The following is a 64,673-nucleotide window of genomic DNA, read 5'->3' on the forward strand; positions in this document are numbered from 1 at the left end:
TCCCCAGGCCAGGGTTCCCAGCCATCAGTCATGAGTCACAGAGTGCAACCGGAAGCCCAGCTCTGGCTTCTGCTCCTTCCCCCAGCCTCGCTGCCCGTTCTGTCCAGCCAGGTCCTCAGCTGCAAGCTGGGCCCTGAGCCAAGATCCTGATGGACTAGGAGGGTCCCTGAGCACAGAGAGGTTGAGTAAGCTGCTCTGGGCCACACAGGGAGGACCAGCCTCACTTGGCACTGTCCCAACAGATGCAGGGGAGCCCCTGATGACTCCAGGGGAAGAGAGCAAAGGTTCCCCTCTGCAATGCATCTCTTTCTTTCTTTCTTTCTTCCTTTCTTTTTGGTCTTTTGAGTTAGGATCTCACTATGTAATTCAAACTGGCTTTGAACTTGCTGTGGTCTTCCTGCCTCAGCCTCACTGGTATTGGGATTACAGGTGTGCACCACATGCCATATATATATGCATCATCATAGTTCTGTCATTATTTTCCCCGTCACAGGAGATACTGAGGAGTCACCCGAGGTCACACAGCTAGCAAGTGGCAGGACTGGGATTTGAACTCCTGAGCTGGGACACTGTAGCTCCGGTCTCCTGTCTGACCATATGTGTGGCTTGGCCAGACAGATCCCTCCTGGCCCCAGTCAGCAATGTCAGGGAACCCAGGGGCAGGATACCTGCTCCCCAGGTGCTTCTTTTGAGACAAGGTCTCGCTGTGTAGCCCAGGTGGGCCTCAAACTCAATGGTGATCCTCCTGTCTCAGCCTCTTGAGTGCTGGAGTGACAGGTGTGTGCCACCGTGCCACCTGGGTGTCTTTGGAACCTGGGGGTACAGGGAGAGCGTGGCCCCATCTGCGTGGGTCCCTGTGTCATGGGCAGGGTGACCATCCTGGGGCCCCCACCCCCACCTCTACCCTCTACCTCCAGCTCTCTCCAGGAGAGCAGCGGGGTAGGGCCACAGTACCGGTCAGCATCTGAGGACGGGACCACCCTGTGCCAGGAGCCCCAGACACGCGCGCCCATGGTGCGCAGTAGAGACAGCCCACGCCATTGGACCGCAGGATCTTGGGAGCTCCCAGGGTCACACACCTCCTGGGCCTGGGCATGGGCCAGGCTCTGGGGATGGCTGGGGCTGCGGGCCACCAGGAGAGACAGTGACCCCCCTGACTCTCCAGGTGCCCAGGCCCCGGCCTGAGAAGCGGGATGGCCGGGGCGCCCCCAGCCCCTTTTCGAGGAGAAGGGGGCAGGTGGTGGGGGCTGGGGAGTAGGCACAGGGGCGGATGGCGGCTCTGAGCCTCTCCGGCAGCCCCCGGGGCCCGGGCAGGAGGAGGGGGCCGAGCAGCTGCTGGCGATTTATTACGCAGTCACGGAAAAATTGGTTTATAAATTAACAGCTGTTTTAACTTTAGGGCCTCTTCTTCAGGGAATGGAAGCAGCCGACTGGACCGGGCTCGCGGCGCGCGTGGAGCTGGTGCTGGGAGCGGGCGGTGGCGAGCACGGCAGCTGGCATCTTTGGGGCGGCCTCAGCTGGCACCTCGGGGGGCACCAGGCCGTGGCCGGAGCAGGGGGTCTCCAGGTGTCCGGGCCCAAGCTGCCCACCGGGGCCGCAGCCAGCTCAACCCGCCGCTTTCACTTGGGGGCCCCAGAGGGCGCAGAGAGGCGGCGATGCTCGCTTTCGCCACCAGAGGGAGACCGAGTCACGCGGATCTCTGCAACTGCCAGCTCCTGCCCAGTGCCGGGCAGGGCAGAAGCCGGCTCCAGGGCACGCTCGTCCTTCTCTCGTCCACCCTGGAGGTGGACAGGGCAGCCGCGAAGATCTAGGGCCAGCGGGCGTGGTGGCGCAGGCCTGTGATTCCAGACTGGGCAGGCTGAGGCAGGAGGGTCACTGCAAGTTCCAGGCCAGTCTGGGCTACAAGGTGAGTTCAAAGCCAGCCTGGGCTACACAGTGAGACCCTGGCTCACCCACACACACACAATAATAAAATAATAATAATAACAACAACAACAACAAACTACTGAGGGTGAAATGAAGAATGCCTGCCCATCTTTGTATGACTTAGGCATTCACCTTATCCATGCCTCAGTCTACGGCGGGGTGCACGGTGCCCACTGTGTACTGGGCACAGTGTGAAGGAAGGTGGTGGGAATTCGGGCACAGTCAGACACTTCTGCCATCCCAGCAATCTGGGAGGCTGAGACAGGAGGATTGAAGTTTGAGCCCAGCCTGGGCTACATAGTCACTTAGAAAGACTTTGTCTCAAACCGAGAAGGATCAGGAATGCAGCCCGGTGCAAACATTTAAAAAAAGACGGGGAGGGACTCATTTCAAAACATGCTTCGAACTCACTGTGTGGCCCAGGTTGGCCTTGAAGGTGTGGGTGTGGGACACGGTGCCTCTGGGGGATGGGGGCATTCCGTGCCTTGGGTGCTCACAAAATTTTCAAATGCATTCTGTTGTATGTAAACTCCATCTCAATAAAGTGGTTATTTTTCTCATTTTGTTTTGTTTTTTGAGGCACTGTCTTGCTATGCTGTCCAGGCTAGGCTTCATCTTCCTGACTCAGCCTCCTGTGTGGCTGAGATCACAGTGTGTAATCCACAGCGACTGATTTTGATAAAGTTGTTTTTTTTGTTTTTGTTTTTGTTTTTTTTGTTCCTGGGATCAAACTCATGACCTTGCACTTACCAGGCAAGTACTTGAGCTACTGAGCTAAATCTCCAGCCCTAAAGTTTACTATTTATTTTGTTTTCTTGGCGGTTTGGTTTTGATTTGTTCAAGGTGAGGTTTCACTATATAGTTTGAGCTGGCCTCAAACTCCAGGCCATCCTCTTGCCTCAGCTTCCCCAAGTGCTGGGCAAGGTATGTGCCACCAGCCCAGGGATAAAGTTGATTATTTATTTGTTTGTTTGTTTATTTATTTTAGTACTGAGGATCGAACTCACGACCTCACATTTGCCAAAAAGTTGATTTTTTAAGAAAGTAGGTAAACAGCCTATGTGAGTTTATGTAACGAACAAATGTGTTATGAAATATCTCAGGCGTATATTGTTATTCCCAAATTAAAAAAAAAAAAGAAAGAAATATCTCAGGCGACTGCCCACCTGTCTAGTGCCACCTTTGTCCCGGTTGCGAGTCCCAGAGATGAGCCTTGGGATTGAGGTCTCTGGTGCCCCACCCCTGCCAGTCCCCGCCTCCCTTAGCGGTAGAGAAAGACGCCCCGTGCCTAGCCCTCTACCAAACTGTCTCCGTGGGCTTCTGGGGCCTCCCTTCCAGCTGCTGCTTGCCAGGCCTGCCGGCTCAGCGCGCCAAGGTCAGCGGTGCGATGCCCAGCTGCACACCGGGGCCAGCCATATGGCGTCAAACCCTGGCCGATTCCGCCACCTGCTGGCATCTTTGCCGAACTGCAGCCCAGTTGGCAGGGACGACAGAGTTCGAAGGCAGCCAGCAGGACTAGGGACTGCGCTGCCTGTGCTTTGGACTGGTCGCTCTGCACCGTGGCCTTTGCAACACAGGGAGTGGAGGCACAAAGAAGCTGAGAGATTTGTCCAAGTTCATACAATAAACTTCAGACCTGTGATTCCTCCCCGGGCTGTCAAGATTCCGGTGTATTTCTTTTCCTGAGATGGGGTCCCGCTCTGTCCCACAGGCCAGCTTTGAACTCACTGTGTGGCCCAGGTTGGCCTTGAACACTTGCAGCCCTCCTGTCTCAGCCTCCCGAGTGCTGGATCACAAGCCAGGGCTGCCACATCTGACTTGCCAGTTTAAGCCTGTCCAGGTGACATCTTGCTTGAGGAGGAGGAGGAAATGTTCCAACTGTCCCCTCTCCATGCCTTCCTGGAGGCCAACAGCCTCAGAGCACCTGCTCAAAGGTGCCTTTTGAGCTGGGTGTGGTGGCACACACCTGTCACCCCAGCACTCAGGGGCCGGGACAGGAGGATCACTGCAAGTCTGAGGCCAGCCTGGGCTGCAAAGTGAGTTTAAGGCCAGCCTGAACCATACAGTGAAACCTTGCCTCAAAAAAAGACCAAAAACCCCAAAAAAGGCACCTTCTGGGGAAGGAGAGGGTCGTGTCCTCCACATTCCAGCCACTGGGCAGGCACCAGGTACAGTCATGTGGGGAGATGTTGGAAAAAATGCACCCCAAAATGTTGTGCCTAGTGTTCTGCCACGCAGCTCAGCAGTAGAGCCCTGCTCTGGCCCCAGGTTCCCTCTGCAACCCTGAGGAAGAGTGAGTTGGTGGCCACACTGCCCACACTGTGACACTGCCTCGCCATGAACTTTGTCAGTCCCAGGAAACCCACAGCTCCATCCCAGTTAAGTCAAACGAGGTCTCAAATCCATTCCATGGACCTAAAACCACCCCGTGCTCCTAATAATAATAACCCGAGAGTGGCACGGTATTTGGCATGTTATTTTGCATCTCATTTGCATGTGATTAATTCCAAGTCAAAGGGAATGAGGTCAGCCTGGCCCCGTGCTGCTGGGTACCCACCCCAGGTGACTGGCCTGCCCTCCTGCAGCCTCTGCCCACCCTCAGGGGCTCCCAGAAGAGGCCCCTACCCTGGCCCCTTCCGGCACCCACGTAGCCCCCACCACCTGGCCGCCCACCAGAAAAAACTTTTCCCCAAGTTCTCGAGAAGTCGCGTAGGTTCCAGGAGAGAAAAATCAAAGTAATAAAACTTCATTTAATTCTTCACAGAGGGCAGAGCTGCGAGCTGCAATTATCTTAATGCCGAGCTATTTTTACCCTCCATCTCTGCTCCTGCTGCTGTCGTGAGTCTTCCTTTTCTCCCCGATTCCCTTTGTCTGTCTCACATGGCTTTCTAGCTCTTTTTGCCTTCTTCTACCCGCCTTCCCAGATCTGTGCCCTTTCCTTCCAGCCTGGGCACTGGGAAACCTCTCTTGACTTGGGGGCCCCGGAATACGTCTTTCATAAATAAGCCTTAACCAGTGTGGTGGTGCACACCTGTCTTCCCAGCACTCAGGAGGCTGAGACAGGAGGATCACTGTGAGTTTGAGGCCAGCCTGGACTTCATAGTGAGACCCTGTCTCACAAAGACAAAACCAATCATAAACCAGCCCTGAGGCTCGGTGGAGGTATGACAGTGTGTTTCCTGAGGCCTCTTCTGCTCCATGGGGCACCAAGGTACAACTCTATGCCCACTCCATGTCCCCTTTATCTGGCCCCATGATCTCCTCGCACCCCCAGCCCTGGAAGCCAAACCCCCCTCCCTCCAGGCTCGTCCATGCCCTTCCTGTGCCCCTTGTTATTTACCCACTGGGTACTGCCAACCTAGTCTCTGTCACTCTCCACTATGCACCAGGGGGCAGGGAGGTTCTGGCCAAGTCAGGGGGTGCCAGAGATGCCTATACCTCTGGGCCTGCAGCCTGGCATCCGGCTATTTCCCAAACAAGTATAAAAGTCAACAAACACACAGGGACTGGGGCCAGGCATCTCTTGAGTTGGAGGACGCCAGTGCTTCACTGACCAGACCAACTGGTCCCCTCCCATGCCCTGCCCACCTGAAGTGGGGGCCGAACCTTGTGCCCCTAACCTGTCTGCCTCAGGAGTCCGAGGGCACCAGTGTGCTCAGGTGGGGCAGGAAAAGCTGCCGGTGGAGCCAGGGCCGGGCAGGGCTCCCAGCTGTGCCGGGCTGTGCCAGTCCAGTGAGTGACCTAGAGGAGTCGGCCAACGTAAGCACATCCGGGAGGACACACTGGTCCACACGGGCAACTTCTAGCACTGCAGAGAGGCCATGAGACACCCAGATCCCCCGGGCGGGACAGAAGGGTAGCCTCTCTCTTCCCCGCACACAGACACCTCTGAGGCGAGGCTGGCACCTGGGAGCGGCATTCACCCCCCTACCAGCGCTGTTCCACGGGATAGCATGTGTCCCAAAGGGCAGCCCCAAGCCCCAGGCCGCCCCGAGGGACACCATATCACGGCAGGGATCTGTCCTTGTCCCTCCACCTGGCCTGCCCACCTAGTCACGGGGCAGTTGTGGACCGGTGTCCCCACCCTGTGAGCTGACACTGCCTGCATCACCTTGGCAGCCTTGACGTCCTCCCACACCCACGCCCGCCCCCGAGCACACGCAGGCCGCCCACGCGCTGCCACTCACGCACGTCTCTACCACTGACACGCTCGCTCGCACACGCACAGCTCACCCCACCCCGACGCCCCCCCCCCGCCCCCTACTCCGGGCCCTGCACCGCTCCCTGCCACGGTGACTGACGCGTGTCCTCCCACGCGCTCCTCGTCCACGCTGCTGGCTTTCTGGGACACCCCCATTCCCAATGTGACAAGTGCCACTCTCCGCGGGCCTCCACGAAACTGAGCGCCCGGGCCACTAAGTGGTGAACGTCGCGGGCGTCCTCGCTGACCCCTGCGCCCCGCCCTCCTCCAGGCCAAAAGCCATCAATAATGCAGCACCGGCCCAAGGGTCCGCAGGGTGCCCCCACCCCGCCCCGGCCCCGCCCCTTCGAGGTCCCGCCTCTCTTCCCCGCCCCCCGGGAGGGGGCGCGGCGCTCGACGCTCATTGGCCACGGGCCCCGTCTCCCCTCCCCCCGCGCTCAGGCTCCACCCGGAGAGGGCGGAGACGGGCTGGGAGACAGGCTGAGACCCGCGCTGAGCCCCGCGGGAGCCACAGGGACAGGGGCGTGGGGCAGGGCAAGGGCAGCGGCCCGGAGGGGACCCCGGGACCCGCCAGCGGCGCGGAGAGTGGGCGGGCGCGCGGAGCCGGACAAGGGCACGGGCGAGCCCAGAGGGGGCGCAGTGAACCCAGCCGAGCACCGCGCGCTGGTGCCACCCGGGCCGGGCGCGGGAACCGCTGCGCTCCTCGCGCTCCTGTCCCGATCCTTCCTCCTCCTGGTCCTCCCCGGCGGCTTCGCCCCCCGAGCCCCCTGGCCGCCCGGAGGCTAGAAAAGCGCGCGGGCGCGGAGCGGGGACGCAGCCCGAGATCCCGGGGCGCGCCCGCCATGGACCCCAAGGACCGCAAGAAGATCCAGTTCTCCGTGCCCGCGCCCCCCAGCCAGCTCGACCCCCGCCAGGTGGAAATGGTAAGGGGCCCGGCCGCCAGGGCCCCGACCCACCCGGCTCTCGGCGGCGCGCGCCATGGGGGGGGGGCGCACGGCCTGGGTCCCCACCTGGGTCCCCGCGGGCCGCGCAGCGCCGAGTTCGCTCCGACACTCGCGCAACTTTTCCAGGCCGATCCCGGGCGGGGAATTCGGCCAAAAGCGTCGGGGAGCTGGGCTGGCGACCCGCCTTTCTGGCAGGAGGCGTCTTTTCTAGGGAGCTGCCTCCGCTAGTCCCCTTCCCAGGCTCCTACTAGGACCTCCTGCCACGGTTCCAGCCCCGGAGTTGGTCACACGTGACAATCACGGAACATCACACCTGACCCGGTTACACTCGTGGAGCCGGGGCCCTCACCTCCGCGCCCCCGCGCCCTGCTCGCACCCCGCTTGTCCGGACCTGTGTGTCCAGCTGGGGTCGCGGACCTCGCCCTGGCCCTCCCTGCTCTCAGACCCCATGGACTGAAACTCAAAAGCCAGAGGCTGCCGGCCGGGCCTCAGCCGAGCAGGATTACTTGTTGCTGGGGATACAGGGGAGGAGGGGGACAAGTGGCCTGCGAGGAGCGGACAGGCGGGGTTGACAGACCGGCAGCGATGAGTGAAAAGGGCAGTAGGGACTCAGCAGGCAAGGGGGAGGCGACAGTTTCCCAGTGCATTTCCCTGGAGCTTGGAGGGGACCTACTTAAGTGGCAGTTGGTCTGATTGACATGCGGGGGGGGGGGCAGTGTGCCTCCTTGGTGCTGTAGCAAGCAAGGCAACTCCTCGCCCAGGGCACCGGTGGATCATTCCCCAGACCGGTCCCTAGGGTGTCCCAGGGTGGGCTTGGAGGTGCCCACCTTACCTGGCTGGGTCTCCCTCTGCCTCTGGATCCAGCTTCTCAGGAGCTCTGGATCTGATCTTAGGTGGGCAGGGCTGTGTCCTCCCAGAGGGTCCAGCCTCGGGGAGGAGATGGACAGGAAGATGTTGATTCTGGGGTGGCCATGGAGCAGGAACCAGGGTCTGGACCTTCTGGGCTTTTTTCAGTCCTTCGAAGTTGGTGTGTGCTGTGTGACCTCAAGCACATTACTGAACTTCTCTGAGCCTGGGGTTTTCATCTGTGCCCAGTGAAGGAGCTGGGGGAGCTACAGAGTTCCTTCTGTTCTGGGAGTCTTTGATTCAAAGGCTCCCTGAGGACTCCAAAGCGCTGCTCCCTGCTGCCTGGGGCTGGGGTGGGTGGACCTGGGGTTCTGTCCTGCAGATGTCTATCCTGCCCCTTCCTTTCCTCTCCTCTCCTCAGATCCGGCGCAGGAGGCCAACCCCTGCCATGCTGTTCCGGCTCTCAGAGCACTCCTCACCAGGTAGGCCCCTCGTCTGCTCCTAGTAACCCTTCTGGGGACAGCAGGGACGGAGCTGAGGCCTGGGAGAGGTTCAGGTCTGGGAGCCCAGCACTGCTGGGATCGTTCACAGACTGGGACCCCCAGCGCCAGGAGGGCTTGGCACCCAGTGAGACGGGGGTAGTAACTCCTCTCCCTTCTTTCTCTGCAGAGGAGGAGGCCTCGCCCCACCAGGTGAGTCTCCCAGGCCAGCTGGAGCGGGAACACTGGCCCTGGGGGTGGAGGGGAGGGTGCCTGGTATGCCAGGTGCCCAATGCAGTGTGCTCTGGGAGGGCACAGTGGCAGATCAGTGGCACCTCTGAGAGGCCAGGCTGTCGCCGAATCCTCCTCTGCACCCTCTCGGTGACATGAGGGACCTGGGCCGCTTTGGTGGGATGGTGGCATGGAGGGAAGGAAGGAGCAGGCCCTGGGGAGCCCCCTGAATCCCCTCTCCTCTCACCTGCAGAGAGCCTCTGGAGAGGGGCACCACCTCAAGTCCAAGAGACCCAACCCCTGTGCCTACACACCGCCCTCACTGAAAGGTACAACACCTGCTTTCCCCGGGGACAGGGATGGGGCTGACACTGGGGGGGGGGGAGTTCCTGACTTAACCACCAGGACTGTCAGAGTCCCTGCCTGCAAGACACAAGGTGCCCAGAAGCTGAAAGGACAGCTGGAACCTTGCAGCAGACTGTGGGGGAAAGGAGAGGGGCTTTGGCCCCAAGTGACACTGGCACATCCATCCGCTAGGCCATGTGGGGACCCCCGCCCTTTCCTGCTCCTCCGCTCCTGTCCACTTCCTGAGCACCCCATGTGTACCAGGCCGCACTGTTGGACGCTGAGGGCGTGCTTTCCTAGCACGGGTGAGGCCTTGGGGGGCTCCCAGCTCTGGAACAAGGACAGCCAAGTGAGATTTAGAGATCTGCTGCCAAGTCCCTGCCCTCCTGGGCCCTGGGCCTCCAACATCCAGGAGCACCCAGCTCAGGGCTGAGGCTGGTGGTATAGACCTGGGCTGGAAGGAGCAGAGGAACCAGGGGCAGAAGGGTGACGCAGGGCCACCAGGCCTGGTCTTGGGCCAGGGAACTATGGGAGTCACAGCCAAGGGAGAAAGGGCGCTGATTGGGTGTGCTGAGGGCCCCCTCCCACACAGCCCCCCCAGGGGGGCAGGAGGCCTGGTGATCCCAGCACCAGCCAAGGTCACCAGGGCCACCTGGCACTGCCTGCTGGGCTGGGTATGGAGGTGGGAGGCTCCTTTTCCCCCAGGAGAGGGACAGAGAGAAGGCCGTTGGAGCAAGTGGGTAGCACAAGGGATGTGGGGGTCCCAGAGCAGGACGGAGGGAAAGGTGACTTCTCAGGAATGCAAGGAATTGGCCCCCCATTCTAGGCGGGGGAGGGGGGATGGAATGGGCAAAAACTGGGTTTTTTGAAGGATGCTGGGAACCAAACCTGGCACGTGCTAAGCATGTGCTGCTCCCCAGCAACACCCAAAGTCCCCATGGTCTTCATGTGGGGGTGGGGTGTGGTGAGCAGGCCAAGGGGGGGCCAGAACAGGAAGGGGAGGCTTTCTACATCTGTGTTGGCCTAATGGTGCTTAAAAAGAGAGACTTTGCCAGGCATGGTGGCACACGCCCATAATCCCAGTACTCAGGAAGCTGAGGCAAGAGGATGGATGTGAGTTCAGGTCAGTCTGGGCTACAGAGTGAGACTAGTCTCAAAAAGCCAAAAAGAAAAAAACATAAAAGGAGACTTGTGTTAGGGAGAGTGCAGGGCGCCAGAAATGGAGAAGCTAGAAGGGACAGTCTAGGAGGGCAAGAAAAGGGAAAGAGCCAGGCGTAGTGGCACATGCCTGTCATCCCAGCACGTGGGAGGCTGAGGCAGAAGGATTGTTGCGAGTTCCAGACCAGCCTGGGCTACAAAGTGAGCTCAAGGCCAGCCTGAATTGCACAGTGAGACCCTGTCTCAAAAAGACAAAAAAATAGAGAAAAAGGGGAAGGATGAGCCCTGCAAGGTCCAGTGACGCCCCAGGAGGTTCACAGCACACACACCTTCAGTCACCCTGGCTCACCGCTGCTGTCCTCCCCCAGATCCTCAGCTGCCACCTTCTCTCACCCCAAACACAGGGGCACCCTGGCACAGGAAGGTGCTGGGTTTCTGGGGACCCAAGGGCTGTGGGAAAGGGTGAACCGCACCAGGCCTTCGCTTGGGGGGGGGGAGGCGGGTGCCAAGGTGACAAAGTCACATTTGGCTCAAGATGAGGCTCTGCCGAGTCCCCAGGGCCTGGGCAGGGTGATTTATTGAGCTTTTATTACTCAGGAGCCTGCCCAGCACCAGTGGGAGGTGCAGGCACACACAATGTATCCTCTGTGCCTGTCCCCAAGTTGGCAGGAATGTGGGGCCCTGTTGCTGCCCCAGAGATTTCCAGGCTGGATCTACCCCTGGTTTGGGGAGTGCTGGGGAACCCAGGAACTGCCAACCCCACCCCCTGGACCAGGACTGCTGTGGTGCCCTGCGTGCTCTTACATCCCATGAGCCTCTCTGCCCCCTGCCACCGATCTGTCCCCAACTCCCACTGTCCCCCACCCCGTGCCCTTCCTCCTGCCTGGCCTCGGGTTTGGGGCCATCACTGGGAAACTTCCCTCTCCGCTTCTTCCTGGGTGTGCCCCAAGCAGGTCTCAGTAGTCGGGGGTTGGCAGCTTTCTAGGTCACTGCGAGGGAACTGGGAGCTTGGGGATGAGGGTCAAGATGGTTGGGGGGCCGCACTGGAGCAGGTCACTTCCTCAGGCACAGACTTCCTTGGCTGTGGACAACGGGCGTCCTTGGCCCTAGCACCGACCCCACCCTTGGGACTGGAGCAGGGGTGGCATGGTGGGGGTGGGCATGGGAGGAGGGAGCAGTGAGCCCTACGCACACTGACACACACACCCCAAAAAGGGGAGGGCAAATCACCAGGCCCAGTCCACAGCCCAGCACCTTCTGCCTGGGGCCTTATTGCTCCCCACGGGCTGCTGTCCTGGGTCCTTGGCCAGGGAACGTCAGGCTGTTCTGTGACTGCCTGGGCTTGCCTGGCTGGTGCCCCGTGGTGCAGGGCACTTCCTGGCCCCGGTCTCCATGGGGCCAGTGTCTCAGAACAGCTAGAACCCAAATGCAATGTAATCTACCCCCTGCGGCTGCGCTGGCTGCCCAGGGCCATGGCCTGTGGCAGTGAACTTGGGCCAGAGGAGCTGGCCCAGACCCCGGGGAGGCAGCGCTGGGGCTGCTGCCTGGCCCCACCAACCCTGTCCTCCCGGGACCCTGTCAGCTGTGCAGCGCATTGCAGAGTCCCACCTGCAGACCATCAGCAACCTGGGCTCAGAGGAGGAGGATGAGCTGGGGGAGCTGCGGGAGCTGGGGTACCCGAGAGAGGATGACGAGGAGGAAGAGGATGATGAGGAGGAGGAGGAGGAAGAGGACAGCCAGGCTGAGGTCCTGAAGGCCATCAGGGGCTCTGGTAAGCCAAAGGGACCATGACACATGACCACAAGGGTCCCCAACACCTGTACCTCACCCCCCATCCAAGAGCCTCACAGTGGCTTCATCGGAGCCTGGGGCTTCCACCCTTTTCCCAATCATGTTTTCCCTGAAGATTCCTCTTTAAGGCAAGGTCACGTGGTTTGAAACTACAGGTAAAAAACGGACTTCTAAGCCAGGCCTCCTGGTGCACACCTGTCATCCCAGCAGTTCGGAGGCTGAGGCAGGAAAACTGCTGTGAGTTCCAGGCCAGCCTAGGCTACAAAGTGAGTTCAAAGCCACCTGAACCTCACAGTGAGACCGTCTCAAAAAGACAACAAAACAAAACTGCTTGTCAGAAGCTGCAGCCAGCCCAGGTTGCACCTCGGGCTCAAGGTCAGCCTGGACTACATAGCAAGACCCTGTCTCATACAACCAAAAAAAGGGACTTCCACCCATGGCAGTGAGGAGATGTCGTGAAGAGACTAGGAGAGGGGATCGAGGGGACCCATGTCCCCCAATGCTTCCATTTCTGAGCATTGGATGTGGTCTCTTTGGGGCCGATTTGCCGCCCTCTCCAGAACCTGGGGACTTTCTTTTTCCTTACTAGGATGGGGTGGGAGGACGCCCTCTAGTGTCCACAGGGAGAATTTAGGATTTAAGAACATCCCATCTCAGCTGCGGGGGGGGGCGACACCTGTAGAGAAGGCCTCGGAACCAAGGATCCCTCCCGCAGTCATTTCTGCAGGCCTAGCTAGCTGTGGGAGGCTGTGTGGCCTCTGTCCTTCCTGGTGCAGGGTGACCCTCTTGTCCCATTATTTATGCAAATGACAATGGTGGATCACCCCCCCACACACACACACACACAAGGACTTGAAATATTCAACCCTTACACCCTAACAAGATGGCTTGTGCCAGCACCTGAGGGCTTGAAGATCCTAGAACAGGTGGGGAGGTAAGAGGAGCTGGTCTTCTGGAGCAAGCAGGAGGGCCCTGTGTCACATGACAGGAGTACCAAGGGAGCTAGGCATGGCAATGCACACCTGTAATCCCAGCTCTGGGAGGCTGAGGCAGGGGAATTGCTGCAAGTTGGAAGGCACACAGCAAGACTCTCGTCTCAGAAAACAAACTACTATGCTGTGAAAACTCCAAAGGACTCAGCCACCAGTCTTAGCTTATGCTTTGGGACAGCAGAAGACATTCACAGCCAGTGTTTTTTTTATTCCTTCCTCCCAACCCCAGCAGGGCAGAAGGTAACCTGTGGCCAGGGTCTGGAGGGGCCCTGGGAGCGTCCGCTCCCTCTGGATGAGGACCAAAGCCCAGCACTCACTGGTATGACTGGGGGTGTAGGACGGAGAGGCAACTAGGGCTTGGAGTCCGACCAGGCCCTGAGTCCCCCTCTACTTGTCTTGCAGAGCCAGAGGAGGAACCCCAGCGCCCCGACCCCCCTGAGCCTGGCACATAAGTGCACCGCTCTGCATCTTCTGGGAGGAAGTGGAGGGGACATCGCCGTACCCCTGAAAGCCACTCCGTCCCTGCCCTAAATCTGGTGCCCTTTCCCATCCCTGCTAGGGCTGCAATTTCTAGAAGACTAACGCTGGTCTGTTTGCTTCTTCGCCCACCTTTGGCTGATGCTGGAGTCCCTGGTGCCCGTCCCTGCCAGCCGTCCCTCCATTCACCCGACGGGAGGTGGGGTGGGAGCGAGCCCACGTTGGAAAATTCCGGAAACAAACAAGGATTGGCTTCCCAGTTCTCTTCCTCAGACCCTCTCCCCTGGGCACAGGAGACCCACAGGGCAGGACCCTACGATCTGGGGAAAGGAATGAGAACCTGCGGGTGCCCTTAGACCCTTCTCCACACCCTCATTTCTCTCCCCCCGCGGGACCCCGAGTCACCACCCCTCACCAGCGTCTCCCAGGCCCCGGGACTCAGATCACGCTCCAGGCACAGCCTCCATTTCTGGGAACCTCTGGATCGCCGCTTCTCCCCTGCGTGCCTGGAAGACGGACTGGCAGCGGCTGCTTTGTTGCGTTTTGTTTGTGCTTTGCTGCCGGGAATGCCGCCTAGTACGCGTCCTTGGGGGACACACGCGGGGGAGCAGGTCCTTATTGTCCCCCCGCTACGCTGTTCCCTTCCCCTTCTCCCCCTGACGCCAGGCCTGAGTCCTTCCAGTGCTGTAATAAATCTTTGTAAATAACTATGTCGAGACTGCGCTTTCAGGGGAGTAAAGACATTGGGAGACGGTGAGACGTCCGGACGCAGAAGGTTGGAGCCAGAACTCTTGGAGACCAACTTCTGCGCAGCCGCTCTGCGGCGCTTCCGCCGGCGTTTAAGGGGCGGAGCGCGGCAGTACGCAATTCCTGATGTAATCTGGGGGCGGCTTAGGGGCGGAAGTGGCTCCACCAGGCCAAGTCCTTCCGCCCAGAGGCTGCCGGGTCTGCGGGGCAGGACTGAGCCTGAGTCCGGAAGAGCTAAGACCGTGGCTGCTATGGAGCAGGTGGGTTCTACAGCAGTCCCGGGGCCCTGAGGGTGGTACGAGGGCGAGCTCTCGTCGCCGGATGCCGCTTCACCGCCAGGTGTCCGTTACAGGTTCCGTCCGACCCGTCCCACGCCCCCCGCGTTCTAGGTTCCGCCCCCTTCCTCGGCTTGGCGGTGCAGCTCCCGACTCCTGGCAGGGGTTTGGTGGCTGCGTCCCCGAGAGGGCTCCCGAGGCCTTCACGGACTGACAAGGGAAGAGGCGAGGGGTTGCATCTGGGCATCGCGGGAGGCTCAGGGTCTGCGAAGCAGGGGCAAAACCTCTGCATGCTCCGTTAGGTGTGCGTCTCAATGTCGTCTACTGCCTCCCGACTTCTGTGGAAATGGCCGGGAGCAACTTTGTGATTAAAGCGTCGTTTGCACCACGCAGAGTCCTAGGGACTGGTTCTCCCTGCAGATCCATTCTTCCTGCCTTCCACTTCCTCTTTTCCCTCGATTGCCACATGGAAGAAGTGACCTATAGCAGCTTCCCTTCTTTGAGACAGGGTCTCACCACGTAGTCCAGGCTGGCCTAAACTCGTAGGGATTCTCCTGCCTCAGCCTCCCTAGTGCTGGTATCAATAGGCGAGCAACACTGCACCGGCTTTGGCAGCAGCTTCTAATAACGACTTCCTGCAGGTCAATTTCCCTACTCTTCACTTGTGGAGGTCTCTCGGAACACAAAGCTGACTGTCACTTCCTTTATAACTGCCTGCCTCCCATCGCCTGTTTTAAGAGGCTGAATCCTCAGTGCAGTTTGCAGAGCTCGCTATAATCTGACCTTTTCCCTAGCGATTTCTCTGTGTTCCCTAAGTTTGAGTCACACAGTGCCTTGGGGTTTGCTCTGCTCATACCTTGGACTGCTCAAAAAACTCGAAGAGCTCCTTGACTGATTATGATTTTAATTTCATAAGTGACTTAAGAACAGTTGATGCTGCTTACGTCTTATTCTGTCCCAGAACCAAAGAGCCAGGCTGTTTGTGAGTAAATAAGAAAGCTAAGGTGAAGGGCACGGGACAGGGGAATCTGAATTTATTATAGAGGATTCAAGGGCACAAAGTTCCAGGTTCCGTAAAACGCACCCCCAAATGGGTCATTGTTACACTGTGAGCTTCTGTCATGGAGAGATGTTTGCGGCGTGCTGGGACCCCAAGGGAGAGACGCCAGGGTAGATTCCCAGGAGGGGACAGCCAGAGGCCTGGGTTCCCTGGCTTTTCACTGCTGTGACAAAACACCTGACCCAGACCACCGAAGTCTGGGAGCCTGGCGTTTGGGGCTGGGCCTTGCCTAATCCTGGTCCTGGCTGCTCAGCCCTGGCCCTGGGGGTGAGGAAGCTGTACTGACACCTGAGCACCCCAACACTGGCTCAGGGCCTTTGCCCTGGAGGACTGAGCTCTGTGGGAAGGTAACTGGCCCTTTCCAGCTGGCCTCAGAGCCTGACCTTTCCAGCCCAGTGTCACCCAGCACTGCTGAGGGCTGGGGTGGTACCCTGCGTGGGTCAGGGATGTGGGGCCATGGGGTAGCTGGGCTGTCTGGTAGATCTGCTGGTTAGGGCTCCTGGGCCCTGCCTTGTGCGTTGGAGTGGGGTAGGGGTAGAGTTTGTCTTCCATTTCAGCTCAGCCCTCCTTCCTCTCCACTTCCTCCCCCACTCCACCCTGGAAAAAGGAGGAATGGGGCCCGGCTCTGGCATTTTGATTTTGTTTCATTAAGATGTCGCTGACACAGCCCCCTCCTCTCCTTAAACCTCTATTTCCCTGGGAACTTCCCAGATCCATGCCAGGGTCCCCAGGCTAAGGACAGGGGCCACTAAACCTAGGAGAGCCCCAAAGACACCATCCCTGCTCATCCTTGGGTGAAGCACACCCCCCACTCGGGGTACCTCAGTCTTCCATGTGCTGAGCTGGGCCCCACCCACCCACACACACTGTGACCACACAGTCATGGGGCAGCTGTGCAGCCTCTCATCCCTTCCAACCCTGCAGCAGGCACTGTCCTACCCCCATTTTACAGGCTGACACACTGAGTCCAGAGAGCCTCAGTGGCTTCCGAGAGGGCTTGGGCCTCCAGGTCACGTGCTGGGCCCTGCACCACATGCTGCCCTACTCCAGGGTGGACATCTGACCTGGAGGCAGCTGGCTTACTAGACAAAGCCCTGTGGGACCTGAGCCATGTGGGGTTTGGGACATGGCCTGGCTTTGAGGGTTCAACAGAGACAGCACAGAAGCTCAGATCTAGTTGTGGGGCAGGGATGTCTGAGCCAAAGTCCTGAGGGACCAGGACAGCTGAGATGATGGGAAACTTGTTCTTGACCAGGAAGGGTGTGAGTTCTCCCCAGCAGGAGGAAGTACTTCCCCGATGAAGAAGCAGGTGTGACACCCAGCCGGGCCTGGGGGGTCTTGGGCTGAGCCTCAGAGCAGGAGAGCAGGGCAAGGTCCCTCCTCCCCCTTGATCCTCCTCCTTGCACATGGGGACTTGGGTGGGCAGGGGGGTCAGCACCCTGCCCTTGGGTGCCCAGGAACTCAGTTCCCTTCAACTCCTTGCCTTGGATGGGCTGTCTGGGCTTGGAGCGCAGAGGTGACTTGAGTGTCACATTCCCTGGACATCCGCTGTGAGCCTGGGTCGTGCTTCTGACCCTGGGAAATCCACGCTCTCCTAGAGTTTGTATCTGATGGACAACTCTTTTATAAAGACAAGGCTCTGACACATGGGAGGCTGAGGCAGGAAGATCGCTGGGAGTTGCTTCCTGCCTTGGGTAACTCCCCTTATCCTGGATATCTGTAGGACTGCTTGCCTGGGAACACCAGCCCTGGCCCACAGCCCTTGGGTGCTAACAGCTTTCTGTCTGGAGGGGAAATAAGGCAGGAGTAGCAGCCCACTGTCACAAAGCCACAGCCGCCACCCAATACATCATCCACTCCTGACATCGAGGACCTGATGCTGTCACCAGTCCTCTGCATGGAGAAGGAACCCGAGCCAGACCTAGTGACAAGATGGGCAGGGACCCAGGGTCGGCCAGTGCAGGGGGCGTGTGGGCTAGGCTGCATTTCCTGGGGATAGGGCTCCCTCCCCTCAGGGGGCCTTGGGGAGCCCACATGCCCAGGGAACATTGGTCCTTTGGATATAGCGGACACTTGCCCTCCCCACCTGCTGGGTATTTAATCCCAAATACTGTGTACAGTCCTTTAAGTATTATAATCTTTTTTTCTAGTTTTCCTCACAATCCAAAAATTATATTTGTAATCCCACTGAGAAGTTATTGGAATCCTGGCAAGTTAATTCCAGTCTACTACCTCTAATCCAACCCAAGTTGAGAGTAAAGACACCAAGACAGATTCCAAGTTAAGGGTAGTCAAAGGGTCCCAAGTCCAATACCCGTGAGGACAAATGGACAGAGCCCCTGATCCTAGGCCTCCCATCGTGAAGAAGGGGGGTGCCTCAGTGACAGTGAGGATGGAGGGGATTACGTGAGGAACTTGAGCTGGGGGTGATGCGGGGGTGGGGGGAGCACCTCTGCAAAATGCAGAGATGAGGGTGTGCAGAAAGATCAGCACTGTTTTGGGAGGCTGTGGCTTTGGTTTCTGTGCCCCGGAGACTCACAGCCTCTTACCTTGAGGCTCTGCCCAGCTGACATTCCCGGAGCTGAGAACTCTACCGTCCTGCTGCGCACATAAGCTATACAGAGAGCACTGTGCAGGAGACAGGACCATCTGTGGCCTTAGAGATGACACACCAGCGCCTCGCTGGCCTTATTTGCAATGCTTAGAGCCAACTGAGGAGAGAAGGAAACACCATAGAAAGATCTTGCCAGCTGCTTGTGTGTCCCCGGCCATGCCTGCCCCAGCACCTGCCCGCTCCTGTCTTACCTGAAAGCATCCCTGTCAGCCCCAGTGGGGGAGGCCCAGCTGCAGGGGCGCCCCTGTAAGGTGACCCCCATAAGGTGACCGTAGTGGGAAACTCGAAGTTTAAACCATTCTGTAGCGCAGGCCCGGGAGCCCTGGAAATGCTGTTGATTTCATACACTGTTGCATCCAGTGCCTGGTCAGTGCATTACTGTTGCCTCTCAGGGATGCGGGGTGCCTGAATGCAGGGCTGGGATGAGGGGTGGGGTGGGGGAACGGGCCCTGGTGGGCATGCGCACAAGCGTGCTCACGGCTGAGGTCTCAGTGTCCCTGGTCTCATCTGCCTGACTCTGCAACAGGCCTCTGAATCAAATCTGGTCCCTTCCTGTGATCCAGCTGCTTTGAGTCTGTTGCCCCGGAAGCCCGATTGCGCAAAAGCTGCTCCTTCTGCTCCTGGGGCTTGGGGGAGAAGCCTGTGCTGTGCCTGGGACCTGACCTGCCCAGGCCCTGAAGACTTAGCACCCCCACCTCCTGCCTGCCTCCGCCTTTGCAGACTTCCCCTGCCCTCTCCCCAGGCCTTGGCAGCGCCAGCTTCCTGCTGCCAGCACTGTTCCCTCCACACCTCTGCAGGCACATGGGAGGCGGGTGACAGCTGGCTGCGCTCAGCAGTGTGCTGGGGTTCTGGGTAGGAGCCTGCTGTCACCTCTCCTTCCTTTGTGGCTTCCTCCTGAGCTGCCAGCCTCTGGCCTCTGGCCCTGCCTGCTCACAGGGACCAGCTGCAGGGCAGGGTCAGGCCGGAGTGGACTGGCGCAGCTCCAGGCCTTTTGTGGTCACCGGAGTGAGCCACATTGTCACCCTGACCCCGAGGAGACCTGGAGAAAGTTGGGTGTGGTGGTGCACACCTGTAATCCTAGCTCTCTGGGAAGCTGAGGCAGAAGGGTTATAATTTGGGGCCCAGTTTGGACCCCAGAGTGGAGACCCCATTTCACAGAGAAGAAAGGGTGTGGGGACTTTTGAACCCAGCAACCTCCTCCAACACCCGGAGAGCGGCAGAGGCCTGGTGAGCAGGACTCTGGGTACAGGTCCTGGAACTCAGGACTGCACTGCTCTGCTGTCTCCCCTGCTCCTGGGTGGGCACATAGCTGCATTCACAAGGAGGTGACCCTGACCCCTGAATTTCTTCCTCTGCGTCTGCTCTCACCCCGAGTCCCCACACCTGACACCTCGGCCTGGTAGGTGTCTGGGCCTGTGGGTGTCATCAGCACCGCTGCCATGCCGGAACTGCTGCTGCAGCTATGTGGGAAAGTGGGGGGACACATGGAGGAGCACAGGGAGGGGGCAACAGGGCTCCCAGCAGTGAGAGCAAAAGGGAGCTGGGGACAGCCAAGGGCCGGGTCAGAGCTTGGGGAGAGGTGAGAGCGGCCTGGGCCCCGGAGACAGGGAGGGTGGCCTTTGCCTTTCCTGTGCAAGACCAGGTTTCATCTCCAGGCCTGCAAAGAAAAAAATCATAAAATATATATGGACTGGGCATGGTGGTGCCCACCCGTGACTGCAGCACCCAAGAGGTTGAGGCAGGAGAAGTGGCTTGAGTTCGAGGCCAGCCGGGCTCCGTAGTGGGACCCTGTAGTGTTCCTAGCGACAATGGCATGTGAGGACTCAGGGTGGATGCCTGGGCCGCTGTGCTGGCACCAGGGGCCCAGAGACACAGGAGGGCTCGGCAGGGCTCTTCCCTTGGCATGTTTTGGTGTTTGGCGCCTAAAAGGTTGTTTGTTTATTGCTATACTGAGATCACAGCCAGCGTCGGGTGCATAGTAGGTGAGCTATATCTCACCCCAGATTGAGAAATTCTTTCTCTCTTTTCCTTCTTTTCCTCTGTTTCTTCCTTCCTCCCTCCACACCTCCCCATTCCCTTCTGTCCTTCCTCTTTGGTGGCACTGGAACTGTCCCCGGGGCCTTGGCACTGAGCTATGTCCCCAGCCTGTTTTTATTTATCTTTTTAATCTTTGGACAGCCTTTCACAGAGCCACAGAATTACCCAGCCTGGGTTCCAATTTATAGTCCTCCTGCCTCAGCCTCCCAGAGTGCTGGGATTACAGCTGTGGTTGCTACCACACCTGGCTCAGATTCCTGTTTTAAACAAACAATAACAAAAGTGAGAAAGGGATTAAAAGTAAATGGATAGGGCTGGGGTGGGTTTGGACTCAGATTTCTGTTTTAAACAAACAACAACAAAAAGACAGATGTGAGAAAGGGATTAAAAGTAAAACCATAGGGCTGGGGGTTTACTCAGTAAGCCCTGCCTGGCAAGCACGAGGTTAAGCCCCAGAACAAGAAATAAAATAAAATAAAATTATCGGAAGAAAACACAAGCAGAAAGTTATATGTGAAAGCTGCTGGAGAGAAAGATGGAGAATGGAAAGGAAAGCAGACAGACCCAGCTGGATACGGGAGGCCATCAGAGCCAGGGAATGTCACCAGCCAGGAGCTGCAGGCCCTCAGGGTGAGGGGCGTGGGAGCCTGGTGCCCGCTGGGCTGACAGATGTGGGGCTCCGTGGCCAGCAACCCTGGTGTCCCCTCTGCAGCTGGACCCAGCTCTGGGATGTCTTCGCCTGGATATGTCACAGGGACCCAAAGTGGCTGGGATTGGAGTGACCTTGGGCTGGTATCACTGCCTGTTGTGTTGGCAGGCTTTTAGGGGGCTAGCACCTTTCTGGCCATGAACTGGGGGCTTTGGTGGAGCACATAAGACTCCAGGGCCTCCGCCCTCACCAGGCTGGTGCGCTGGGCACCTTGGCGTTGACCTCTTCCACTCCCACCCAGGAGACAAGGCCACCTGTAGGTCAGCAAATTGGTGGAGTGGGGACTCTGGGTCTGGGGGCTACAGACAGGAACAAGTGGGGTGCAGTTCCTGCTGTCACTGTGGTCACATGGGGGTTTGGGAACCTCTCTGAGCCTCCTTTCCCCGCTGTGACTGGTTGGGCATGAACGTAGCCCAGCACGGAGATCTGGGCACCCCAAGAGTGGAGTGAACGCAGAGCAGAGTGGGTCCAGAGAGGTGCGAGATGGCCAGGTGCCTGGTGGGGGAGGAGCATTCAGGGCAGTGGGGACAGCTCTGTCCAGGGGCCAGAGGCAGGGCGGGGTGGCCACCTGGAGGAACCTGGCCAAGGCCAGCGTGTCGGAGTGGTAAGGAGAGGGCCGAGCGAGGGCAGCTGGAACTAGGGTGGCAGGGGTGGTATCCTTCCTGTGCCAGAGCAGGGCTTGCTGGGCAGCAGGGAGGTGACCCGGTCCGGGGACCCCGTGCCATCTCCTGGATGGGGCAATGAGGCCACAGCGGTTCCAAGATGTCCCTGGTCTGAGCACCCAGTTGCCAGGCCCCAGGGTGGTGGGGAGGGGAGGCCGAGGCAATTTGCTTTGTGCTGGGAAACAAAGAACAGAGCCCAGGGCCTCTCCCGGGGCGGGGACAGCCAGGCTGTTGACAGGACCCACGCTGAGGCTGAGCACCAGGGCCAGGCCTTGGCAGTGGCTCCAGGTAGTCGGGAGCGGGTTGGTGGCCAGCGGGGGCCCCAGAGTGAGCCGTGCCAGGTGCATCTGGGCGCGCGGGCAGGTACCCTGCAGGGACCTGACCACCACCGCCCCCATTCCCAGCCCTGCCACTGAGGCCCCGAATCCCTACCCACGGCTGAGCCACCAGGATGAGCAAGCTGCCCGGGGAGCTGGCCCGAGACCTGGAGCGCAGCCTGCCGGCCGTGGCATCCCTGGGCACATCGCTGTCCCACAGCCAGAGCCTCTGCTCACACCTCCTCCCGACGCCACCAGAGAAAGCCCGGGCCATCTCCGATGTCCGCCGTACCTTCTGCCTCTTCGTCACCTTTGACCTGCTGTTCATCTCCCTGCTGTGGATCATCGAGCTGAATGTGAGTGGGGCACAGCCGGGGGGGGGGGGGGTGTCACCGAGCCTCAGTTTACCTGTCTGCTGCGCTGACAGCACTGGTGGGCCTGGCAGCTGCTGTCACCTTCCAGTGAGGAAATGGGGTCACAGGGCTGCAGTCTTTGGGCCTAGGCGTCCCAGCCGGCTGGGGTGCTGCCCCCTGGTGACACGCTGGGAGCAGCGGGGGGGGGGGGGGGGGAGGGACCCGCTCTAGCCCCTCTGTTCTGCACTGTGGCTTCCGTTCTTTTGTTCACCCCCTTCTTTCATTCAGCAAAAACGTTTGGAGTCCTGGCTGGCTCCTTGGCCCTGTGCTAATCACAGGTACAGTGGGAAGTATCAGTAAATACCCCCAAGTTCTCCAGCTGGAGACAGCTGCCTCAGCCTGCAGGGGCCACCCCCACACACACTGGAGGGCACAGCCGCAGGGCCGCACCCCTCACCCCTCAGCATCTCCTGCTGCATGGGCTCTCCACTCCTCCGGGTGGCATTGCCTCTTCCTTCAGGTCCTGGGCTTGGGTGACAGGAATGTGGTGCCTGTTTGTTTCCTTGCTTGGATTTTTTGTTTTGTTTTTCAAGTGGGTCTTGCTGTGTTGCCCAGGCTGGCCCTGGACTTGGGCGCTCAAGCAATCCTCCTGTCTCAGCCTTCTGATTAACTGGGACTACCGGCCCAGCTAATAGTGCCTTTTTTTTTTTAACCTTCTATACTGGAGATTGAACCCAAGGCCTTCACAGTAAGCCACATCCCCAGCTCTTTTCTTGTTTTGTTTTGTTTTTATTTTGAGATAGGGTCTTGCTAAGTCACTAAAGCGCAGTCTGGACTTGAACTTTCCATTCTCCTGCCTCAGCCTCCCAGAGTGCTAGGATGCCAGGCACACGCCACCTCACCCAGCTACCAGTGCCCTTCTTGATGGAAATGAAATTTGGTCTGGGTGTGGTAGCACACGCCTGTCATCCCAGCACTCAGGAGAGACAGGAGGATTGTTTCAATCAGCCTGGGCTACAAAGTGAGCTCAAGGCCAGCCTGAACTGCATAGAGACCCTATCTCAAAAAGAGGAAAAAAAAAAAAAAAAGAAAAAATGCTTGGGGAAGGGCTGGCTTAGAGACAGAGAGGACACTGTGATTCTGGGTAGGTGAGGGCTGGGGGGGATGGGAGGGGCTGTCCTGCAGCAGGACTGTGCTTCTGTGACAGGGCCACTTCCCTAGGGGACTCGGGAACCAGTCTTGGGCCCTCTGCAGACCCTCAAGGTCCTGGGGTTCTCCTTGTGAAAGTCCCAACGATCGAGCGTCCAAGCAAACGTTGCAACCCAGCCGCCCAGCACCGGTGCAGAGCACCTGCGACCCCTGCAGAAGCATCGACTCGGGGTTGCTGAGTGGACTTCCTGTGGTGCAAGAACCTCACCTCCAGATGGTCTTCAGGGAAATTCGCAGAGCATAGGCTTCACCCTCAGCAGGATCACTGGCTGCTGGCCATTTCCAGCTCACTGTTTTACCTCTGTCCTGGGGTGGCTGCTGGCTGGGGCTCTGGCTACGTCTGCGCTGTCTGGGGCACACAAGGCTCTGTGCGTGCTCCGGGACCAGTGCAGAGCGGGGCAAAGCAGGGATGGCATCCCTACCCCACCCCACAGCCTGCCAGGCCCAGGCTTCCTTGCGGAGCCCCCAGATCAGGCGACGGCAGAGGACCAGACGCCGCGTCCAGGTGGCTGCAGAGGGGCCCAGGGTTCCAGGAACTGGCACCGTCCTTCCCAAGGAGACGGCGGCAGTGTCTGAAGTCCAGGTTGGGGTGTGGGGGTCAGGCTGCAGCCTGATGGATTTTGCTCATTAAGGAGAGGGTTCACTGCCTGGGGCTCCCCCTGACTGCACGGCCTACCACGGAGCCGCATGCAGACTAAGGGGGAGTGGCTCCTGGCCTGTCCACCGGCCCTGTCCAGTGCCCTTATCTCTCTCCCTCACCTGAGGCCTCGAAGGCAGAGCACTCAAATCCAGTACCACTCGTCAGAGCTGCCTGCTGTTTGCCTCCTGTTTTTGATTTTATTGGTTTTTGGGTTTTTGACAGGGTCTTGCTATGTAGTCGAGGCTGGTCTTTGAACACACTATGTAGTCCAGTCTGTTCTCAAATTCACAGTGACTCTCCTGCCTCAGCTTCCCACGTGCTGAGAGGAAAGGCATGGGCATAACAGCCAGCTGCTACTTGAGGAACAGTATTGGTGCTCAGGGTCTCCGGCTTCTGACTGAGTCCCCTTTGGGTGGTGGCTTAGTCTCACACCCTCTGCACCAGATCCTCTCCACTCCCTGTCCTTCGAGGCAGGTAGGGGACAGCCCTAGGGTGTTGGTGCCACCTGCTGAGCTCTTCCTGTCTTTCTCCCAGACCAACACGGGCCTGCGGAAGAACCTGGAACAGGAAATCATCCACTACCGCTTCAAAACCTCCTTCTTTGACATATTTGTGAGTGGCCTTGGGAGACCCAGGGCAGGGGCGGGGCGGAGTGATGGGCTGTATTCTCTTTTTCCTGTATGTTCACACAAGTGACCAGGAAGGCTCTGCTCTGTCCTCCTCAGTCTCTAGCAGGTTCCTCAGGGCCTAGTTGGGAGGGAGAGACCATGCCCTGTCCAAAGTCACATCCAGCAGCTGCTTATGGTGGCCCACACTTGTTATCCCAGCACTCAGGAGGCTGAGGTAGGAGGGTCGCTGTGAGTTTGAGATCAGCCTGGGCTACATAGTGAGACTCTGTCTCAAAAAGGCAAAGAGAAAAAAGTCCATCCAAGGGATCCCAGAGGATCGCTGAGCCTGCTGTTCTTTCCTGAGGCCGTGAGCCCCTGTAGGAGGCCTTGGTGCAGGACAGAAGGGGTCACTCTGCAGTGGCAGTGGGCACCAGCTCACCCCTGTGGCACTCGCCCACAGGTCCTGGCCTTCTTCCGCTTCTCCGGGCTGCTGCTGGGCTATGCAGTGCTGCGGCTGCGGCACTGGTGTGTCATCGCGGTAAGATGCCCCCCTCCCTTGTCCCCAGGGCACAGCCCCCAGTTGGCGCATGGAGGAGGACCCCTCCCCCGCTTGGCCTTCCTTTTGTCCTGTCCTGTCTTGCAGGTCACTACATTAGTGTCCAGCGCCTTCCTGATCGTCAAGGTCATCCTCTCTGAGGTCAGTGGCTGGGGTCTGGCTGGACTAGGGCTGCTTCTGTGGAATGGGGCATCTGCCCTGGTTTCCCAGCTGCTGCAGGGATCAGAATGTCCTCCCTATAGTGTGACCTCAGTGTCTGCTGCTGCAGACTTAATCCCAGCATGGAGACCACTGCCACAGAGGGCCCCAGGTCCGGATTTGGGTGGGGGGGACTGCTCCCATGGCGCTCAGCCATCTTTTCCTTCATGAAGCTGCTCAGCAAAGGGGCCTTTGGCTACCTGCTGCCCATCGTGTCCTTTGTCCTGGCATGGCTGGAAACCTGGTTCCTCGACTTCAAAGTCCTACCCCAGGAGGCAGAGGAGACGCGATGTGAGTGTGGGTTGCAGGGGGTGCAGGGGAGGGCGCCCTGCCCAGGGTGGGAGAGGCTCAGGTCATGTGGCCACCTAGCAGTGACCTCCCAGGATGTTGACTGTCCTGGGTGCGGGATCTGTTCCCCAGGGTACCTGGCAGCCCAGGCTGCGGCAGCCCGAGGACCTCCGCTCTTCTCCGGGGTGCTGGCCGAGGGCCAGTTCTACTCCCCCCCAGAATCCTTTGCAGGTGAGGGTGGCAGGCAGCGCAGTGGGGAGGAGGAACAGGGGTTGGGTGCGTTCTCTGTGTTCCCGCTTGGCTCCCGGGGGACCGCCACACCCCACATCCTCGAGCTCCCGTGCCTTCCCTACCCCCACTGCCGCCCGCGCTCACCCTACTGCCTGTCATCGGCTTGTTTCCCGCAGGGTCTGACAGTGAATCAGACGAGGAGGTCTCGGGGAGGAGAAGTTTCTCTGTCCAGGTAGCAGCTGCTCGGGCCCCAGCCTCACGCCCTGGTCCTGCCTGCGCCTGTCAACCCCTGGGACCACAGCCCTCGACCTGTCCCTACCTCCACCCCGGCAGGAGCGGGAGTACATCCGCCAGGGCAAGGAGGCCACGGCCGTGGTGGACCAGATCTTGGCCCAGGAAGAGAACTGGAAGTTTGAGAAGAATAACGTGAGGACCCCCTACCCCCAAGGAGGCATTTCCATGCCTTTTTCTGAGGCTGAGACTCAAACCCCAGGGTTGCTTGGGTTGAGGCCACCCGGAGAGGTTGGGTCCTGGCAGGAAGCGGTCACCAGGTTGGATGATCACCTCCCCTGCCGTACGCCTGCCACCCTCAGCACCAGGCCCTGTGTCTAATGTTTTGTTTCATGATCAACATAACATTATCTGCAAAACCTGGTGAGCTCGGGAAGTGCAGAAACATGGCTCGGCCTGCTTCCCAGGTCCGTGCCTCTGCAGACCAGCAGTGGCCCAGGGACACGGTTTGGTCACGGCTGCAGCTCGCTGCTGCCCTCTCTGCCACCTTCATGGTCCCAGCCATCCCTCCGCAGGGGCTGCTCTGGTGCCCCCAGCTCCAGGGTTCCCCTCCCTGCGCCCCAGCCCACCCACATAGGCGCCTCCCTCTGTCCCTGCTGCAGGAGTTCGGGGACACCGTGTACACCATCGAGGTCCCTTATCACGGCAAGACCTTCATCCTGAAGGTGAGTGGAGGCCTCGGGGCTGCAGGAGGGGCCCCCACAGGCCTCCGTGGAGGGCAGAGCTGGCCCTGAGCCCGAGGCCCAGCCAGTCCTACCCACCTTGCCCAGGCCTTCCTGCCCTGCCCAGCAGAGCTGGTGTACCAGGAGGTCATCCTGCAGCCTGAGCACATGGTGCTGTGGAACAGGACGGTGACTGCCTGCCAGGTGAGCCCAGCTGGACGTACCCCAGCTTGCTTCAGTTTTCCAGTGTGTGCAGTGGGGGCATGGTTATAGCACCACCTGGAGAAAGCAGCGGGCCCTGGGACCCTGTGCACGGGGAGGGTTGGACTGGGGACCTGACACCCCAGCACCATCCCTGGGCTTTCTGGCGGGCGGCACCTCAAGACCCCTTGTGAGCCCTCAGATCCTGCAGCGGGTAGACGACAACACCCTCGTGTCCTATGACGTGTCGGCAGGCGCCGCAGGCGGCGTGATCTCCCCCAGGTGAGTACCTGCCACCCCGAGACTCCCAGCCACCCAGACCTGGGCTCAGTGCCCCCATTCTGACCCTGCCCCTCCCCAGGGACTTTGTGACTGTCCGACGAGTGGAGCGGCGCAGAGACCGGTACCTGTCTTCGGGCATCACCACCACCCACTGCGCCAAGCCCCCCACGCTCAAATACGTCAGGTGAGCCGGCCTGTGGGGGTCCCCGCCAGCACCCCACACCAGCACTCACAGCAGGGAAAGAGCCGGGCACGGCGATGTGGTCATCACGAGTCTGGGGTTCATTTTCCTGCCTGGGGAGGCTCTGGCTCTCAGGGGTTCCCCTTTCTTCCTCTTCCTCCCCATCCCTACTGCCTGCTTGGCCTTTGCCTGGGTCCTGCTGCTGCCTGCCCTGGGACCTGTGATCCCCACTCCTGCTGCCTGCCCTGGGGCCTTGCCTGCTTCCCTGGAAGCCACAGCTCCCCGGACTGGGCTGGGAGCGGAGCAGAGAGACAGGAGGCAGGAGCCCCCCCAGTGGCCTCTCTCTTCTCAGAGGGGAAAATGGGCCAGGAGGCTTCATCGTGCTCAAATCGGCCAGTAACCCCCGAGTCTGCACCTTTATCTGGATTCTCAACACAGATCTCAAGGTGGGGATTCTGGGGGCCCTGTGCCTCCTTTCTGATCAGAGGATGGGGCGGGTATGGAGGCTACTGGCCTCCCTTTCACACCACCCTAGTCTCCAGGGCCCCAGCAGCTCTAGCTGTTGGTGCCCATCCCAAGTGCCAGGCACTACATACCCCTCCAGCAGCACCTAGGGGAAGGGTCTGGGTGGGCGTCCAGAGCGTGAGGCAGGGTGACACCTCCTGTCCCCACAGGGCCGCCTGCCGCGGTATCTCATCCACCAGAGCCTGGCAGCCACCATGTTCGAGTTTGCCTTCCACCTGCGGCAGCGCGTAGGGGAGCTGGGGGCCCAGATGTGACCACCCTGCAGGCGGGGTCACCACATCCTCCGAGTCCAGGAGGGGACTATCCCCAACTGTGGGCAATGCCTCAGCCCCTGCTGCTGCCCCCTGCCCACCAAGCCACACCACCAGCGGAGGCCGAGGGCCTCGGACTTCCGAGGAAGTGGGGTCCACCCCGATGCTACACTGTGTCCTGACAGTGGAAGAGGAGAACACTGCCCACCTTGCCAGGGGCAGGGCCAGCAGAGAGCGATCCAAAGCCAGGCCTGGCAGGGACAGGACGGGGCAGCCACAAGTCCGCCCAGTCTCAGGCTGGTGTTTTAGTTACTCACTGGGTCTTGGAGCTGGGACCTTGTGCTCAGTGGGGGGGGGGGGCGGCAACTCTGCAGCCCCCAGGCCCCCCAGGGACCCCTGTAATTGTGAGCCAATTAAAGACATGCGCTCAGAACACAAAAGCAAGCACCCTGCAGCACCTGGCTGCCCAGCCTCAGCTTCACCTGAGCCTCAGGGTTGGCTGAGGGTCAGGGAGACCAGCAGTGCCCAGGGCCGTGCCATCCGTCCCTAGGACTGAGGTGTCACTGGGGCACCTCTGGGAGCCCAGGCCTCTCAAGGCCTGCTCACCACCCACCTCCCTTTTCCCCACCACCCTCATATGGGGCAGTTGGGCCTCGCTGTCTTCCCGAGAGGCCCTTTGCTTACAACCACCTGGGTCCTGTGTGATCCTTGGTGGCCATGTGGCCCGAGCACATCTACCTCTCAGAGCCTCCATTGCCTGCTTTGCAAAAAACAAACTGGCATCAGCCAGGTGTGATGGCAGATGCCTGGTATCCCAGCCCTCAAGAGGCTGAGGCAGGAGGATCAAAAGTTGGAACCCAGAGCCAGGGATATAGCACAGTGGCTGCCTGGCAAGTGCAAGGTCGTGAGTTCGATTCCTGGTACCATAAAAAAAATTTGAACCCAGTCTGAACCGTTTATCAAGATCTTATCTCAACAAATAAAAAGAGCTGGGGATGCAGCTTGGTACAAAGACCCTGGATTCAGTCCCCAGGGCTGCAGAGAATGAAGCTGGGCCCTTACCCATGGTGCTGCTGTGAGATTAAGCAGCTGGGGCCTCCTAGTGAGAGCGAAGTTCCGTCACCTGCTGTCCCCACACTGCCACCCCTGCTGCTGCCGCTGACCTTGTGCCTCCCCCTGTACCCTGCACCCTGCACCCCAGCAACTTGAGCCACAAGTCCACACCCAGATGCTAGGTCCCCTCTTGTCCCCGTGGTGGCCAGGGCCAGTGCTGCCCCTGGCACGGCCTGCTCACAGCCCTTGGGGCCCCAGCCAGGTCCCACTGCACTCATGTCCCTGTCTCATCCTCTGTGTCCCCCTCGAGGTGCTGAGGTAGCACTGGGGCCTCCTTCCACACCTGCCCCCTCTGCCCTGGCTGGGAGACCCTTTATCTGAGCACTGGCTGGGCAGCAGAAGCAGCTGGCAGAGGTTGGCGCCTGGGTCCCAGGTGTGGCACTCATGTCCCCTCCCCTCCTGCAGTGGCAGGGAAACTTCTGGTCAAGGGACTGGGGTGGGAAGCGGGCACCCTTGACCTGAGGAGACATCAGGGAGGGGCCAGTGCCCTGTCACAGTGCGGGGGCATGGGTGCCTGCTGCCCCTGCTGTTTACAGACAAGCACCGCGGTGCTCCCCAGCCAGGGCAGTGGGTGGGGCAGAGCAGCACTCGGGTGGCACAGGCTGGGCTGGTGCCTACACAGTCAGGTACCTGGGGTGCTGCCTTAGGACCCCAGAGCATCTCAGTGCCTCTGAAGGCCAACTTCTGACCTGGGCACCTTGCCCCCTGCCCCAGATGCACAGCCTCCCAGATTGGTGAGTGTGGAGCTGCTTATAGCATCTGACGCCAGAGGGGCCAAAAATAGCCCCAGAGAGGGGGAGCAGGGGCTATTTAAAGGGCCAGGGGGAGCCGGCAGAGCCAGAGCTACATCAAGCATGGCTACTTTGGAGCTGAGCTGCCAAGTGTCTGAGGAGGACCGCGCACGGCGGGAGGCCTTCTGGGCTGAATGGAAAGACCTGAGCCTGTCCACGCGGCCCGAGGAAGGGTGAGCACTCCGCATGGCTCCCCTAGCCACGGGAAGCCTGAGGTTCCTGGGGGTAGGGGGGACCCCACTGGTCCTGCAGCGGAGCTCACTGCACCTCCCCCCTGCTCACAGCTGCTCCCTGCACGAGGAGGACACCCTGCGGCGTGAGACCTACCACCGGCAGGGCCAGTGCCAGGCGCTGGTGCAGCGCTCACCCTGGCTGGTGATGCGCATGGGCATCCTGGGCCGTGGGCTGCAGGAATACCAGCTGCCCTACCAGCGGGTGCTGCCGCTGCCCATCTTCACACCCGCCAAGGTGGGCACCGCCAAGGAGGAGCGCGAGGAGACCCCCATCCAGCTGCGGGAGCTGCTGGCACTGGAGACAGCACTAGGTGGCCAGTGCCTGGACCGCCAGGATGTGTCGGAGATCACCAAGCAGCTGCCACCCGTGGTGCCTGTCAGCAAGCCAGGGGCCCTTCGGCGCACGCTGTCCCGCTCCATGTCCCAGGAGGCACAGAGAGGCTGAGCGCGGCGGTGACGCCGGCTCCACGGTGCCTGCCCCGGTGGTGGGGCCCTTCCAGACTGGGGCCATGGAGGGAGCTGCTGGCTTTGTAGTTTGCCCAGAGCTGGGGGCTGGGAGGAGGGAGCCAGAGGACAGGATGCCTGGGTCCCCTGAGTTTCCCAAGAAAGATGGACGGAGATGGTGGGTACAGGGGGTGGAGAGCGGGCGGCCAGCACAGCTGAGTGGCCTCAGCCCCAGGAGAAAGGACAAGGGACGTTGGTGAGGTCACTGGGGGCAGCAGTGCCGGTGCAGTCTCACCCTTGGAGGAGGCCGGAGACAGGAAGGACCCAGAAGGCTCCAGAAAGCAGCTCGGAGGAGACAGGCGGGGGATGTGTGGAGAGCAGAGGTGGGCGGCCCAGCACCCTCTCTTAGCGCTGCAATAAATGCTCAGCGGTGTTGCACATTCAGGCTCTTGCTGTCCTGTGTCCTGGGAACTGCAGGGCAGGCGCTGGCAGAGTGGTGACAGCCTGGTCCACCCAGTGACCTTCCCTAGCGGTTCTGGGTCCTGTGTCCATTTCCTGGCACTGGTCAGTGCCTAGCAGGCCAGCTGGCACCGGTGTTAGTTTAAATGACACAGAGAGCATGGCGGGCTGGCGCTGTCCTTGGCTGTGCCCGCTGTGGTTGGGGTCAGTGACCTCAGGCCTAGCAGACATGGACCCAGATGGAACCGGGAGCTGGGCCCAGGGCTCCACCCCCACCCCCGGCTGGGCCTGGGTGGGTCGTGTGTGCGTAGGGTGAGCTCAAGTTCCTGTCGTGACCTGCAGCTGCTGTGATGACTCAGTCCTAGCAAGGACATTTTCTCGTCAGCCCCAGAGGGGGCCAGGGGCCAGACCCATGGTGGCCAAGGGCCCATCTTGGCAGAGGCCTGGCACCTGCTCAGGGCACAGGGTCATGAGCCCCGTCTATCTCAGGAACCCCACGGACTCAGTGCAAGTAGAATCAGCCCCCCATGACTGGCGAGGCTAGCTGCCAGTTCAAGACCAGCCTGGACTACATAGCAAGGCCCTGTAGGACAAACGCAGAAGAGCAAAACTAAAAACCAGTGTCCATCCCCATGTGGGGTGTGCAGGGGAAGCCCCAGGACCTGCAGGCCAGGCCTGGGCCAGCATGGGGGTGGGGCTGGAGAAGCCAGGCACAGACCCAGCCCCTCAGGCTGCCTGGACTCCAGGCCAGGACATCCTGAACCTCCAACCCTGTGCTCCAGACAGGCGGCAGCCAGCAGACCAAGTGTCTGCCCGCCCAGTGCATTAGTACTGGTCTCTGCTATCACTGCTGCCATCTCCTTAGCCGGGGGCAACTTGGCCAGGCCTGAACACACTGTCCCAGAGGTGGGGACAGGGTTGGGTAGGGTGAGGTGGAGGCCTGATGAGGGGCCTAGATGGCATTTGGGGTGACAGCACTCAGGGAGGGGCATCCCAGAGGACAGGAAGGTGGGACAGGGGTCTGAGCCCTGTGAAGTGGGCACTAGGGTGGTGGGGACCAGGGACAGGGGCTCATTCAAACCTGGGGAACAGAAGGGATGAGACCCTGGACCTACAGGCTCAATGGACAGGGTGCTCCCCTGTTATCCCAGCACTTAGGAAGCTGAGGCAGGAGGATCTTACAATTGGGCACCAGCTGGGGCTACATAGTGAGTTTAGCCTGGGTGACACAGTAAGACCTGTCTCAAAACTCAAATAAAAAAAAAAAAATCCTCAAATACAAAAACTGGGAGTGGGCAACAGGCGCGTGGCAGGACCATCAGAGCACACGGGGAGGGAGGCGCCTGGGTTGCGGGGACCTGATGTCCCAGCCGAGCCCTGCCCCCACCCCGCGTTCGTCTGCAGCGGACACGAGATGGATGGCGGTGACGCGGGGCCCGGGGCGCTCAAGGCCCAGCCACCCCCGCACCGACGGTCCGGGAGGGGTGGCAGAGATAAAGGCGCTCAGATAGCCGGGACCAGGTGCTGCGGTGGCGGGGACGCGATGAGCCAGGAGGACCCGAGCCTCGCGAGCGTGGCTGCAGCCTACCGGCGCTTCGAGCCCGCGGCCTACCTGCGCAACAACTATGCGCCCCCGCGGGGTGACCTCAGCTGCCCAGACGGCGTGGGGCCCTGGAAGCTGCGCTGCCTGGCGGAGACCTTCGCCACGGGTGAGCGGGGAGCCGGGCGCTCAAAGGGTCGCCAGCAGGCATGGGGGCCCAGGCACAGCGCTAGGGACCCAGGAGCGGTGCAGCCGGGAGCGGACTCCGGGCTGGTGCACTGCCTGTAGTCATGCTACCGGGGAGACTGAGGTGGGAGTATCGCCCAGGCATGAAAGGCCAGCCTGGGCAATACCGTGTGACCACGGCTGTGGCTGTCTCTGTCTCTGTCTCCAGGATCCTACTATGTAGTTCAGGCTGTTCTCTAACTTGAGGCAATCCTCCTGCCTCAGCCTCTCCAACGCAGGGATCAGAGGTGTGAGTCACCACGGCTGGCAAGACCCTGTCTCTTAGCAGAAGAGAGCAGTAAAGTGGAAAGAGCACAGAGAAGGAACAATGCTCAGGACTGGGGGTGGTGGGGGTGCAGGAGAGAAGGAGGGCAGGCAGGCTCATGGGGTGTTGGGATCTCCCCACTGAACCCTCCCTGGAGACGCAGCTCCCCAGATGCAGAGCCGGGTGTGGAGAGGCTAAGCTCCCTGCCGAGGTGAGAGGTCAGTGCCGGAGCCCAGGGAACCTGGTCCAGCTGACTCTGGGGCTGAGACAAGGGCTCCCTGAGGCCAGGGTAATGGGGCAGGCCTGGCACTGAGCCCACCACCTTGTTGCCCAGGGGAGGTGACTGGACGCACCCTCATTGACATTGGCTCAGGCCCGACCGTGTACCAGCTGCTCAGTGCCTGTGCCTACTTTGAGGACATCACCATGACGGATTTCCTGGAGGTCAACCGTCAGGAGCTGGGGCGCTGGCTGCGTCAGGAGCCGGAGGCCTTCGACTGGAGCGCGTACAGCTGGCATGCATGCTTGCTGGAGGGCCGGGGGTAAGGCCGGGCAGGGCCAAGCTGGGTGGGGCCTGGGGGGCCAGGGGCAACCCTGAGCCCTTGACATCCCCACAGTGACTCCTGGCAGCACAGGGAGCAGCAACTGCGGGCCCGGGTGAAGCGCGTGCTGCCCATTGATGTGCACCAGGCCCAGCCCCTGGGCGCCGCCTGCCTTGTGCCCCTGCCCGCCGATGCCCTGGTCTCCACCTTCTGCCTGGAGGCTGTGAGCCCTGACCTGGCCAGCTTCCGCCGGGCTCTGGGCCACATCACCACGATGCTGAGGCCCAGGGGGCACCTGCTCCTCATCGGGGCCCTGGAGGAGTCGTGGTACCAGGCTGGCGAGGTCAGGCTGCCGGTGGTGCCCATGAGTGCGATGACAGTGCGGGAGGCCCTGGTACACGGTGGCTACGAGGTCCGGGACCTGCGCACCTATACCATGCCAGCACACCTCCGAACCGGCGTGGACGATGTCCAGGGCATCTTCTTCGCCTGGGCCCAGAAGAAGGCAGGGGTGGAAGTGTGAGGCCCAGGGCACCCCCAGATACCCCATTACCCAAAGTGGCACCTAATAAAGAAATTGCTCTTGCTCTGAGTTCAGGCTGTGTCTGGCGGGTGCAGTGATCCGAGTAGTTAACGGAAGAGCTTCCCTGCCCAGTCCGTTCGCCCCCAGACCCGAGGTCAGGAGGGATTTGAGGGGTGAGAGGGAATGTCCCAGGGACCAGGCCCCAGACCCACCACCAGCTCCTCCCCTGGCTGGCTGGGGCCTCTGCCAAGCTCTGACCCCGGTCACCTGCCCTCACCTCTGCCTCTGCCCTCAGCCAGCGCTGTCCCCTTCCCCCCAGTCCACCCATGGACACGACGGAGCCGCACAGTTGAGAGCTGGGAGCCAGTTTATTACACACATCCCTTCCCCAGATGCCTTGTCCCAAGAGCACTTAAGGCCCAGAGCCCTCTATCTCTCCCCCACAAGGGGGCCAGAGGACAGGGAGAGCAGAAGAGCCTGGCCTAGGCTGCCCCAGGACGAAATGTTTCCATGGTTGCACACTCTGTCCTTGGAGGGCCATGCCAGGACAGGCAGCAAAGCCACCAGTCACCTGTGCCACCAGTCACCAGGGCACTGTGGCCCCTGTCTGCCCCAGAGCCACTGGGCACAGGAGTCCACAGAGGGGGGCACAGGCAGACTGAGCCCCAGCTTTCTCCCCTCTTCCCCCAAAACGCCTGCTGCCCCGAGTCCAGGCTGGCGAAGGGGAGGCCAACTATGCCTTGCCAAGGGTGGCTGGAGAGGGGGCACCCCATGTTATTCCCCCTGCAGGAGCGCCTTAGTTGTGTAGGGTCGGGTGTGGTGATGCACCTGTAATCTCAGCACGAGGCTGAGGCAGGAGGACTGCCATGAGTTCAAGACCAGCCTGGGCTACATAGCAGACCCCTTCTCAAAAAAACCTCATTAATAAAAACCTAAAAAAGTTATCTGGGGCTCCTGTGAGGTCTGGAAGAACAGCAGGGTGTACTGGACAAGTGGACATGTGTACACGTGTGTGCACACAGACACACACACAGTGCACATCCTGGCTGCGCCCAGGGCAGAGCTGGGCCCCCCACCCCGTGCCAAACTCCCCACCTCGTGGCACACGTGATGGCCGTCACACTCGCCTCAGACTCACGCTCCCTCCTCCCCACCCACGTGGCCCACCCTGAGCTGAGCCCACACGGGGAGTCCCAAGTCCCTCCACTGCTTCTGCACTCACTTGGCTGGGCCCCCTCGCCTCCAGACTCACATACTTGCTGCGGGCCCTTGGGGGTCCTTCCTGAAGGGGGTGAGGTGAAGCCTCAGAATCAGGGTGCAGCACCCCCCACCCCAGGCCCCCTTCCAGATCCCAGCTGCGGCTTCCCTTCCACCCCATGGGGAAGGAATTGGCCTTGAAACTGGGTGGTGAGCAAGCATCTAGCGCCACCTGGTGGCGCATTGGAGTGTGGGGTGGCAGAGGTCCCCCCCCTCCCGCCCCCCCCCAAACCTGGATACCTGGGCCAGGACCAGAGGAGTTCCTGCAGAGTTCCTGACTGCCGGGTGGGGGTGGGGGTGGGAGGTGGGGGGGTGGGCAGAGGGAGCATTCCCGGCTCTCCTCCCCACATAGCTCAGCTGCAGGGCCCAGGGGCTCCCCATCAGACCCCTGGCCCAGATGACAGGAGGCCGAGGTCAGCGTAAAGAGCAAGCAGAGGCAGGCAGCTACCTGCATCTAGGTCCACATCCCTGGTGCCCACGTTCAGCAAGTTAAAAGGCCTCAGGAGGCTGAGGCAGGAGCACTGCTTTAAGTTAGAGGCCAGTATGGCCTCCACAGTGAGACCCTGTCTCAAAAAACAAAACCAAAAAGCTAAAAGGCTAAAATCTGTCATGGGGTGGGGCAGGCCCTCAGTCCAGCTTGGACTTGGCTTCCGACTCCCTCAGCAGGTACAGGCTGTCATCTTCCAGGAAGCTGTGGACCGAGGAGACACCAGCTGAGGCTCGGCTTGCTGGGAAACCCCCGGGGTGCAGGATGCAAGCAGGCTGGGTGGGAGCAGGCAGTGGCGCAGGGCCCCCAGGTCCCCAGGCACAGAGCAGGCGAGGAGCAGGGCACTCACCTGAAGAAGAGGACATGCAAGGGAATGGTGCTGATGTGCCAGATGGCGTGGGCATCCAGCACCCAGAAGAGCGGCGGGAAGTCCAGCAACTCGAGCAGGGACAGGGCCTGGAGCAGCAGGACCACAGCCGCACATTTGCGTGTGTGCGGCAGCCGCCGGCCGTTCCGCAGGCACCAGGCCAGCCACCACGCCAGGTTCGCCAGGCCTGGAGGTGCAGGGGAGGTCACTGCCAGGTGCCACGGGATCTTTCCGCAGCCCAGGACCCTTCACACCCTGCCTGCCCAGCACCACGCTCACCGATGGCCACGTTGGCCACCAGGTTGTAACCGTAGTCGAAGCGGACCAGGCTCAGGTAGGACACGTGTGCTGTGAGCAGGAGCAGCAGGAGGCCCCGGAAGGCGCTGGCCACAGCTGGGCGCTGCAGCCCCACGGTCCTGCGGCGTGAGAGCAGCTCAGACACGGCGCAGGGCCAGGGCCACCCTGGCCCTCCTGCGCCCTACATGGGACAACCCGGGGCGGGGTTTGGGGAACTGCAGCAGCTAGGAGGCGCACCTGACACAACACAGGTAGATGGAGTGCAGGATGACGGCCGAGGCACAGAAGTAATCCATTTTCTGAGGATGACAGAGCCCGTGAGGGGCGGTGGGAGGGCCGTAGAGGAGCTGGAGCAGGTGACGGCCACAGGGAGGAGACAGGGCCCGAGCTGCCAGCATCCACGGCTCTGCCCTCCACTGTTTCAGGACCCAGGAAGGCTCTGAATTCAGGGCTTGCCCTTGAGTTTGCTGGCTGAGGGCCCAGTCCTGATGGCACCTCATTATTAGCTGATGTCCACGAGCCGCCTCCTCTGAGGCCTCTCAGGCCTGGGGTGCCTGGGCACCACCACTATGCTTCAGAGTCCCCCTCGGGGTGCCACGGGGCTCACCCCCCTCAGGGGACCACGGGGCAATGCCACTCACCTCCGTGAGCTCAGTGTCCCTGGTGTGGAAGACTGTGGACCAGAACCAGGCATTGAGGGACACCTGGGGACAGGATGATGAACAGCTATGCCCTTCCCGGGCAGAGTTTCTCTGTACCCCATATCCCCAGCCACAACCACCACCCCAAATCCCCAAACCACAGGGCCCGGCCTGGGACCCAGTTACCTAATCACTGAGACAACAGCACCTGGGGCCCACACCTCCACCCCATGCCAGCCAGAAGAGCCCCACCCGGCCCAGGGGTGTAGTGACCTCAGCCTCTGGGGGCGGGGAGCAGAGGCAGGAGCCAGCTTGGGGCGTGGTGGCCTGTCCCACTGGGCCCAAGCTCCTGGGAAGCTACACTATGGCCAACCTGGCCGGCCCAACCCGCCAGACCAGAGACTGCAGGGCGGAGGGGGGCACAACAGAGAGGGGCCAGGGCCAGGGCCAGGCTGAATCTGCCTTCCAGGAAACAGGGTCCCTGCCAAGCCTGGCTCTGCTGGCGCTAGCGGGGGAGCCAAGGTCTCCTGGGAATTGAGCTGGCCCCCATCTTTACAGAAGGAGGGCTGGGCTGGGGACAGTGACAGCACAAGGAACGGACAGCAGAGCCAGGCCTGCCCAAGCTGAGGGACCTAGGGCCACTGGCATGGTTGTCACAAGAGCCCAGGTGGTGGCTGTAGGCAGAAGGAGCAGGAGGAGAGGCTGCTCTGCTGAGAGAGGAGGGGGCGGCAGGGGCGGAGGCAGAGGGGTGGCCAGGCTGCTCAGGCTCCCTGCCCGCCCTTCGTGGGCTGCAGCTGCAGCTCCTCACCAGCCTGGGATCTCCCTGGGCCTTGTCACTTTCTCCTCACAGGGCGGCCACACTGTCCCTGCCCCACAGTTCTGGGGTCACAGGCCAAGGCCTCAAGTGGGACTGACCCGGGGCTCCCTAGGGTGGCTGGGGACAGCTCCTGGCCCAAGGCTGGGGACACCTTGGGGAGGGGAAGGTGTGGGAGGCAGGAGGGAAGGCTGCAGGGACTGGCAGCCAGCCAGGTCTCCTTGTCACCCACAAAAGGTTGGGGAGGCAATGGGAGGCTGAGCTGAGTGACGATTGGAGCACAGAAAGCAGGGGGTGGCAGTGCACCTCGCTGGGCCAGACCTCGACTCCATGGGGATTGCATGGGGACTGGGAGGGGCCTGCTGGGTGCCTTCCACTAGAGACTGCCCAGAGCAGGCTCTGACTGTGCCCCTGTACCCTGGGGATGCCCCTGTATGGGGACTCCTCTTTCTCAGCCTGGGAGGCAGGAGCATGAACAGTGTGGATGCTGAGCCCAGCTCTGCACTTCCTGTGCGAGTTAGCCTTGCTAGCCTCAGTCTTCTCATGTGTAGAATGGGAATGATCACAGTGATGCTCAGGATCCAGCAAACAGGACAGATGCAGGCAGAGCCTGGTGCCAGGAACCGGGGAAGTGTAGGTGTCTTTCTCTCCTCTGGGAGTCAGCACAGTGCCCTCACAGCTCCCCACAGGCCCAGGCCAAGGAGAGCAGGTCTATGGGGCAAGGCTACACCTGTCATCCCATCACTTGGGAATCTGAGGCAGAAGGACTGCAGCAAGTCCAAGGCCAGCCTGAACTTCACAGCGAAACCCTGCTTCAAAAACACACAGACACCAGAAGCGGACACCAAGTCATCTTCCTCACCTCCCTCCAGGCTCAGGAGGTCTGGGCTGGGGCCAGACATGGCCCCCAGCCTGCACAGCAACACACTCTGCCTTCAGTCCCACACCAGCTCCCGAACGGCAGGCAGGTGTCTTAGACAGTGAGGCTCACTGTGCTGTGCAAGCGGCCTTGAGCCCCTGGGCCCCAGTGATTCTCCTGCCTCAGCTTCCTGATTAGCTGCAGGCCTGCACTGTCAGGCCGGGCTCCCTGACTGAGCGTCTGTGTCTCAGCGGCCTCAGCTGCCAAGCAGGGTCCAGCAGACCACTAGGCTCACAGGAGCCTGTGGGGACAACAGAGCCTGGTACACGGCAGGTGTCTCATGAACGCTGTGTTTCCCCCCACCAGCTCAGGTGACCCCCGACTTCCCCTTCCTCTAGGGTCACAAAGTTCACAGTGAAACCAGGGTCTCTGCCCCAGGACACAGACAGCTCCATCCCCTGACCAGTGCAGTGCCCCGGGACACTGGTTCTCCCAGAGCTGATCACTGGAGGGGGCACTGGGGTGGGGCTAGGAGCCTGGCAGGAGCTGTTTCCATCGGCTAGAAAATAAGAAAATCCACCCCGAAATATCCCAGCCGAGAAACCGGCTGGATGTCTAGAGGGCCAGATCCGCCAGGAATCCAACCCCATGCAGCCTAGTGCTGGGCTGGGGCTGACACCCTGGTAGTGGGGACAAATGGGGCTTTAAATAGCTCGGTGTCTCAGAAGTGGAGGAGGCAGGATGTTAAACATGCCGCCTGGGCCACCTGCCCCCCTCCCTCACGGTGACACTGCTGTGGGCCTCAGGCAGGGATGTCCCATGGGAGTGGGCTTCTCCCAACATCCCAAAGGACTGGCTGACTTCAGACCACCCAGAAGTCCTCCCTGAAGTCTGCTCCTCTTAGCATCTAGAGGCCCCAAGTCAGCAAATCACTGCTCAGAGCAGAGCAGCATGGGGCTCCTCCCCTCCCACGTAGACGGGGGCGTGGACTGGTTCAGCCTCCAGCCTTGGCAGAGGGCAAAGGGAGGCTGCTCTGGGGAGTGGAAGGGCCCGGCCTGGCACTCACAGCTCTGGTGCTGTCAGGTCCTGCTGGCTGCTGCCACCCAAGCTCAGCCTCTGCCTCCGAGAACGGGGTGCGGGTGGGGGTGTCCCTGTGTTCCCTGGGGAAAAGCAGAGGACCCCGCCCAGGCAGTCCCCAGAGGCAGTGCTGGACACAGAGTCAGGGCCCCTTGCTCTAAGGACCCAACCTGGGACAAAGTTCCCCACCACACCCTCTGGCAGCTCCAGCTCCCTCCCTTCCCCCTAAGAAAGAACAAAGCACACAGCTAGGGATCATATGTAGAAGCCAAACAGGGTCCTGGGGGCTGTGGGACTTGGCCTGGGACCCCCCACAGACACCTTTGTGGTGAAGGGTCTAACAGCATGGAGATGGGAGCCAGCGTTGCAGCCCAGGGTGGGGTGCAGGCCTGTGATCCCTACACTGGGGAGGCTGAGGCAGGAGGATCCTGAGTTCAAGACTGGAATCCTGCTGTGATCACCTGCCTTTGCATGCATCACAGGGGGAAGGACAAAGGCTGCGGCCCTCCAAGGGCCCCTCAGACCTGCAGTACAACCACAAAGGCAAGGGATGGGGACAGGAATGGCGTACTTGGGGACCCACCTGGGAGGCTCTGATTGAGAAACATCCGATGCACCCCGATGTCTCCTCCCTCCCTCAGGTCACCACTGTCCTGTCGTGCTGTGTCTCCTCTGATCCCAGGCCCTGGACCAGGGCACCCTTCTTCCACAGATGGACGTGCATAGCCTCGCCAGGGAGGGACAGAGACAGCACTGAGCTCCCTGGGACACCGGGGCTGCTGCCCTCGACTTGAGCTGGACCTGAGGTCGCCCGGGCCCCTGGTCCCACAAGCACGGTACCACTACTGCACTGCCCATCCACAGCTGCGAACTGCCGCCCTGGTCTTTTTGGCTTGCACAACCAGGACCAGAGCAAGATCTCTGTCTCCACCTCCCCATCAGCACCAGCCCTGGGCTGCCAGGAGCCCTCCCTGGTCACCTACCCAGGCAAAGGCCACACACGTGTGGTACATGGGGCAGGAGGTGGGCACCGAGGCGCGGTAGCGGCACAACATCACCAGGCTGGCCAGGCCGTTGAGAAAAGAAGCCATGGCGGACGCCGGCTCTTGAAAGAACAGGAAGCGGAAGAAGGGCCACTGCAAAGGCAGAGGAGGGGACCTGAGAACATGACCCAACCGGCCCAGTCATGTGGCCCTTGGCCTTCCCACTGAGCTGCAGCCCCAGCCTTTTTTCAGTTTCTCATTTTGAGACATTTCGAGGCTCGCCATGCCTTCAAAGCCAGCCTGGGCTACATGTGAGTTCCGGCCAGCCCAAGCTAGACGGCAGGCGAGACCCTGCCTCAACAAAAACAAAGCACCAGGCCTGGCGTGGTGGCTCACACCTGTAATCCCAGTTTTCAGGACACTGAGGCAGGAGGACTGATGTGAATTTGGGGCCAGGCTGAGCTACAAAGTGAGCTCAAGGCAGCCTGAACTGCACAGTGAGACGCTGTTTCAAGAAGACAAAAAAAAGCAAAGCAGCAGACTGCAAGAGGGCAGATGTGTACGCACCCGGACACCTGTCACCCGCACCCTGGGCTGCTGGGAGAGCTGGGCTGACGGCCACCCCACAGCAGCCAGTCCTGGACCGTGACTCACCTTGCCGTGGAACTGGGGCACCCTGTGGCCCTCCTGCAGGTACAGGCTGACGGTGACCCACATGCAGTTGTACTTGCAGTCATCCCGACAAGTCCAGCCTGCCAGAGACAGACGCAGCCTGTGGGACCGAGGCAGAGGACGGCACAGGGTCCAGAGGAGGCAGGGAGGCCAGACTTGTAGCTGCGGTCCTCCAGCCGAGCAGCGAGAGGGGGCAGCCAGGGAGGGGCATGAGTGTGTCCCTGTGCGCTTCAGGGTGGGCACAGGGACCATCCAGAGATGTTCGAGATAGACAGCCTGGTGGCAGGCAGACTCTTCCTGTCACCCACCAGAAGGAGCCCTGGCTGTTTACTCCCTCCCATGAACGTGAAACAGAAATCCTGGGTTTTGAGTTGTTTTACTTTTCTTTTGCTTTTTTCTTTTTGGTTGAGATAGTGTCTCACTATATAATCCAGACGGGCCTCACATTCAAGATTCTCCTGCCTCAGCCTCCTGAGTGCCAGGATTACAGCCTTGTGCCACCACCCTGGGCTTCACCATGACTTCTAAGGTTCCAAACTGTCTCCCCACCTTTCTGGCCACTGCCCCCTTACTGTACCCTAAGCACCCAGATGTGGCCTCTGTGTGGACTGGAAAGGGATGTGAAGACGACTGCATGTGGCCAAACAGGACAGAACTGGAAGCCGAGCCCTTGGGGACCCGACCTAATATCTGACCCCAGCTGGAAACTGGGATAGAGAAGCCACTGCTGTGACAGTAACTCAGCTACGGACGGGGCACCTGTTGCCTGGTGGGTGCTCGGTGTGTCGGCTCCCTATCATTACCATGAGTTCAAATTTAATCCACCATCTGGGAGCTCCATCTTCACAAAATGTCCCTGTCTCCTCCCCTTCAAAGCCAGAATCCATTTTTTTCCTCTCCTAAAGGAACCCAGTGCTTAACCTAAGGGTGTTTTAGGGTTTAAATCATTCTGAACTTTTTTTTTGTTTTTGGAGACAGGGTTTCATTATGTTCGGGCAGGCTTTGAACACGTTGTGTAGCCCAAGCTGAACTCACACTCACAGCCATCCTCCTGCCTCAGCCTCCCAAGTCCTGGGATGACAGGCTTGTGTCACACCCAGCATGGCATGAGGAATTTAAAAATACTGCCTTGGCTGAATGACTAAAAAGTAAAAATGAACTGGCTGATGAGACTCCATCATCCTGGAAGATCAACTCACACTCATAATAAACCCGGGTAGGGAAACCCAAATTCAGAGATTGCAAAATACTAGAGGCGCGGCGGGCGGGGCCACGATCAATGGGCGGGGCTTTTGAGGGGTGGGGCCTACCTGCTAGGCTCATGTAGATTGGCTGGTGGGAGCGGAAGTACTTCAGTGCGCCCCCCGAGCAATTCCTCTCCTCGCACAGCAGCACGCAGTCGCGGTACACCGGCTCGCGGTCCCCTTGGGAGGCGCTAGCCAGCGCGGCTGCACTGGCCAGGAGTACCAGCCGCGCCGCGCTCACCGCCATCCTGTCAGTCTGGCTGGCCGCGGAGGGCGGAGCTTAGTCGCGTAGGAAGCCTCCACTTCCGGAGTAACCGGAAGTACCTGTGCTTATCCTTGCACCCTCCGGTGGCGTACGCCCGCTTTTAAACAAAAGTTCCCGGATTTTTGTGGGCGCCTGGCCCGGCTCTAGTCCTGTTACAGTCTCCCCCAAAAAAGGCTACAGATTTAAGGGAAGCGGGGAGTCTGGCGAGAGCAGGAACAAAAACGAGGGAGTTTTTTCTTATAATTCTCCAGGGCTTCATATACACACACATGTATACACTTATATGTACATATACTTTTTCTATATACATATGTATACATATACTTTTAAAAGTATGTCCATATATATATGTATACTTTTTTAAACAAAGAATAAAGATTTGTTAAACTTTTGGGGACAGTAAGCTTAAACTGGCCCCAAAAGTTTAGGAAATCTTTTTGGGTAAAATCTTTTCAGAAATCTGTCAATTGAAGTTTCAGCATATTTACATTAATGTTGGCCTCAGCCTGGCGTGGTGGTGCGTGCCTGTCAGCATTTCGAGTTTGAGACCAGCCTAAGCAAAGTGAGCTCAAGGCCAGCCTGAACTGCACAGCAAGACCCTGTCTCAAAAAGACAATACAGATATTAATAATAATAAATAAAATTGGCCTCATTTGCAGAGGACTAAGCTATGCCCGACACCAGCCGTTTTGGGTCCTAGTGCCCAGCCGTTCCTGGCTCCCACTGCCCTGGACATCACCTCTCTGAGGACTAGGGGCACTGCAGTCTCCTTGCCTGTGCTCTGCCCCCTCCAGCCCCAGCTCCCTTGCTAATCCTTAAAATTCCCAGCTAGTCCCTCTCATTCAGGATAAGAGGCAGCCCCCACAGCCCTGCCTGCCGGGCTCTGCTCCCTTCTTCTCAGTCCGCCTCAAAGGACGGAGTCCCTCCTCTCGCAGCCTTGGTCCCTTTTGTGTCTCTCTCCTTGCCTGTTCTGTCACCAGTGTAAACGCTGGTCCCAAGAGTGCTCCTCAGCCTCTGCTGGGGCCTAGGTCTCCAGCACTACAGCAGATCACGGCCCATGGGAGGCCCCATGCCCATCGGGTTTTGTTTTTCATTGCTGTTTAGAAGTAGGCTCTCACTGTGTAACTTAGGCTGGCCCAGGACTTGCTATGGAGCCCACACTGACCTGGAATTCACGATCCTCCTGCCTCAGCCTCCCGAGTGGTGGGATGACAGGTGTATACCACCATGCCCGACCGATTTTTAATACATGAACGATTGTTTCAACATAACACTCATAGGGTGCCTATCTGGGACTGTCAGACCTCTGGCATGCCTCCTCGGTAGTATCCAAGGGAAAATGGAGAAGGACCGATGGGACTGACTCGGATGTACTGTTCCTGGTAGCTCCCTGGATGACCCCCAGCACCCACCCACCCACATCTCCCGGAAGCCTCAGAGCCATGAGGATGATGATGCCTCCCCTTTCCCTGTGCTGTCACCCCTTCCTTTTTAGCTGGAGCAGGGGGGAGGGGTGGAGGTGGAACTGGGGGTGAAAGGAGCAGTAGCTGTGGTCCCGTGGATTCACTGGGCCCGCAGACTTTCCTGAGCTCGTGACTCCAGCACCGCACTCAGCAGGTCACGGCTGTGGAACACAGTTTGCGTCCTGCTTTGTGAGAATGGCACCTCTGTGGTGAAACATGATGCGAAGCCCCATGTGGGGAGCCCAGCACCCAGCAGACCAGGAAGTTCAAATGGAGAAAGCACAGGCCCCTCCCCGAGCCCATCCCAAAGGACAGAGGTTAGTACTGTCGTATCTACAGATCAGAGCTTATAGAATACTTTTCCACTTTGTCCTTGTTAATTTTGGAACTTTGTTTTTCTCAAGACAGAATCTCAATATGTAGCCCAGGCTGGGTTTAAATTCACAATGATTCTCCTGCCTCAGCCATGGGCTGCAAAATCATCCTTTATTCTTCCGACTCAAGCTTCATGAACCCTGCTTTGTGTCAGCACCAGTACTAGTGAAGGGAGAAAGACAGTCGGGTTCCCTAGACTGGCGCGGTGGCATGCACCTGTAATCAGGAGGCTGAAGCAGGGCGACCTTAGGAGTCTGAGGTCAGCCTGACCTAATGTTCACAGCACAGGGACAAGAAACACAAAGCAGCTTGTGCAGAGGTAAGAGCTTGATGAGCAAAGATAAGAGCTGTTAGAGCAAAACCTGGGGGGACGGTAGACAGTGAGGGTTCCATATTCACCAAATATTTATTGAGGTTGACAGTGTGCAACGCTCCTGGGATGGGCTGTCTTTTCTGATGGCCAGAGGAAAGATACAAACACAGAAGTTGCAAACAGACAACTAAAATAATTTCACTAAAAAAATTTATCTCACTGCTGAGTTAAGAACACATTGTCCCACCACTGTGCAGGCTAAGCTGGTGCTTGCAGAGTGGAAAGGTACCGAGCCTCTTTCCGGCAGATCCCTTGCTAGGTTTGTCTACACAAGTGCAAAGTTTGGAGACGGACAGAGGTATTCATGGCTGTTTTAGTTATTTCAAATAGAAACAAAAGGTAGGCAGGGGCTCTCGTGCACCTCTGCAGTTCTAGCACTTGGGAGACTGAGACAGGAGAAGCACAAGTTCCAAGCCAGCCAGGCTACCTAGTGAGACCGTCTCCCCCAACAAACCAAAACAAAAGACTAAATGTCAATGGTAGGAAATGAATTACATTAACTGAAGGAGCTTCCCAAAATGGAATATGGAGGAAAAAATGATAGCAAAGGGGGAGACTTGTAATGTCCCAGCTTGGAAAAATCTTCACAATATCTTCCTTAAGTATAAGAAGCAAGGCGTAAGCTGGGCATGGTGGTGCATGCCTGTAATCACAGTTACGAGGGAGTCTGAGGCAGGAGCATTGAAAATTCAAAGACAGCCTGGGCAATTTAGCAGGACTTGGTCTCAAAATAAAATTGAAGGGGGTCGGGAGTTTAGCTTAGCAGCACAACTGCCTATCTCGTCATGAGTTTGATTCCCAGTACAAAGAATTAAAAAGAAGACCTGGAGATGTAGCTCAGTAGTAGAGTGATTTCCTAGTATGTGTGACTCAAGTTTTAATCCCTTGGAAAGAAAGAAAAGAAAAGAAAAAAGACCTTGTACTACTGCATATATCTTCATTTTAAAAATAAAGGCAAAATTTTAGCCAGGTGTGGTGGTGCACACCTGTGATCCCAGCACTTGGGAGGCTGAGACAGGAGGATCATTGTGAGTTTGGAGACCAGCCTGGGCTACAAAAGTGAGCTCAAGTCCAGTCTGAAGTGCATAGAGAGACGTTGTCTCAAAAAAAGACAAAAAAATTTTTTTAAAAAAATTTTTTTGTCTTTTTCTTCTATCAGTACCGGAGATCGAACTCGCGACTGCCTGCTTGCAAGGCAGGCGCTTATGCCGCTGAGCTAAATCCCCAGCCCCCCCCCCCAATTTTAAAAACCCACAAAAAAAAACAAAGGCAAAATGTAAAAAGAATAACTTCCTGGGGGCTGGGGATTTAGCTCAGCAGCATAAGCACCTGCCTGGCAAGTACGAGGTTGTGAGTTCGATCTCCAGTACCACTAAAAAAAAAAAAAAGTGTGCACCAAAAGAACAACTTCCTGTGCAGACAGGAGTTAAGGGAAGTAGGACCAGCTGACATTGTAGCTAAAGCCCATTTGGGTCAGATGGTGCCCCCCAATCCTGTTGAAAGCTAGTATCAGAGGAATCAGCCCTCTAAACCCAAGCCCTGGTGAACAGGCCTAGCTGACAACCAGTGCAAAGGCCCTGGGGTAAGAATACCTGGATCATCTTTGAAAATCACAAAAGAATAGGGACAAGACCAGACACAGCCACAAGGGTATGGTCCAGGAGACCCTGCAGGCAATGAGGGCTTCAATTCATGTTTACAGCCTTGAATGGCTGTGGTGGGAAAGGAAAAAGGTCAAGGAGCCAAGAGCCTGGTCCTTTACCCTGAGGAGAAATAAACAGAGGCCAGAGGAGCTGGTGCAGGGGTAGACGTGACAAGGCTTTGGAAGAGGTGTTGCTAGACCTCAAGGAATGATGGGATGAGAAGGGTAATAGGGTAATAGAAGAAAAGACGCACGCAGGGGGTTCAGGCAGGGTAATGCCCTCCCTCCCCCGCCACGACTGCCATTGCTGTGTGCTTCTGGAAGCTTCCCAGCCTTTTCTAAAACCAAAAGCCAAGGCATGGGGGTGCAACCATCATCCCAGTGCTTGGGAGGCTGAGGCAGGAGCATCGCTGCAAGTTTGAGGCCAACCTGAAATGTGTAATGAGACCCTGTCTCAGAAAACAACAAACAGCCTGGGAATACAGCTCAGAGGCACAGCGTCTGCCTGGCTAGTGTGAGGTTGTGAGTTTGATCCCTGGTATCAAAAAAAAAAAATCAAATAAATATTAAAAAGCAAAGAAACAAGGGATCACTGTCTTAATTCTCCCATATCCCAGACAGCAGAGTAAAGCTTTGCTCATGGCCAGGAGTGCAGCAGTGATCTGACAAAGGACCAGGCAGGTGCTTCGGATTAGCACAGCCTGTGGGCAGCGGGAGCCCCAGGCCACCAGGGAAGACCCCTGGCAAGCAGCCAGGAAGCAAGGGTGAAGGACAGAGGCCGGACCACACCCCACGGCCTGGTGCCTTCCAGGGATGTGAGTGTGAAGCCCAGGGCAGAGGGGATGTGGGAAGTGTTGTGGGCCCAGGGGCAGCGCCTCTGGCCACTGGGCTCTATCCCTTTTATACTAAAAACTGTGGCAAAGGTGGGCCAAGGCTGGGCCTCCAGGTGGCCAGTCCACCTGTGTTCATTCCAGGCCACCTTTCTTTCTTTTAATGGTGCTGTGATTGTACCTAGGCCTGGAACACACCAGGCCAGCTCTCTGCCACTGAGCTCTGCCCACAGCCCTGTGGACTCCAAGGCAAGGTCTTGCTGAGCTACGCAGGCTGTCATCCGATTTGCCATCCTCCTGCCTCAGCCTCCCAAATAGCTGGCATTATGGGTGTGTATGGCCGCATATGGCATAGGACCACTTTGCTCATCAGGTACCAGGGATCGAACTCACGACTGCCTGCTTGCAAGGCAGGCGCTTATGCCGCTGAGCTAAATCCCCTCCCCTCTCCTCCGTTTTTGTTTCCAGCCCTGGGACACTGGGCTGGGTGGTGAGGTAAGCAGAGGGGAGGAGACTCCAGTGCTCACACTCACACACTCACACACTCACAGGAGCATGTGCACACAGGATGGAGGCTGTAGGCGCCCCTGTCCCAGCATGGCTGTCAATGATTGACTGGCATTCCACAGCCCACTGCCTTCAGACCCCAGCCTGGTGACCTTTAGAGGTCACCTCCATCAGCCAGAGCCCCGTCCCACTCCTTGTCAGCCGTTACCTCTGCTGCCTGCAGGCCAGGCCCCTGTCACCCATGGTGCTGCCCTCTAACCCGGTCCGGGGTCCTCTGTGACCCACTCCCACCCGCCAACTTCACCCTGCTGGGTTCTTTACAGCCCCCCTCCTCAGGTCCCCTAGGTCTTTGTCCCTCACACGCCCTCTTTCCCGGGCTGCCAGGCCTGGCTGGAGGGACAGTGGCAGAGACGCAGTGCCCGCCCCCCCCCCCCCACAGGGCTTTTCCTCTTCCTTCCTGGCTCTGAATGCCTCCATTCTCTCTGGGAACCTCCTCCCCCATCCCCACTGGGCCCTGGCGGTGGCTCTGTCTTCCCAGCGGCCCACAGTGACCCACACTACCCAGGCATTGTCCACTCTTGCGGGCTCCTCCTGGGATCTGGGCTACCACAGGGTGGCCCGCCTTGGTGGTGGTGGTGGCAGAGGTTGACTCTGTGGAGGCCACCAGGGAGGGGGGTAATGGTCCCCTTCCTTCTTCCCCAGCTCTTCGGGAGCACGTTCTTGGCTCTGCTCGGCCGCCCAGAAAGTCCCTTTGGCCCCTGGAACACAGGTTCCCCGGGTCCACCTCTCTGAAGCCTCCGGGACTCGGACATGGATGAGGAATGTGGCTTTGGGTAGCGGGGCAGGGAGAGGGGTCTGCTTTCCCAGCCGGAGAAACCTCTCTTACAAGGGTCCCAGGGCCAAGACGCTGCTAACTGGGACCCTAACACCCCAACCTGCTGACTGGCTCTGCCTCTCTCCCCGTTGGGGATTGAACCCAAAGCCTTCACTCTGAGCCCCACCCCCAGCCCATTAAGATAAGATTTTACTAAATCCGAAGCCTAGACAGGATATGAACTTGATTCTCCTGCCTCAGCCTCCTGATGAGTTGGGATTACAGGCCTGTTGGCCATAGACAACCGGATGGCCGCACACACACTGTGATCCAGATGCAGCCTCTCCGGCCTGTGACCAGCAGGTGGCTGTCAGCTGGGTCAGGCTGTGTGCTGGCTGACCTACCGTGGGCCCTGGGCTGGAGGAGGGCAGCGTGACGGCCTGGATATGCTAGGGTTCCTCCCTTCCCGCTGACCACAAATATCCTAGGCTGTATGCTTAGCTCTTTTGAACCTGTTTCTCTGGTTTTTTTTTTTGTTTGTTTGTTTTCTTTTTGAGACAGGGTCTAGCCATTTGGTTCAGGCTGGCCTGGAACTCACTTTATAGCCCAGACTGGTCTCAAACTCCGCAAGGATCTTCCTGCCTCTGCCTCCTGAGTGCTGGGATTATAGGCATGCACAACCACGTGTGGTTAAATTTCCCTAATTTTCACCTTAGTGTTGCAAGCAGCTGAGTTAGAAGTATTCTAGGCAGTCAGACAGGCTGGGTCCTCCGTGGGGCCAGATACCTGGCAACTGCCCGGGAGACAGACACTTGTTGTGGGCCAGGCCTTAAGATAAAAGACCAAACTACTGCACCCATGTCCTAAGAATGATGTTCTAAATAGTTCCCCATCACTCTGAGGAAGAAGTCAGGAGTCACCATAGGGACTAGGGAACGCCCTAGGAAGAGTCCCTGCTCTTGAAGAATGCCTGCTTTCTAAGGGACTCGCTCCCCCATTCATTCCTGATGTAATCAGTTTTACCTGAACTATTGATCTTATTGGCTAACTCTAGTTATGTCCCACCTTATGCCCATCTGCCTTGTGAGTTCCGTCTTCCCCCAGTTTGAACCCATGATTTTGCTCTCTAAAACTCCCTAGAAAAGACAGAGTTCTTGGCAACCCACGCAGGACCCCTTCTGTCTCTCTCAGACAGAAGCTTTCTTTCTCTCAATAAATATACTCTCCTCTTAATCTCTGTTGTTCCTAAAATTCTTCAATTTTATTTTATTTTATTTATTTATTTTTTGTCATTTTCCTTTTTATCGGTACCGGGGATCGAACTCACGACTGCCTGCTTTCGAGGCAGGCGCTTATGCCGCTGAGCTAAATCCCCAGCCCCCCAATTTTAGAGAACATGAACTCACAGACATAGTAAGTTGGAAGTTTCATTCCTCTGTATCAGTAACTGGGATTCCAGGGTATGTCTCCCTTTCTGGTTTTTTTTTGTTTTGTTTTGTTTTTTTGTCTTTTTCGTTTTTATCGGTACCAGGGATCGAACTCATGACTGCTTGCTTGCAAGGCAGGCGCTTATGCCGCTGAGCTAAATCCCCAGCCCCTCTTGTTTGTTTTTTACTCTTCTACATTTTGTTTTTTGAGACAGTCTGGCTCTGGAACCTAGGCTGACCTTGAACTCCCAGCAATCAATCCTCCTGCCTCAGCTTCTCAAGTGCAGGGATTCCAGATGTGCTTCACCATACCCAGTTTTCATTCTAGTTCTCAAAAAAAAAAAAAAAAAACAAAAAAAAACCAAGGATTTGGGCTGGGGATTTAGCTCAGCGGCATGAGCACCTGCCTTGCAAGCAGGTGGTCATGAGTTTGATCCCCGGTACTAGAAAAAAGAAAAAAAAAAAGAAGTATTTGGGCTGGGGATACAGATCAGTGGCACAGTGCCTGCCTGGCAAGTGTGAGGTACTGAGTTCGATTCCTGGTACAAAAAAAAAAAAAAAAAAGGAAAAAAGAAAAAGGATTTGGCTTGACTATCTAAATTAAGGAAGAATAGGCCCCTCATTTCCAGGCATGTGCCTTATTTTGTATTTATAACTTTGTGTTCTTTTCTTAACCAGAGTCCCTCAAACTCTGTAAGCTTCAGACCCACCAGAACTGGATCTGCCCCAGTGAGTAACTAAATGCGTTTGCTGAGCAGATATTATGTGCCAGGTACTGGGCTCAGGGCTGCTGAGTGCTACCTTAGCCCCGGAACCCGAGAGCAGCAGAGGCCCGGGGGACTCTGTGCCTCCCCAAGGTCACACAGCTCAAAGGCGACACAGCCGGGTCTCGGTCCTTGGTCCTCGATCCCAGGAGTCTACAGCGCCTGTCTATCCCTTCCTGTCCCCAGTGGGTGAATGGAACTCTTGGACCAGCACTGGTGTTGGCCAGGCTGTAGGGGTCCGATTAGCATCTCCAGGCGCAGATGTGGTAAACAAAAACAAGGAAGCCCAGTGGCGTTTGAATGTCAGATAAACAGCCAGGAATTTGTTAGTGTAAATACATCCCCTGGGATTCGGGGTGGGGAACCCCAGCAGAGCAGGGGAGCAAAACATAACAAAAGGACAACAACTTGGAATGGGTGCTGGGGCCCACGAAGACACAGGAAGCAGGCCCTTCTGGGGACGGGGACCCGCGTGCCTCCCACTTGGCTGTCTCCCCGAAGATTGTGCTTTAAGATTGTGCTTCTCAGGCCAAAGACAGGAGTCCGGGGAGTTGCATTTCGGACAGGACACATCCCTCAGCCCTGGATGTCGTGGATGTCTGTGACTCACTGGAGTTGCCATGGAAAAAACCTCTCTCTCTCTCTGTAGTTCAGGCTGGCCTTGAACTCACTGTGTAGTACAGGCGGGCCTCGAGCTCGCGGGGATCTTCCTGCCACAGCCTCGGCAATGCTGAGATTTCAGGCGTGTGGCATCACACTCGGTCCCTTGATATTCAAACAAATGGGCACGAATGGAGTAGAAAGCAAGCCGGCCAGGAACGTTTGAGCTACAACCCGAGGCTTGGGGCAGTCAGCCCCAAGCCCCGGGCGGAGGGGGGCCGGGCCCACGGTCCCCCGCAGCCCGACCCGGACTCCTCCCCGCGCTCGGGCGGTTCGGGACGCACCGGCGGGCGGGGCGGGAGCGGGCGGCCCCTCCCTGGGCGCTGGAATGCGCGGGGGGCGGGGCGGGGGCTCCAATCCCGGCGGCGGCGGCGGCGGCGCGGGCGGAGGGGGAGGGGAGCTGGCGCGCGCGTCCGGCCCGAGTCGGAGCTGAGATTCGGCGCGGGCCGTGCACCCCGACCCCCGATCCGCGGTCCCCGCGCCCTGCCCGGCCCCGCGCGCGCCATGGGGCCCGGGCCGCGCTGAACGCCATGGAGCTGGCGGCCTGGTGCCGCTGCGGGCTCCTCCTTGCCCTGCTGCCCGCCTCCTCCGCGGGCATCCAAGGTGGGTTTGGGGCGCGCCCGGGGAGGGTCGCCGAGGTCTCCGGTCGGGGTATGTGGGGGCGGGGTCTCCGTGCGCGCGGCGCCGGGGGCGCCCGGAGGGACCGAGTTTCCGGAGCCGGCGGAAAGTTATGCGAGCGCTCGAAAGTTTTCCTCGCGCGCTGCGCTGCGCTGCGCTGCGGGTGCGCGCGTCACCTCGGGTCCCTCTCGCCGGCCGGGAGCTGTGGGGTCCTCGGCAGCCTCCGCCCCCCGAGTTGGCTGCGCCGGACTCCCGGGGTCCCCGCCCTCACCGGCCACCCAGCTCCGTTTCCCCAGCCTGGGGCAGGCCGGAGGAGCGGCAGCGGGGAGGCGACCTGCCCCGGGGATCCAGGGGCGAGCAGCGGTGGCGGGCGGGGCTGCGTGGTGGCCTCCGGCCGGGGTCTGCATTGGGGGAGGGGCCGGGATGTGTTTGGAACGCGTTTCTTCCGAATGTGGGTGCTGCTGGAGTCCCCACATCCCATCTCCCTCCGCGGGCCGAGGATGGAGCCCAGGGCCTCGCACCTGGACAGCGCTGTCCCCTAGAGCTCACCCCAGGCCCGTTGGGAGCAGATTTCTTTAGGCCATCCTCTGGACTGCCTGATCAAGACCGTGGAGGGTGGCGTGGCTGGTTAGGAGCTTTGTGAAGTTGGAGGGTTCCGGGGTGGGGAAGCGAACAGCAGTGAAGCCAGCTGGGGTACACAGAGGCCGGAGTGTGGAGCCACCTCCTCCTCGGGGCCGTGTGGGGGCAGGGTGACCAGCGTGGGCTGTGTGTATCCTGACCCATCTGTCCATCTGTCCCCACCGCGGTAAAAGCGGATAGACAAGCTGCCGCGCCACTCTGCCCCGGCACCTATGTAGGGTTTTGCATGCAAATCTCCCGGGCACCCAAGGAAAGTACTGTTCACACCGCTGGCTTCTGGTGCAGACCTGGAGGTCAAGGCACAGTCAGGAAGCCGCGGGGCCCAGATGGGACTGCAGACCACATGCTGGGAGTCACCTCAGCGGCACGGGGACTGCGGCCACCATCACCGGCTGCGGGGGGGTGGGGGGGAGCGTGTGGGAGCAGCATGTGGTCCCCTCGGCTAGGGAGCCTGGGGAGGCTGTCTACCGGGCCTCCTGGCGGTGCCCCAGGTGTCATCGGTGTGATCCCGTGCAGGTCGGAGGCTGCCTGCCCGGCCGAGGAGGGGGTCCCTGTGTCTATGTGTTGCCAAACTGCAGTTCCTCCCCGCTGACTTGGGGACCCAGGCTGAACTCTGCCCTCCCTGGGAACTCCCTCGAGGGGCCGGGAGGCGGAGAGGCAGTAAACAGCAAACCGGGAAAGGAGGTGGCCCTTCACCCAGGGAGCCCATCCCGCCCCTCTGAGTTTCCCAGGGCTCGGCAGCTTCACCTCCGACCCTGAGGAGCTGGGCGAGGCTGGGCTGGGCCTCGCCCTTTTCACCTTGGCCTGGGGTTGCAGAGCTGGGGAGGGGGTCCCCGCTGGGCACTGCAGGTGCAGGGAGCTGCTGAAGAAGCTGTATGGGGCTGGAGATTTAGCTCAGCGGCATAAGTACCTTGAGTTCGATCTCCGGTACCGATAAAAAAAAAAAAAAAATTGAAGAAGCTGTGTGGCCCCTGGCTGCCTCCTGTACCCCTGTCTGGGGCAGGACAGAAAGGCAGGAGGGCAGGGTTTTCCCTGACGATGTAACCTTAGAGCCTCCCTTTTTTTTTTTTTTTTTTTCTTCTTTCTTTTCCTTTTCCTTTTCCTTTTTTTTTTTTTTTTTTTTTTTTTGTTTGTACCAAGGATCAAACTCATGTCCTCGAGTTTACCAGGTGCTGCTGAGCTAAATCCCTAACCTTGCCTTCGTTTTTAAGAAACTTGTACAGTGCTCTCTGCCTGCCTACTGACTTCCTTCCCTGTGATTGGTGTTTTGTTTGTTTTGTTTTGAGACAGAGTCTTGCTGTGTAGTCCAGGCTACCTCCACTCATTGTGTAGCCCTGGCTGGCCTTGGACTCATAGTGATCATCCTCAGCCTCCCAAGTGCTGGAGTTTTAGGTGTGTGCTGTCACACCCAGCCTGTAACTGATTTTGTTTCCTTTCTGCCCCATCCTTTGACAGAAGTACACAGACCAGGAAAAGCGGGGCACAGGAAGGAAGAGATGCATGGGGCTCCCCAGCTTTCCATTGTTTGGGGAGGAGTAAGGGCTGGATAGTGGCTTGGGGACAGCCAGGTGGCCCCCTGGGAGGAGAAGCGCTAGCTACTACAGAGTGATGTGAGCCCCCAGCCCGGCCCTGCTGGGGAAGGTGGCCCAAAGCCTGGGTCCTCTTGCTTCTGACCCGCCTGGTGTGGCTGTAGGTAGAGGGCAGGAGGAGCGCAGACCTGAGCCACACAGGCTTGCGGTGGGGATGCTGGCCGGGCAGCACTTGGAGCCTAGGCCAGGTGCCTGCCCCTGGTACCTCCCTGTCAAGTGGGAGTTAGGGTTCCAGGGCTGAGTGGAGCAGCTGATGTTGGTGCCACCCCAGCTTTGTTTCCAGACTGCTCCTTGCCCCATCTGCTCCTGTGTGACTCTTGGTTCTCATGGGAGGGACAGGCGGGCGCTGTGTCGAGGTCATGCAGGGTGAGCCACAGTCCTGCTGAGCACTGGGAGGGGGTTGAACCTCTGCCTGGAGGCCTCGGCCATGTGTGGGTCACTGGGTGAGTGGCTGAGCTATGGTTCAGATCCAAAACCCCCAGCGCAGGCCCTGGTGAGACCTGATAGGCCGGGGTTTGTGGTGGGCGAGTCTTGGCATTTCCATTCCAGTATGGCTCTGGCCCCTGACTCAGGGAGAGGGGACCCTGGGGTTGCAGGGACTTCCCTGGGAGTGTAGAGACCGGAGGAAGTATTGGCTTTCATTTGACCAGCAAGCACGGTGCTGGGGCCAAGGCCAGTGCAGAGAGGGAGACCCACCCAAGGGCTCTCGAACGGTGGCCACCAAAGCCCAATGGGGGACATAAAGGGTATAACTAAACTGGGCTTGGTGGCGCACCGCTTTAATCCCAGCACTCCAGAGGCTGAGGCAGAAGGATCTTTGCAAGTTCAAGACCAACCTGGGCTACAAAGTGAGCTCAAGGGGCTGGGGATTTAGCTCAGTGGCATAAGCGCCTGCCTTGTAAGCAGGCAGTCATGAGTTCGATCCCTGGTACCGATAAAAATGAAAAAGACAAAAAAAAAAAAAAACAAAGTGAGCTCAAAGCTAGCTTGAACTGCTTAGCAAGATTCTGCCTTAAAAAGACAACAAATAAATAAATGAAATAAAAAGTGTGACTAACACAGGCATAGCGATGGGTACCGTGACCTCCAATGGACCCTTTAGGTTTGGACTGTCTCTTACACTGTTTTGTTTTTTTGAGGTGAGGTCTTGCTGTGTAGCCCAGGCTCATCTCAAACTCACAGCGATCTTCCTGCCTCAGCCTTCTGAGTACTGGGCTTACAGACATGTGTCACCACACCTGCCTGGTTTGCAGACTCTTGTCTGAATTTCATTCATAGAATCATACAGGAGACACCGGACTCTCAATGGGCCTCTCATTGTCTTTGCTCCAGAGTTAAAGGGTGGTGGTTTCTAAGGACAGGTGACCCCCACGTGGAATTAGGACCTCCTCTGCCCACTGAGAAAATCGATGGCTGAGGGGAGATCGGTGAGGAGGTGGGAAGCTTGGGGGTGGTGGCAGACGTTGGGGATCGATTTTACCACTTGTCTGCAAACACTGTCTTCCTTCAAGGCCTTCAGGTAAACAAACTTGGGCACAGGGCGAGGCTGCCACCCTCTTTGACCTCTGACCTAGCCAGCCACCCTGCCCTGCCTTGAGCCCTTATGTTTGTTGATAGCTTTGGGAGAGTTACTGAGTGTTTACACGTGTGCGTGTGCGAGGTGTGGCTGTTTGTGTGCGTGCAGTTAGGCACCCTGGAAAGAAGGAGGGCTCAATCAGCTAGACCCGAGTTCAAATGCTGCCTCTGCAGCTTGTATTTACAGCCTTGAATCACTCTGACCCCTGTTGTTTCCTTCCTTGTGAATCAGAGATGGCAGCCCTTACCCCTGGAAGGCGAGGAGCAGCTGTCCAAGGGTGCCTGTGCCAGGGGTGCCCAGCTCAGGGCCCCTGGCCCTGGCCACTGTTGCTGTTTTCTGATTGTCTGGCTGGCACAGCTGGGGTTGGGCTCTCTGTCCCTGCCTGGCCAGGGCCAGGGGTCTGGCCTGGAGACAGCTGGGCCTAGGAAGCAGCTGAAGTCCGGAGGCCGGGGGAGGTCCCAGCAGGCAGCGGGCGTTATTTTGGGCCTGGCTGCCACCCCAGGCTCCTATTTCTCCTGGGAGCCTGCGGGGGGGAGGGGTGGGAAGAACAGGGGGTACCTGTGGGTGCAGCTTGGTGTGAGGGGCCGGGGGCTCACCCTCTGTCCTGGGGTGGACCCGGATTCTATTTATGGGCCATTCTTATCCCCTGCTTTCTTTGGTCTGCCCAGGAGTGGAGACAGAAACAGGCCAAGTGACACCCGGAGACCACCAGCGTGGGGCCCTGGGCAGAGAGGGGAGCCCAAGGACTTGCCCTCAGCCTCCCAAGGCTCCTTGGGGCAGGGACAAAATTGGTGCCCCCTAGGATTTGACTGCAGACTCCAAGTTGCCTGACTTCAGGTCTCGAACCTGCGACTCAGTCCCTGAGATCACACAGCCCCTGGGGGGAGGAGCAGGGACCCAGGGAGTTCTGGGCAGCTGGCACCCCAGGGCCTGTGCATCCCAGGTGCCCCCCCCCCTCCTAGGCACGATGAGCTGGTGATTCATCTTCTCACCGGAGCAGAAAAACAAGTTCCACTGGGCCCTTTAATCTCCCCGGATGGCAGGTCTGGTGCTGGCTGTCACCCAGAGCCCCCGCCTAGGCCTTGGCCCCCTGCCGGGAATGGACTTGATGGGTCACCTGTGGTCTGGGGCACCAGGCTGACATGGAGGTGTGACGCTTTGTCTCGTGCCCCCTGGATGCTGGCTGGTGCCAGGCGGGTGCGCAGGGGTGCCGACGTTCCACTCTCGTGGCAGGAGTTTTGTGGCGTGGGTTCTGCCCACAGGCTCTGGAGTCTGGCCCTGAGAAGAGGTGGGGCAAGGTGCTGGTGGAGGAGGATGCCAGCCCTTCCCTGCCCCACAGCGGGGACCCTGAGCTGCAGGGCTGAGGGCCACTCATCCCTGCAGGGGGACCCGGTCCTGGGGTCCCCAGTACCCCAGCTATGGCTCAGCTGACCCTCCTGCCCACTCTGGGTGGCATCATGGGGCGGGCGCCCAGTGTAGGGAGGTGGGCATGTGGGTGTTGAAGCAGCATGGGGTCCAGAGGACTTGTGATTCATGCTCGATCCTCTCGGGGGATATTCACCCTGGCCTGGTGTCCCATCCGGGACAAAGGGAGGCTTTCTTTGCCTGTCGCCTCCTGCGCTGACTGGTGTCCCCTGTGGGTCTCACACTGGGGTCCCTGTGGGTGGGCACGGCCTGGAGCCTGGTGAGCCCCAGAGCCCATGGCGGGGGGGAGCGGTAGGACACTGCACAGTGGGTGCTGGGTGTCCTCCGGACAGCGTCCTACCCATCTGTCCCTCCTGCCAGTGTGCACGGGCACCGACATGAAACTGCAGCTCCCCGCCAGCCCTGAGACCCACCTGGAGATGCTCCACACCCTCTACCATGGCTGCCAGGTGGTGCAGGGGAACCTGGAGCTCACCCATCTTCCCGCCGATGCCAACCTCACCTTCGTGCAGGTGAGGCCCAGGGCCGATGCCATCTTTGGGCAGGATTCCTCCGTGTTGCTGCTAACATTTTTTGTAGCAGTGGTGTTTTTATTGGTTTGCTTTGATTTGGTTTTGGAGACAAGCTCTCTCTCCCAGGCTGGTCTCAAACTTATGGCAATCCTCCTGCCTTAGCTTCCCAGATAGTAGGATGGCAGATGTGCGCCACCACACCTGGGTCTCCACTTGGTTTTGTGCTCCCTTGCCAGCACGGTCCCTCCCCCTGCCCATCTTTCCTGTCACTGACCCTCTCCCAGCTGAGTGTGGAAAGATGGCAGGTGTGGGCTCTGGGCCCAGCTCTGCTGTGGGGCAGCCGTGGGCATGCCCTGTGGACCCTGAGCTCCCTGAGGGTGCCCCTTTCTGCATGTGGGGTTTAGCCAGCATCCTGGAAAGCTGGAGGAAGGTGACAAGAGAGACGTCAGTGGGACAGCAGGGGAGACCAGCTGGCAGGGCTGTGTCCCTGGCTGGGATAGGCCTGGGGTCAGGAGCTTGGTTTGTCACGGGGATCCAGTGTGGGCCTGGCCTTTTATAGACAGGAAGCCATGATGTGGGCTGGGCGGGGCTCGAAGTGTGCCCCAGGCCTTATCTCTCCCAGCAGGTGAGAGTCTGGTGGAGCTGGCTGGGGATCGGCCTCCATTTTGTTTCTGTTGTTTTTTTTGAGACAGTGCCTGGCTGTAAAGCTCAGTCTTAAACTCATTATGTAGCCTAGGCTGGCCATGGTGAATTTACAGAGACCCTCCTGCCTCGGCCTGCTAAGAGCTGGGATTATGGGGTGCACCATCTGGGCCTAGCCCTCCCTCATGGCCCTGCCCTGCCTCCCCAGGATGTCCAGGAGGTACAGGGCTACTTGCTAATTGCCCACAATCGAGTGGGACAGATCCCTCTGCAGAGGCTGAGGATCGTGCGGGGCACCCAGCTCTTCGAGGACAAATACGCCCTGGCCGTGCTGGACAACGGGGACCCTCTGGACAGCGGCACCCCAGCCCTGGGGACTGCCCCAGAAGGGCTGCGGGAGCTGCAGCTCCGGAATCTCACAGGTGGCCCTCAGCATCATTGAAACCTTCTGGGTTCCTGGGAGCGCCCCAGGTCAGCATGTTCCAGACCCTGGGTTCCCCCAGCACTGACTGATAAAAAGGGAAAATTTCCCTTCCATCAGGGATGTCACTGCTTGTGCTAGGGTGCACAATTAAGCCTCACAGTGCGGGCGCGTGCGGGGGGGGGGTGAGCCTCCTGCCTCAGCCTCCCCAGTGCTGGGATGACAGGTGTGTGCTACCACGTCTAGCTTTAGGACCTCTTTTATATTATCTTTTGATTTAATTTTATTTTTTTGCGGTGCTGGGACAGAGCCCAGGGCCTCCTGCATGCTGGAGGGTGCTTTGCCCTAAGCCTCAGCCCTAGCTTGAGAGCTGCCCTTATAACCATCCTGAGGTGGCCTGGGGTGAGGTACAAGGAAGGGAGGTATTTGTGACCCCTAGACGTGCACCCCAGATGTGCCCACTTCCCTGTGAAGCTATAGGTGGGGTCAACTCTTCCCAAAAGGCCTGGGAGGTGGCCCGGGTGACCCGGCCCTGACCTCAGCCCACTCCACAGAGATCCTGAAGGGAGGTATCCTGATTGAGCGGAACCCCCAGCTCTGCCACCAGGACACCATTCTGTGGAGGGACATCTTGAACAAGATGAATCAGAAGGTGCCTGTGCAAGTGGACACCAACCGCTCGAGGACCTGTAAGCCACATCTCCAGCCAACTGTCTCGCCCACCTTCCTACGTCCCCTTTCCCAGCGCCTCCTGCCGCCTCTGTCTCAGTCTCTCCCATTTCTTCCCCCCCGCCTACTTCTAGCTGCTGCTTCTGGGCTCAAGGACCCTTTCTCCAGAGTCACTGTATAGTCCAGGCTGGTCTTAACCTTGTGGCAGTCCTGCTGCCTCAGCCTCCTGAGTGCTGCACTGACAGGCACGCACGCCCCCTCACCCGGTGCTGCGTGCGCCCACTTCCCTGCCCTCTGTCGCCCACTACCTCTCTCTGCCTCTCTCCCAGGCCTGCCCTGCTCCCCGGCCTGCAGAGCCCCCTACTGCTGGGGAGGAAGCCCCCAAGACTGTCAGAACTGTGAGTCTGGAGCTGGCTGGGTGGAAGGGTGATTAGGGGCCCAGGCAGCTGCCTGGGTGTGCCAGGATCTGGACATCCCCATCTTTAGGTGGTGCTGGCAGTGATGTGGTACCTAGCTCCTGCCCACCCTCACCCCATCCTTTGCCTCCCAGTGACCCGCACAGTGTGTGCTGGCGGCTGTGCCCGCTGCAAAGGCCCGCTGCCCACGGACTGCTGCCATGAGCAGTGCGCGGCAGGCTGCACAGGCCCCAAGCATTCCGACTGCCTGGCCTGCCTGCATTTCAACCACAGCGGCACCTGTGAGATGCACTGCCCGGCCCTGGTCACCTACAACACCGACACTTTTGAGTCCGTGTCCAACCCCGAGGGCCGCTACACCTTCGGCGCCAGTTGTGTGACCACCTGTCCCTGTGAGTGCCAGTGGTGGGGTGGGCAGGAGCACCGGGAGCCTGCGGGTCCCTGGCCTTGGAGGCCGATCCTGAGCTGCTGGGCTCTTTGGATGGCTATGGAGCAGGTGGCACTTCCTCATCGTGCCACTGTGTTGCCGTGCCTCGATTTCCTTCTCTGGAAAATGGGAGCTGGGCGTGGGCATGGTGGTTCATACTGATCATCCCAGCGTGCTCAGGAGGCTGAGGCAGGAGGATCACTGCAAGTTCAAGGGCAGTTTGAGCTACATAGTGAGAGCTTGTTCCAAAGCAAAACAAATAATTTATCATAACACTATCTAGGGTGACATTATTTTGTGTTGCTGTTTTTTGTTTGTTTTTTTGCGGTACTGGGGATTGAACTCATGACCTTGGGCTTGCTAGGCAGGTGCTTATGCCGCTGAGCTAAATCCCCAGCCCTAGGGTGACATTATTTTACAGTGAGGGTCCCCCCCCCTTTTTATCTGTCTCTGAACAATTATGAATCTAAGAAGATTAGGGTAAATTGTTTTTTTGGTTTTGGTTTTTGTTTTCTTGGTATTGGGAATCAAACTCATGACCCTGTGCTTGCCAGGTAGGTGCTGTGCCGCTGAGCTACATTCCCGCCCTAATAGATGGTTTTCTAAATTAAATTTCAGTTTCAAGTTTATATTAGCTTAAAGGGATATGGTAACTCCACAGTCGTGTTTACGCAGCCTGAGACATAGGCATACCAGGTGATCATCACTGTCTTCTATGTGGCATACGACAAAAAAGTTATCCCCCCCCCCCCACAGAGTTGAATGGTATGATTTTTGGGGTTTTCTTTCTTTTTTTGAGACAGGGACTCACTATGCAGTCCAGGCTGGCCTTGAGCTCACTTTGTAGCCCAGGTAGGTCTTGAACTTGAAATGATCCTCCTGTCTCAGCCTCCTGAGTGCTAGGATTACAGATGTGCATCAGACCTGGCTTCAATACTATGATTTAATGGTTAAACATGTGATGGTTTAAATTCTCATTTGACTGAGAAATAGAAATATGCATTTAACAGTGAATGCACTTACCTGCTTTATTTTTATTTATTTTCACCAGTTTTTTATAATTTACTTTGAGACAAGGTCTCACCTAGTCAATCAGCTAGTCATACGAGGTTTTAATTTGGGACCCTCCTGCCTCAGCCTCCCAGAGTCCTGGGATGACAAGTGTGCAGCACCACACTCAGCTTTCGGTGTCCTCTTCTACAAGATCAACACTTACTGCCTATTATACGCCTGTGAGCGTCACATAGCGACACTGACAGACAATACATGCTTCTGTCTCCACAGACAACTACCTCTCCACGGATGTGGGCTCCTGCACACTGGTCTGTCCCCCAAACAATCAGGAGGTGATGAAGGACGGGACCCAGCGCTGTGAGAAGTGCAGCAAGCCGTGTGCCCGAGGTGCCCACCCTACGCCCTGCCTCCTGTGCTCTGCTGGTGTGGGGAGGGACCCTGAGCCCAGGCCAGGCTGAACCTCTGCCTCCCACCTCACAGTGTGCTACGGGCTGGGCATGGAGCACCTCCGCACTGCCAGGGCCGTCACCAGCGCCAACATCCAGGAGTTTGCAGGCTGCAAGAAGATCTTCGGGAGCCTGGCGTTTTTGCCGGAGAGCTTCGAGGGGTGAGAGTGGGCTATGTCTGATGCCCCAGATAAGGCTTCGCATTGCTCTCTGGGCTCTAGGGACAGAGGTGAGGGGCGGAGAGGCAAGGAGCTGGCCAGGCAGGGGTTACCTGAATGCCGCCTTGCCGGTGAACTTGGTTTTCAGTGGTGATCGCTGCAGCCAGATAAGGTCATGTTCTCTTGAGTTCATTCCAGCCACTTCTGCCTTAAAAAACAGCCTCCTAGTGGAAAAGCCCCATGTGAGTGTCGGGGTCAGTGGGTAAATAAATGGTGATTTATTGTACCACGGAATCCTCAGCAACACCAAGAAAGGAATTTCCAGTAGGGCTGGGGTGGTGACGCACACAGGAGGCTGAGGCAGGAGGATCATTGGGAGTTTGAGACCAGCCTGGGCTACAAAGTGAGCTCAAGCCCAGCCTGGACTGCATAGGGAGACCCTGTTTCAAAAAGACAAAAATGATAATGATAATAGTAATAATAATGCTCTGAGGACTGTGCCTAGCAGGTACTGAATGCTCCTGATGTTAGTTTTCATCCTCCAGCCGGGTAGACTTGGGCCAGTTTCCGGCTTTGCTCCTGCAAACAGTCCTGCCTTGTGCACACCTCTGGCGACAGCCGCTGTCCTTCTGGGCTGCGTTCTTAGAAGGAAGATTTCGAGTTCAAAGGACACAAGTGCTGTTTTAACAGATCCTGCCAGGCCAGGGCCAGGGCAGGGCTCAGCCCAGTGGGCGAAGGGTTGCGTGGACAGTGCTGGCAGTGGTGCGGCTTGGAGGTGGCGCGGGCCCCTTAATTCTTCCTGGTCCTTCCAGGGACCCCACCTCCAACACGGCGCCCCTGCAGCCCAAGCAGCTCAGTGTGTTTGAGACCCTGGAGGAGATCACAGGTAGGTACATCCTCTGTGTCTCACCTTCCTGGCTGGGCTGGGCCCACCCTGTCCCCACGCCCCTAGCGGCTTCCTCTGCCGGCAGGTTACCTGTACATCTCTGCATGGCCCGAGACCATGCAGAACCTTGGTGTCTTCCAGAACCTGCGGGTCATCCGGGGGCGCATTCTGCACAAGTGAGAACCAGGGGATGACGGGAGATGGAGAGTGGGGGGAAGCCCCAGGGAACCCCCTAGAGGGAGGGGCATGGGGGCAGGGCCTGGGCTGGGCTCCGAAGCTGAGACCCCTCCTCCACAGCGGTGCCTACTCACTCACCCTGCAAGGCCTGGGCCTCCGTTGGCTGGGGCTGCGCTCCCTTCGGGAGTTGGGCAGCGGCCTGGCCCTGGTCCACCACAATCCCCACCTCTGCTTCGTGCACACGGTGCCCTGGGACCAGCTCTTCCGGAACCCACACCAGGCCCTGCTGCATAGTGGCAACCGGCCCGAGGCCGAGTGCGGTAAGAGGAAGGGCCCACCAGCTGGACCCCGGAGTCCAGGCCCCACTGCAGTCCACCGGGCCTGTGTGTGTGACTTCCAGCTGGGCCCTGCCACCCCGAGTGGTATCCCACCTTCCCCTGCCCACTGTACTGCGATCGCAGGACGCTTCCCCTCCCGCATGGCCCTGCACCTGCGTCCTGGTTGCGGGGTGGGGTAGAGGGTCTCCTCTGAGTGCCCTGTGGCCCCGTCCTCCCTGCAGCTGCTGAGGGCCAGGCCTGTGACCCACTGTGCGCTCATGGCCACTGCTGGGGACCGGGCCCCACCCAGTGTGTCAACTGCAGCCAGTTCCTCCGGGGCCAAGAGTGTGTGAGGGAGTGCCACGTCCTACAAGGGTACGAGGGGCCGCCGAGGGGCAGTGAGGGGACATCGGTGTCCCCCAGGCTCCTCACTGCCACCCGTTGTCTCAGGCTGCCCCGGGAGTATGTGAATGACAGGCACTGCCTGCTGTGCCACCCTGA

The 64,673-nt window shown here is 58.9% G+C and overlaps 6 protein-coding genes and 1 long non-coding RNA gene across 21 annotated transcripts in view; 5 read left to right on the plus strand and 2 right to left on the minus strand.

Annotated features, from left to right (window-relative positions):
* Positions 1–6,594: 6,594 nt before the first annotated feature.
* Positions 6,595–14,100, plus strand: Ppp1r1b (protein phosphatase 1 regulatory inhibitor subunit 1B). 3 transcript variants are annotated; one of them, XM_013149618.2, is made up of 7 exons: positions 6,595–7,050; positions 8,339–8,399; positions 8,587–8,609; positions 8,881–8,956; positions 11,713–11,901; positions 13,146–13,232; positions 13,316–14,100. In XM_013149618.2, exons 1-7 carry the CDS (start codon positions 6,970–6,972, stop codon positions 13,363–13,365), a joined length of 567 nt encoding a protein of 188 aa, XP_013005072.1. In that variant the 5' UTR covers positions 6,595–6,969; the 3' UTR covers positions 13,366–14,100. The 3 variants fall into 3 exon arrangements, with proteins under 3 accessions (XP_013005072.1, XP_003467123.1, XP_023419654.1); XM_003467075.4 differs by having other exon boundaries at positions 6,599–7,050; positions 13,143–13,232; XM_023563886.2 differs by lacking the exon at positions 6,595–7,050 and adding an exon at positions 7,762–7,964 and having other exon boundaries at positions 13,143–13,232.
* A 134-nt stretch (positions 14,101–14,234) lies between these two features.
* Stard3 (StAR related lipid transfer domain containing 3) lies at positions 14,235–29,287 on the plus strand. Of its 2 annotated transcripts, XM_003467076.5 has the most exons (15): positions 14,236–14,397; positions 21,899–22,167; positions 24,548–24,625; positions 25,082–25,159; positions 25,265–25,318; positions 25,549–25,666; positions 25,796–25,894; positions 26,071–26,126; positions 26,228–26,320; positions 26,788–26,850; positions 26,956–27,051; positions 27,251–27,330; positions 27,410–27,514; positions 27,864–27,957; positions 28,186–29,287. In XM_003467076.5, exons 2-15 carry the CDS (start codon positions 21,946–21,948, stop codon positions 28,288–28,290), a joined length of 1,341 nt encoding a protein of 446 aa, XP_003467124.1. In that variant the 5' UTR covers positions 14,236–14,397; positions 21,899–21,945; the 3' UTR covers positions 28,291–29,287. The 2 variants fall into 2 exon arrangements, with proteins under 2 accessions (XP_005002472.2, XP_003467124.1); XM_005002415.4 differs by having other exon boundaries at positions 14,235–14,397; positions 25,082–25,318.
* Positions 29,288–30,157: 870 nt separating this feature from the next.
* Tcap (titin-cap) lies at positions 30,158–31,306 on the plus strand. Its single transcript, XM_003466923.5, has 2 exons — positions 30,158–30,364; positions 30,476–31,306. The coding sequence occupies exons 1-2, from the start codon at positions 30,255–30,257 to the stop codon at positions 30,867–30,869; spliced, it is 504 nt and encodes a 167-aa protein (XP_003466971.1). The 5' UTR covers positions 30,158–30,254; the 3' UTR covers positions 30,870–31,306.
* Positions 31,307–32,153: 847 nt separating this feature from the next.
* Pnmt (phenylethanolamine N-methyltransferase) lies at positions 32,154–34,491 on the plus strand. Of its 3 annotated transcripts, XM_013149615.3 has the most exons (4): positions 32,154–32,233; positions 32,732–33,036; positions 33,692–33,899; positions 33,975–34,491. In XM_013149615.3, the coding sequence occupies exons 2-4, from the start codon at positions 32,742–32,744 to the stop codon at positions 34,420–34,422; spliced, it is 951 nt and encodes a 316-aa protein (XP_013005069.1). In that variant the 5' UTR covers positions 32,154–32,233; positions 32,732–32,741; the 3' UTR covers positions 34,423–34,491. The 3 variants fall into 3 exon arrangements, with proteins under 3 accessions (XP_013005069.1, XP_003467125.1, XP_013005070.1); XM_003467077.5 differs by lacking the exon at positions 32,154–32,233 and having other exon boundaries at positions 32,381–33,036; XM_013149616.3 differs by lacking the exon at positions 32,154–32,233 and having other exon boundaries at positions 32,742–33,036; positions 33,731–33,899.
* A 280-nt stretch (positions 34,492–34,771) lies between these two features.
* Positions 34,772–43,431, minus strand: Pgap3 (post-GPI attachment to proteins phospholipase 3). Of its 10 annotated transcripts, none has more exons than XM_063251482.1 (8): positions 43,187–43,415; positions 41,859–41,956; positions 41,205–41,357; positions 37,472–37,534; positions 37,068–37,246; positions 36,813–36,949; positions 36,516–36,720; positions 34,772–36,370 (listed from the first exon to the last, which is right to left on the minus strand). In XM_063251482.1, the coding sequence occupies exons 1-8, from the start codon at positions 43,365–43,367 to the stop codon at positions 36,307–36,309; spliced, it is 1,080 nt and encodes a 359-aa protein (XP_063107552.1). In that variant the 5' UTR covers positions 43,368–43,415; the 3' UTR covers positions 34,772–36,306. The 10 variants fall into 10 exon arrangements, 5 of the variants coding, with proteins under 5 accessions (XP_063107552.1, XP_003466972.1, XP_063107553.1 ...); XM_003466924.4 differs by having other exon boundaries at positions 37,068–37,129; positions 43,187–43,412; XR_010048329.1 differs by lacking the exons at positions 34,772–36,370; positions 41,859–41,956 and adding exons at positions 40,211–40,304; positions 40,805–40,948 and having other exon boundaries at positions 36,531–36,720; positions 43,187–43,431.
* Positions 43,432–51,870: 8,439 nt separating this feature from the next.
* Positions 51,871–53,956, minus strand: LOC134476551 (uncharacterized). The gene is made up of 2 exons (XR_010048333.1): positions 53,408–53,956; positions 51,871–52,345 (listed from the first exon to the last, which is right to left on the minus strand). It is a non-coding gene; the product is annotated as an uncharacterized LOC134476551 (long non-coding RNA).
* The window catches only part of Erbb2 (erb-b2 receptor tyrosine kinase 2), an 18,485-nt gene continuing 6,436 nt past the window's right edge, over positions 52,625–64,673 (plus strand). The window contains exons 1-13 of the mRNA XM_063251488.1: positions 52,625–52,843; positions 58,448–58,599; positions 59,450–59,663; positions 60,217–60,351; positions 60,661–60,729; positions 60,882–61,139; positions 62,459–62,575; positions 62,669–62,795; positions 63,605–63,678; positions 63,764–63,854; positions 63,976–64,175; positions 64,415–64,547; positions 64,623–64,673. The exon at positions 64,623–64,673 is cut by the window's right edge and continues 40 nt beyond it. Coding sequence (XP_063107558.1) covers positions 52,771–52,843; positions 58,448–58,599; positions 59,450–59,663; positions 60,217–60,351; positions 60,661–60,729; positions 60,882–61,139; positions 62,459–62,575; positions 62,669–62,795; positions 63,605–63,678; positions 63,764–63,854; positions 63,976–64,175; positions 64,415–64,547; positions 64,623–64,673 — 1,694 coding nt within the window. The 5' untranslated portion in view covers positions 52,625–52,770. The remainder of the gene's footprint in view (positions 52,844–58,447; positions 58,600–59,449; positions 59,664–60,216; positions 60,352–60,660; positions 60,730–60,881; positions 61,140–62,458; positions 62,576–62,668; positions 62,796–63,604; positions 63,679–63,763; positions 63,855–63,975; positions 64,176–64,414; positions 64,548–64,622) is intronic.

The sequence above is a fragment of the Cavia porcellus genome, unplaced genomic scaffold (assembly GCF_034190915.1).
Source record: "Cavia porcellus strain 051 isolate PalLab524CR breed Dunkin Hartley unplaced genomic scaffold, mCavPor4.1 scaffold_6, whole genome shotgun sequence".
NCBI classification, from domain to species: Eukaryota; Metazoa; Chordata; class Mammalia; order Rodentia; family Caviidae; genus Cavia; species Cavia porcellus.

Bases quoted from the DNA above. Each gene is read 5' to 3' on its own strand.
- Ppp1r1b (XM_003467075.4), top strand. From the start codon at position 6,970: ATGGACCCCAAGGACCGCAAGAAGATCCAGTTCTCCGTGCCCGCGCCC. The intron at 7,051-8,338 runs GTAAGGGGCCCG...TCCTCTCCTCAG, and splicing joins ACCCCCGCCAGGTGGAAATG to ATCCGGCGCAGGAGGCCAAC. The intron at 8,957-11,712 runs GTACAACACCTG...GGACCCTGTCAG, and splicing joins CACACCGCCCTCACTGAAAG to CTGTGCAGCGCATTGCAGAG.
- Stard3 (XM_005002415.4), top strand. From the start codon at position 21,946: ATGAGCAAGCTGCCCGGGGAGCTGGCCCGAGACCTGGAGCGCAGCCTG. The intron at 25,319-25,548 runs GTCAGTGGCTGG...TCCTTCATGAAG, and splicing joins TCAAGGTCATCCTCTCTGAG to CTGCTCAGCAAAGGGGCCTT. The intron at 27,958-28,185 runs GTGGGGATTCTG...CTGTCCCCACAG, and splicing joins TTCTCAACACAGATCTCAAG to GGCCGCCTGCCGCGGTATCT.
- Tcap (XM_003466923.5), top strand. From the start codon at position 30,255: ATGGCTACTTTGGAGCTGAGCTGCCAAGTGTCTGAGGAGGACCGCGCA. The intron at 30,365-30,475 runs GTGAGCACTCCG...CCCTGCTCACAG, and splicing joins TCCACGCGGCCCGAGGAAGG to CTGCTCCCTGCACGAGGAGG.
- Pnmt (XM_013149615.3), top strand. From the start codon at position 32,742: ATGGATGGCGGTGACGCGGGGCCCGGGGCGCTCAAGGCCCAGCCACCC. The intron at 33,037-33,691 runs GTGAGCGGGGAG...CTTGTTGCCCAG, and splicing joins GGCGGAGACCTTCGCCACGG to GGGAGGTGACTGGACGCACC. The intron at 33,900-33,974 runs GTAAGGCCGGGC...ACATCCCCACAG, and splicing joins TGCTTGCTGGAGGGCCGGGG to TGACTCCTGGCAGCACAGGG.
- Pgap3 (XM_063251482.1), bottom strand. From the start codon at position 43,367: ATGGCGGTGAGCGCGGCGCGGCTGGTACTCCTGGCCAGTGCAGCCGCG. The intron at 37,535-41,204 runs GTAGGTGACCAG...TCCTGTCCCCAG, and splicing joins CGTGTGTGGCCTTTGCCTGG to GTGTCCCTCAATGCCTGGTT. The intron at 37,247-37,471 runs GTGAGTGGCATT...GTCCTGAAACAG, and splicing joins GGGACACTGAGCTCACGGAG to TGGAGGGCAGAGCCGTGGAT.